This window comes from Arachis hypogaea, chromosome 4 (assembly GCF_003086295.3).
Source record: "Arachis hypogaea cultivar Tifrunner chromosome 4, arahy.Tifrunner.gnm2.J5K5, whole genome shotgun sequence".
NCBI classification, from domain to species: domain Eukaryota; kingdom Viridiplantae; phylum Streptophyta; class Magnoliopsida; order Fabales; family Fabaceae; genus Arachis; species Arachis hypogaea.
In genome coordinates, this window is record NC_092039.1 from 112,643,812 (window position 1) to 112,711,325 (window position 67,514).

The following is a 67,514-nucleotide window of genomic DNA, read 5'->3' on the forward strand; positions in this document are numbered from 1 at the left end:
TAATAACATCATAGCACAATTGAGACGGAAAAAATCTCCAACAAAAAAAGGGATACCTTATTCGGTGTTCTCCTATGCTGGATCCACCAACAATAGAAAGCCATTCTGCACAATGAATTGTCGCTTCAATTTCCTAGACAATCAGCAATGCTAAGCATTATGAATAAACCTGATTAGGTAAATCAGACAAAATGCACCAATGAAGTAAAATTCCAGCAGACTGATGGTGCAGATTCCAAAAAGCTTCAGCAGTCAGCTGATGCTTGCTTGCTCCATTTAAAATTTCAGGTTAAAACTCACTTCCCATTAATAAGGTGAAGTGTTTGATAAATGAAACATTACAAAAAAACATTTTAAAATATATATTGATATTCAGAGACATTGTTTTACTCTAAAGACCATGAGTTTAGAGGATAACCACAAGATCCCCACCCACCCTCGAGCAGGAAGGTTTCTTTCCTACATAAGCAAGCCTTATGGAAACTGAAGCACATAAGAAACTGATTACAATTTCTTTGCAAGTTCAAACCATATTGATGTTCAACATTTACAAGCCCGGCCAAAAAAGCAATGATTAACACATCAATTAACATGAAAACAGGCAAACAAACTTATTGTGAATGTGGGTCGTGAACAGTAACATCATGAAAGAGAATAATTGGCAAGAATTTGAAGCAACTTAAGAGGAGGCCACATAAAAATTCAACATTGCAAAAAAATATCAACCTTCCATCCATCCTTTTCACGCATTGAGTGCTCCAGCATGATACTAAGGAAATTGTGTATAAGGTCTTCTATGTCTCCAATGCTTGTTGAATCAGAAAGTTTGCTTGGACTCATCTGTCAATCAAAATATTTTAGAAAAGTTAACCCCACAACACATTTACACAATGAGTTGGCATGGATTTGTATCACACCCATGAACATGCACATGCAATGTTCTATCTTAAAGTTCTTCGCAAAGCAGGAATGACTTTTTGCATCCCACTCCCCGATTAGTAACCAACTACTTTTCCCTTTGCACCTTTGTTCTTTAATAGAAATATTATCAGACTCCATTAAACTTCCTGTTCACAAGTCATTGCTAAGAGTTGCTAACAAGGAAAGAAAGTAAAAACATGACAGGAACAAAATTATAAAGAAGGGAAAAAGGAAGGCAACAGAAGAGAAAGGGAGGGGAGGGGAAGGGGGGTTTGAATTATTGAATAAATCTGTTATTGTTTGATTACCTCATAGTTTGAGATCAGCACTTCAAGAATCCACTCAGGCCATTCCTTCATGCTTGTCAAACTGACTCTATTTTCATGATGACTGCAAGCCAAAAATAGAAGATCCTGAAACCAGATACAAACAAGAAGCTCAAAACTACACGGTATAAAACAAGATATCTATCGGAAACTACATGCATAATTGGAAGCTTTTATTGCCTCTAAAACTATCTGGGAATGGGTTCTATATGGATTGTGGCAAATACATGGACATTCATAACAGTAACTCTAACACAACATCAAAGTGACAACATCCAGGTAAAAAAAAAAAACAAACAAACAAAAAAAGAAAAAAATAGAAAAGAACTACTCTCATAGGACCGGTCATAACTCATAAATCAGGAACAAATTAAAAAATGAGGCGCAAAACTGCAAGGAATAACTACTTAAAATAAGAGGAAAAAACCACGTAGGTGACAAGGTACAACAAGCAATTCTGTCATAGTTTAGTTTGGCCAACCTCAGGCAGCTTGTGAGAGAAAACACAAGATTATACACTAAAGTGGCATTAAGAAAGGATCTTGGTGTTTCACAATTGATATCAAGTCTAACAACATAATAAAAATAAACCAAAAATACACAAACCGAGCAAATGCAAAGACACATTAATTTGCAGACAATTCAACAAATTAAGAAAAATAATCCAGAATGAATTCTATTAACCTAATACCTGTAGAGCCCTGCTCTGCAGTGACCTAGCAGCAAATGGGAGTGATCGCAGAAGCACCAGTAGAAGTTGCGGGTGCTCAAAGCGATGACCCGAATCATAGAAATTTAGACCATCTTCTGATGAAGAGGCATTGATCTGAAATTGAAAGAAAAGGAAGGTCAAAAGAAATATAACATGTAAGCTAAGCAAATTGAACCATTAATAGCATTTTTCAAAGGGTTTCCTTGATACACATTCAAAGAACCTAGAAGTCTTATATATTTTTTCTATTTTGTCTTCTTCTATGGTCAAATTGCAAACTTGTAAAAAGTTATTGGCAAAAAATGAGGAATTGTCTTGCATCAAGAAGAGAACGGCAATGTCACATGGCAGATAAAACTTCAGTTATAAGTAAAATGAAGTTAATTTCCCTTTCCACAACAGTATGGGAATAGTCAACACGACTGCGCTTCCATTGGAAAATGAAGATTTGGTGCAAGAATTGATGCATACCGAGGCAGCCAACAGAGCTGTGTACACATTGTTGGTCATTAGCCTATTGGGTGCCGCTTGAAAAGCCTTCTGTAGAGCATAAAGTAGAAGAGAAACCTTATCTTCAAACATGGTACCACCTCCATCATGGAGTCCAATACCCAAAAGGTTGGTTGTTGTATCAGGACCGGCACGGGAACCAAATCTCAGATGTCCTGAAGCTACTAAAGCTCCTAATAGACCTATAATTCTGACAACAATGCCATCACTTTTATCAACATTGTACACATTTTTTCTGGCACTATCTGCACTAATTGATAAACCTATTCCTCCTAAATTCTTGACAGAAGGAATTTCAGCGGTAAATGTCATCTTTTTATTGTCACTATAACCATTATTAGGACCATTGCCACCATCAACAGAATGAGAACCTTGGTCATCATCTTTTAAGGTGGTCTCACTTTTGTTGTCCTCCACTACTCCCTCTTCCTGACTTTCTTCTGCAATCTCAACACTAAACTCTGTTTTTTGAATTTCAGGGTTCTTTGATGATGTTCCTATGAGACCACCATCTCCAGCTTTGGCTTCACTTTGGAGAATAACAAGAAGAGTTTCAAGCCCACCACATGCCAGGAATGCTTCTGCAAATGTGTGAGCTCTAGAAGTGTTTGGCTGGACAACCAGCCTGTAGAAGAGATGCAACACCCTAGCAACCTAGAAAATGAAGTGAACAGAATTTTCCAGTAAATATAATTTTGGTTTCATAATTATTCCAAAAGTGAAATTGAACAAAATCATTATGAGTTCACAGCAGATTTTTTCGAAACTCAATAATATCACAACCTAAGAAGCCAGAGGAATTGGCTTATTTGCATTCAACCTATCCCAAATTCGCAACCTAATCCCCCACACAGCAGAATAGAGTATTGTCAAGCTGGAGCTACCTCAGGTACTTAGGCTTGGTTCGGTAAAGCTTTTACTTTTTGAAAGTAGCTTATCAAAGCCGGCTTTTGAAAGATAGCTTTTTAAATGTTGTAATATCTATGTTTGATAAATCAAACTAAAAATAGCTTTCAATAAGCAATAGCAACAACAATTGTGTTTGGTAGAATAGTTTTTAAAATTTAAAAAGACCATAATAGATATAAATATAAGAGTAAATTTGGATATTTATTAATATATAAGGTAATATTAGATTTTTTAATTTTGATAAGCACAAGTCAACTTTGAATAGCTCCTCCTTAGGTGCTTCCAAAAACACCCCTAACTTTTAAAAGCTGCAATACAAAACGAGGTGCCTCTTCAAAAAGTTTTACCAAACCAAGCGTTAACATTCCAATAGAGATCATTCATGAATGATCTCTATTAAAATCTTATCATGTAGAACCATATGCATGGTTATATTTTTAACATGTGCACTCACACAAGAGCCTCTTTTGGACTTGAAATGTGAATTATTCATAGGTCTATTTATGCCTTATGTTGAAATTTTATCTTTATCTAGAAGATGCGCAAAAAGAACCAAATTCTAGACCTTTTAAGTCATAAAAGCTTTGAACCATGAAGGTAGCCCAATTCCGGGGATTATCATGCCATATTAAAGGCAATCCCGGGCATGGCTCCACCACTAGTGAGTTATCAAGTAAAGAAACCGGTACCCATCCCATGACCAGCAACACCAGGAAGCAACCTTAACATGCCATACATGAGAATTGCACAGCTCAAAGTCTCTGATTGAAAGTAATTGACATAATATTTTCTTCCAAAATGTTTGAACTATCAGGTAAAAGACATTATGTTTATCACATCTCTAACACACCACTCCTAGTGTAGAAATTGTGTAAAACCCATTGACCTAAACTTCTATTAAGAAAAATGGTAGTAGCAATTAACTCAAGACCAATATGTAATTTCATGCCATTTCATTAACCTTCTCCAAAGCTTCAGTAGGAAACTAATGAAATGGTTTCATGTTTATTATCATTGATAACCAATACACCCAAAAAAAAAAAAAAAAAAACAGAAAAAGAAAAAAGACTTTTTTAAGTTTCTTAATATTAAAATAAGAATTTACCAAAAGATAGAGAATATAAGGACAAAAAATTCTCAATAAAAAACAGAAAACCAAAGCCCTACCAAACAAAGAAACAAAACAGAGACTCAAACTCATCAAAACCCCAAATAAAGCAAAAACATTGACAGAATACCAAACAGAAGTCACACCTATCAAAAATAAAAGAAATATTGTGTATCTAATTGTTTTTTTCTATTCTGGATATCATTAAGACAAGGAAAAGTATTTTCTGCGTTTTAAAAATTTGTGAAGAAAAAACAGAAAACATTGAAAATAGGAGTTTATTGTTTCACTATCTTCACCTTTTTTATTCACAAAGTTAGGTTTCACAAACCAAACAGGCCATTAGCTTTCCACTCACTCAACATTCACTTCAATATTAAACAAGTTATCATGTGAAAATTTGACAGTACAAAATAAGTTACCAGGCAAGAATTAAAAAAAAAATAAACAACTTGACTATTCTATCATAAAAATAAAGAATTTTGCTATACATACGTACTGCATTTTTAGCATTCTAGACAAGTATAATAATAACTTATTTCCCAACCAAAAATTACAGGAATAGAGAGATCTGATCACTCTACATTACCTGATTAGGTTGCGGACACTCAATCATAAACCCAAGTAAACATCGGACATCATCCGAGGCCAACGAAGGTGATGCTGCCACAATTAATAGTTCAATTACCACCAAGAGCTCATCAACCAAAGCATTGATTTCACCCACGGGACGCGCTGCCCCAGTCAGAGAGAAAGTATTCAATGAATTAATTTCAGAAACAGTCCAATAACATCTTCTGCAGCCATCAAGAAGCATTTGAATGGCATTTGCATCTCTCATTACTGATGACTCAGTGAAAACCATGTCTGCAAGTGATGATAGAAGCTTCTTTTGTATACCATAACTGCACAAACTCCAAATTTGTAAATCTAAAAGTAGCGTAGTGAACAGCTGAACTTTAAGTGTATGGTTGATCTTTGGAGATTGACAAACGGAGACAACAGCAGCAACAAGTTCCTCATCTTCAACACCATCATGCTTTCTACCATCAAGCGAAGATAAGATTTGGAGAAGATAATTCAAAATTTTTGAAAGAATCTCAGGCCCTCTGCTACGAGACAATTCCTCATTGTTCCTTGGATATTGGATAGCCACAGATATAATTCGAAATATTGGGGCAGCAAGAGATGCGGCTAAAGAAGGGGGAGACTTCCCTGGCTGAGGCTCCAATGTATCCTCATGTACATTGCTTATTGTCAAGGGAAGCAAAGACAAGGGACCACCATAGGCCATTGCCCACAAGGCATCCACAGGTCGCATTCGAGTAGCAACATGAACTTGCCCAAGAACCTCGGCCGGACGTCGAAGCATTCCTGGAAAATGGTGAGGATCCATTAGAAGACTACAAAATCATGCAGCAAACTGTGCACAAATTGAAACATGATAGAGATTTTGAGACAATAAATGTACAATGATTAAACACCATGGAGAGATGAAGAGAACCATTGTGATCCAACAAATGGTTGTTTGTACCATATCTTATAGTCATAAGAAATGAGGAGCACCATCTTTGACCGTAAGAATAGGCTTACATCCTAGGAAAACTAAGACAATGTATTGTGTATTTATAAAATTAAAGCTGACTGAATGCAATCAAATATTTAACAAATAACATCATCACAAGACACAGCTTTATAATGAATGATCCAATTAAGAATAAGTATCTTGTAAGATTCTATACCTGTCTTCCTTCAATTTTACTTATTAATATTCATCGTAAGCTTTTTGTATTTCCACAGCCATCAATCACTGTATGAAAACAAGGTTGTATTACCTCCCTAGGGGGAAAACCCCAAATGGAATTGGAATTGTAATTGTTAAGATTCATGGTTACTTAGTGGAAATGATAAAGTAACTAGACAAAAGAGAGAAAGATAATATATTACTCTTGTTTAGGAAGCTTTGGAATTGTGTTTTGTTGAAAGAGAAAATACCCACATATATAGGGAGGACACTGATAAATGTAGAGCATCTACTAAACTACTCTCCATAAATGCACCACCTAAACTACTAACTGCTATCTAACAACAATATATCTCAATATATTTCAACAGTAATTTCAACTTTTTATACTAAAAAGAAGAAACTTCCAGATCAGAGATGAAAAACAAGAGAAGACAAGAACTACAGTAGAAAGCATCATGCTTAAAAAGAAACAAACAAAACAGACATGAGAAAGAACAAAAATTATGGTGCACACAAATTCCATACCAAAAATGTTGAAACAATTTTAATTTCCTTCCGATAAATCTACAGACTAAACCTCTGAAGCCTTATTCATCATGTATAAGGGGCTTCAGCATTGAAATCATATGCACTTATGCAGCCTATAAAATGTCACATACTATCACAGAACTACGGAAACAAATTATCTAACCTGCAGCACCAGAAGGTGAAGCATCAGGACAGAAGCGCCCACTAAGCAAACTAGGATGATAGAGCAGGTGAATGCAACCTCCAATTTCTGAATCCAAAAGAGCACTTTCCTCTGCCCTGCTCTGCACATGGGCGTTTGTTGCTAGCCAGGGTAAACCAGCTGCATTACCAAAAGAAGGCACTATATCCCCTCCCCTAGAAGCTAGGCGTGCCATTCTTTCTGAGCCAATAGGTTCCTTGAAGATGTAAACAGGGCCCATCTCAGCAAACAAAGGGCACTGACGACGGCGCCGTTGCAACCCAGCCATGGTAGGAGGAGGGTTAGTTCCTATGCAGCAAAATGCAAGAGGTTTTGAAATTCGAGGAAACTCAAAAGGACGACTTTCATATAAAGATCCATCCACATATAACCTAACTTCACTTTCTGTTTTCCCCAGAATACCCTGCTTGCCTATATGTTCAAGACCAATGAAGTACCAGCATTGTGGTTTGAATGCATAGGTAAAGTGCAAGGATGATTTCTTTCCCCTTCCACTAGCAGTTTCAACAACCAAAAATTGAGCATGAAAATAAGCCTCTATACCCTGGTTATCACCAGTTAAAAAACTGAATAGACGTGGCATGTGTGCTGTACCCTCACCAGCAAGTGCACTAGCAGCAGCAGCGGCTGACATAGCTGATGATTTACCTGACTTAGCCGCCGCAGCTGCAGCAATTGCAGCAGCAACAGTAGCTGTATTTAATGTGTCGGCAAACGATTCAATGTAAATCCATGTTGCAAAAGCATAACCATTGATAAATGGCCAGCGGCTCTCGCCTGGACCAAGTAAACCAGAACTTTCACCATCAAATTCAAACGTGCAAGCCGGTCCTCTTGACTCCTTTCCACTAGCTGCTTTCTCCAAAGCAAGCATTAATCGTGGTGCCCACATTGTGTCAAGTGTTTTTGTAATGATTTGAAGCCAACTATGAAGATCAATAACACTAAGAGAATGACCAGCCAAGTATTGCATGCAGTGGCACAAAGGTGTTCCATCCCACCTCATCCGTCCATTTAAGCCAGCATCCACAGTAAAAATGTTTTCTGCGGTTCTCAACAACACTCCTAACAGACCAGCCATTGAGCACATTGCCCTGTTTCTTGTGCAAGCCCGTAATATGGCAAGTAATCCCCGAACCATCCGTGTCCTAGGTGACATAAAATCACCAGAATCACCTACATAAGGAAGGCAAGGAATAAGTTCACCTGCAACAATGGCAGCCCGGGAGTTCAGCATAACACTAGGAGGGTTATTATCTTCATCCTCCTCAAAACTTTCAACGCCACCCATGGCTGCAAGAAGCGAATCCACTATTAAGAAAGCCACATTTTCCGTTTCTTCACCAGTCCCAAACACTTCTGAGCCACTTGCAATATTTTTCAGCTTATCCACACCTTCAGGTTTTCCCATAATAGCAGAATCAACTAAATGCAGCAGTTCTGGAGATACATTTGGTTTAGCATGTTTTTGCTTAGGCTTTGGCGGAGAATTAACAGTAGTAGAATCAAAGCTAATTGTTGGGCTAGACTGCCCATCTGACCCAGGACTATAAGGAATATTATCACGTTGCATTTCAGCAACAGGGGAGGAATCATGCTCTATCGAGTACGTCCCAGATGAAGATTTAGACTCCTCCACATTTCCACCAAATAGGTGATGTGCATTATCAAAATCTGGTAATTGGTTTGAATCCTGGTACTCATTACTCTTGTCTTGATCTTTCAAAGATACTTCCTCAAACTGGTCCTCATCCATTAATGTGGGTGCAGAAACGGTACTTTGACCTTGCAAGCCTACCCTTCCATCTACATCATCAACCTTAATACTATGGGTAGCAATCACATTTTCCTCATCACGACTATCAACAAACTCTTTTTCACCACTATCTACTACTTCGTGAGGATGTAATCCATTACCAGACAATTTCACCTCTTTCAGTTCTTCCTCATCTTCCATTATGCAATTTCTGATGAAGCTAAAAGGTATTCATTCAAATTACAAAAGCCAAACTACCTGCAAGTAATTAAATTATAAAATAAATGAATCCTATAGAACAATAATCAGAAGAACAATGAGCCCTGCCCCACTAGGTGACAGCTGCCAATTACTCTATTAAAAAAAATAAAAATAAAAAGAAAGAAAAAGAGATCTACAAATAGAACATTTAAGATTCGCTCCAATTAAAGCAGCCATATGGTATGTCAGGTTAAAAAATAAACTACATGCATTCAACCTAGAAACCACAAATTATAAAATTAAAAAGTCAACCATAAATTAAAAAAAAAAATAGTAGTTTAAAAAAAGCCAATAAAAAGACATATACTATATCAGCATATAAAATGAAACACTATGCATATAAATCCTAAGGGTGTGTTTTTGACTGAATGTCTTGGAAAAATATGAAGGGGAAAGGAAGGCTTGAAGCGTGGAATAGACACCGCTTTATTCATGAAGCCATTTCTCAGAGCTATCAGAAAATCCCACATCGAATAAAGCTTTCTCACAGAAACAGAAAGGATGTTGTTGGAAACAGTTAGTTGCCACTATCCTGAGTGATTAGAGGAGTTAAGCTAAGTCACACTTGTTGTAGTTTCACTTTTCCGCACCTGGCTTTCTCTATATAAGAAGCCATACATATCCAATTCATTGATAAGTTCATAGACAAAGTTTCTCAGATTTCATTTCTCTCTGTTTTCTTTATTTCTTTGCTCTGGTTCATATTCTTTGACCATTTCCTTCTCTCCCATCTATTATGGAGAGTAGATATTTAACAGGATTGGTTAAATTAGTTATTGTTAGTTGCGGTTATTTAGAAAGCTGGATGGTAGAGTTAGGTGGTTAGTTTGGTAACTAAAAGCTATTATATATAGCTCTGTTTATACTTCATTCTTTGATGATGAAATCTTCTCTTCCATTTCTTCTCTGATCCAATACCACCCCATCCAAGATCCTAACTGGCAAACACAAAGGAACTAGGAAAGGGGAACCACTACAGGAACTTTGATTTTCCTCACAGACAAATGACTCATGAGCTATCAAACGTTTGAAATTTCTATTTATTCCAACTTAACAAGAAGGATTTGTGATCTCAACAAATATAACATTTAAAAAATTAAAAGAAAAAGATCATGTACTCATGTAATCCAAGTAAGGCATGCTTTAGTAGAAGTCCTCACGTAGAAAATCTTAAGTGCTTTACTCCTAAGCTTGAATGATAACAGCATGAACTTAAGATCAAAAACGAAAATGACACGTTGTTAGAGCAAGCAAACTGAACTCCAAGCTTTTAGCCAAGCAATTCTAATAGACACGGAACCTAAACATTAATGTAACCAACGGTCATGTTCAAATTTGTTCCGGATCATCCAATATAACTTCCGTTTTCCTTTTTCGGTAAAAATGCGTTGACAAGTTCTGGATCTTGTCAAAACGACAAAATCTAAGTAACCGAAACGTGTTGGATCAAGTAAAAGACCACAGATCTCCGCGGAACGTGGCGTGCATTTTTCAACGCGCGACTCAATCGGGAGTGAGAGAGAAAATTGAAAATGCACACAGATCGCAACAAAAACCGCCATTGCTGAAGAAGTAAAATGAACTTGCGAAAAAAAATACACAGTATAGGAAAAAAAATACTAATCGGAATCGGATGTACCTTTTAGAATGTTCCAGCTCAGTGATTGAATCGTGGAAACACCGATACCGAGATTTGATGAGTGGAAAATGGAAATGGCGGAGAAAATGGAGCGAGAGAAAGTAGAGAGAAAATCGGAGAAGAGGAAAAGGCGAAGTTGCGAGAGACAGTGAAAAAAAGAGAAGAAGAGAAGAAGAGTGTGTAAGAATCAACGGGATATGGAGGTTGGTGATGTCGTTGAGTGTTTGGAGGCAGCTAAGCTATATTCGCGTGTGGTGATTCATGTCGGGTCTTTTGCTATACAGTCACCATTTTTCCCCCTTACCATCAAAGCCCGATGTTCTCTGCGCCGGTCCGGCCAAACCGCGGTAGTACCGGTTCAGTAGCAATCGGCTTTTATTTTTCTTCGGGTGTAAATTTTTTTAAATAAATTCAGTACTAATCAGTAATCAATCCACTTTAGTTATGAACGTATAACATGTCTCAAGAGTTAATGCTTAATAAATATATAAGAATATTTATAATTTTTCTATTAGATAATCTCTTGGGTGATTAAAGAAATGTTTTCAGTTTAATCTTATATTGAAAATAATGGCTGATTTTTTTTATATTGGTTAAATATATTATAATAATACATTATTATTGAAAGATTAGGTGTTTTTCTTTGATATGGCGTTTTTTTAATTGATAATATTTAAATCGGACGGTCCGATTTATTTGAAAAAAATAAATTATAAGTTAGAAGGTCTGATTTATATTTTTAAATTTTGTTATTTTTTAAAATAAAAATCAAACATTAGATTTTAATATTAAACTTTTTTTAATTTTTAAAGACACAAATCGAACCGTCTGATTTGTGATTGTTTGTTTAAAAAATAGAACAATACATACAAATCGGTGCCTCCGATTTGTATAATTCATAGCAATGTAAAACACTTCTCTATTTATAGCATCTTGTGATACACCCCTCTCTCTCTCATATTAAAAATAAAAAATTGACAATAATAGTCTTTTTTTGTTTAATATAAAGAAAGAGAAACTCACTTTAAAATGCAGCAACCAAATCTGTTGTACATGAGCTTCTAGATTAATGATTCTAGTAGTTTCAATTCTCTTCCCACTATTTCCATTAACTTCTTTTAATAATTGACAAATGGTTATTTTTATTTTTTAAATTTAAATCAATTCAATTGGATCATAATTTAATCTAAAATCTTTTATGTACTCTTTTTTAATACTAATTAATCAAACATATCCATTTAATCTTTTCTATCAACTTTTTTATGTATTATTTGCATGTTAAAAGTTTGAATTATTAATATTATTAATATTTTTTATTATTTTCAAATTTTTTTAAATACATGTAAACGAAATACATACAAAATTATCTTGTTTATAGTATAAACGAGATAAGAGAGAAGTATTTATTTTAATAAATATTTTTTAAATTATTTATTTTCGTAATTATTATAATTAATTTATTTATTAAAATAAAAAATCCTATTTTTCATATTCAATTTTATTCAATCATTTCACGAATTCTTTTTATTAATTTAGCATTTAAAATATATCCAAATTATTTATTTCATAAATTGCTCTTAGTAGGTCATATTCCATTATAAGAATGAGACATTTTCATAAATAAACAATTTGTAATTGTTCGAGTAACGTTTGAAAAAAAAGTTTGAGATTGAGAAATAGAAACTGAAAACAAAAATTATATTGAGTCTTTATGTTGTATTTTGTGTAAAGTATATAAGAGTGAGTTCTGTCTAAATATCTTGTTTGGTTTAAAATAAAAATAGAGACTTAAATAAGTGAGATTATCAAAATACTCATACTAATAAAACCTTATCCCTTTTCCCTTTCGTCTCTCTCTTTGCAATTTCACGTCGCATCGTGCCGTTTCTATTTAGGTTATGTCACTCTGTTCAAGTCCCCATGCCACTTCTGTTCTTTGTTGTGTTTGTCGCGCCGCCTCGGTTCCAATTTCGCACCGCCTCAATCTCTCTCACTATTTTTATCTTTTTTTATTTTGATTTTGAAATCCTCTTATTATGAGTTGATGAATCTGATTTTGATATAGTTGATGGGATTGTTGTTTTTTCTTTTTTGTATTATTATTATTGTTAGTGGTAAATTTTGGTGATAGCTGAAGTGTGATGATGGGGTGAGAGGTGGGTGGGTTAGAGGTGAAGGGTAAACTTGAAATATAAAATTTTGAATGATGATATTTTAGGAATAAAATATTATTAAAGTTTCTGTCTTCATCCCAAAAAATTTCAATCCTCTATGTCTCCATTTTTTGAAGATATAGCATTTATTTTGAGGTATTGGGATAGAGATTGAAATTCAATATCATATTTGTTGGACCAAAGACTGGTACTAAAATTTCAGTCTCTGTCTCTAAAATTTCAGTATTTAAATTCCTTCAAAAAGTGATAATACAGAAAATTGAAATTTTTTGAGATGAAGACTGAAATTTTAATAACATTTTATACTTAAAATATCTCATTTCAATTAATTAATTCTAACTTTATTCTTTGTGCAAATTAAATTAGAGCTTTATTCTTATTTCAGTATCTGTTTTCCACTTTATACCAAACACAATATTAAAACTTATTTCAATCTCTGTCTCACAGTCTCAATCTCTCAGTCTTTGTCTCTCTTCCAAATGCTACTTAAAGATTGAAGTTTTGGGGGTGGATACTGAAATTTAATTATATTTTCTGACCACCAAACACAATACTGAATCTCGATCTTTCAGTCTCAGTCTCATTACCCCTTATACCAAATGCTACCTAATAAATTATCTGAGTGAACTCTTCATAAAGGAGACAGAGACTTTTATGGGGTCACGCTCCTCAAACTAATTGGTGGTGGTACCTGTAAGAGACTTCGATGCTTAGGTGAGTTATAGTCCAAGAGGTATAAAAGTCAAAACTAGATAGTGTATTTTGTACATGTATTAAACATTTTATTTATAGTGTTTGGAGGATAAATTTAAAAATTATTTGAATAGATTCGTGCAGAATTTACTTATAATACTACGTAAATATGATTTAGATTATGTCTTTCATTAGGCGACATACTCTGAAAGAATGTTCTTAGGCCGACCACAGTTAACTAGGCACAATGTTTGAAACAGTAATTCAATTAACTAGGAACAATTGAAATAGTAACTCAATTAACTAGGCACAATTGAAACAGTAATTCAATTAGCTAGGAACAATTGAAATAGTAACTCAATTAACTAGGCACAATTGAAACACTAAATCAAAAAACTAGGGAACAATTGAAACAGTAAATAAAAAACTATGAACAATTGAAACAGTAAGTCAATTAACTAGGAACAATTGAAACACTAAATCAAAAAACTAGTAACAATTGAAACAGGTAAGTTAAAAAAAGTAGGAACAATTGAAACAACAATTCAATTAACTAGGCACAATTGAGTTGGGTATTCAAATAAGTACTTTCTGTTGGTCAGATATACAGGTGCAGTTCCTTATCTTGTCAATGACGAAGTCATCACATAGAAAGGTAAGAAACTAAGTCCATGTGTCTTTAGTCTCTGCTTCAATCACTGCATAAACTATTGGCAAAATCTAGTCGTTGGAGTCTCAGCCAATTGCCGTGAGAAGTTGACCTGCATATGATGTTTTAATGAAGCACCCATCAAGGTAAATCATTGGTCTGCACATCATAAAACTCTTCTTACATGCATCAAGACACACATAAAGTCCTTGAAACTTTGGCCTTAAACCCATACCTGGCTTTAGTCTCTCAGAAGCAAACTCAGGTGGTCTCTCCACTTGCAACTTGACTGTAAAACTTGGGTTAGACCTCAGCAATTCATGACAATAATAAGAGAGTCTTCGATACTGCTCTATATACGTTCCTTGTAACTCATTAAGTGCAAATTTTTTAACCCTGGTAGCTTTAGACTCAGTCAACTCCACATTCCGCTTGATGTATGCTTTCTTCATCAATGTGGACAACTTTATCTTTGGATTCTCATCAATCTTTTTAGAAACACTTTGCTCAATCATTTTGCATGCATAATCCCAACTGTCAACTCTCTTGAGCAACTATGCTTGTTGTGGTAGCTGGTTAATTACCATGTTTGCTCATTCTTCATCTTCTCACAATATGCAAACCAATTGCAACCCTCCATGCAACTAACTTTCACTCTCTGAAGGTCAATCTTAGAGAACCTCAAACCCTTCCCAGTGTGCACAACATAGGCAGTAGCACAATCCTTAAACTCCTCTCTTGATACATAAAGAGTTCCAACCTCCTATTTGCACTCACTCATGTCCTTTAATTGCTTGTGCAATGAATACTTCTTACTAACATTATTATCATCATCTTCACTAATAGGCATATCCAAAAAATCTTCAGATTCATATCCTTCTTCGTCTTACTTAAACTTGTAACAATTTTCTCCTTGCCCTTGTATTTCTAACATGTTCTGCTGCATCTGTTTGGGTTTGAGTTGGTGCAACCTCAAATTCATCCTCTTGACTGATGTGGACATCTATTAATCCCCCTGCCCCTTCCTTATCATCATCACTATCACCAAACATAACTTTAGCAACCGTATCATTTGAACCATAACCATTTCTAGTATCAGAACTTCATGAATATTCACGCTCATCTTCATCATCCTTGGGTTCATAGTCCTCGTCCTCACTGCTATTACTATTCTCTTCCTCATCTGATTCATTTGTTCTATCTTTCTTAGTTTCAATCTCTTCCTCTATATTTGGGCCAGCATTTGTGTCTGCTTGTCCAACTGCATGGGCCTCATATGTAACAATTAGGTCTGCCCCATCAGATCCACCAATTTTCATTTGCATGGTAGTTTTAGTACTCTCTAATATGTGTACATCCTCAACCTCTTCATAGATATCACTAGTTTTGTGACTACATACAGCTCAATTATTTCCTCCCTGACGCCAATATTAGCCATATCCATTGCATCTTTGTCGCTTCGCATCATTCTTAAGCCTTCTTTTGTACCTTCATCTTATGATTTGTACCACATTTCTACAATATTTTTCTTCAAATACCCTTGTTTGCTCATTAGGTCGTAAACCTCAATCAGACTCCACTCATCCTCATTGTAGTAGTCTATCATATTTGTCTCCCCACCCAAATACTTCAAAGGTCCTCCTTGAAATCCAAACCTACCTTGGTGATAAACTTTGACACTAAAATAACCCATTCTAAACCACAAACCCTGTTACATTAGGTAAACATAGTCAAACAACATGAACCAAATTGTTTGAACAAAAGAGTAAATATTGGTCATCACAAAATACTACTAAATCCCTACATCCGTAAGCAAAGATCGAGTCACCAAAAAAAGAAACGTCATGCCTAAACTAACACAAACAAGGAACATTTTTTTTGGGAGCACAAAAAATCAACTAAATTCTACAATACGAACAATCTCATATGTGGCCATCGTTCTTGGTGGAACTATTGCATAAAAACCCGAAAATTTTTTTTCCTTCATACATACCTTGTCAAACGAAATCACTGTGTCATCAGAACAAAAAGGCTAAGCTATCATGTTACACAATCAAGAACGATCCATGAACTACCTTTAATCTGCAACCACTCCCTGCGATCAGCTTCGGAAAAGAATAAAAAGGATATGGTGAAGAGAACTGGAATGCAATGGTTGCGTTGAAGTGCTTTGTTTCTTCAAAGTTTTGTGTTTGCTATAGTAAATGTTATAATGGGTGCGACGATGCAGATATGTCCATGTTAATCTTTTGTCTCACTAACTTAACCTCCATGTTTGAAATGACGTTAACGAAATGTTAGATATTTTGACGACAAGACATTAATTCGATTTAGAAACGTTAGAAATATAAATAGGACGTTTCAAACGTTAGGGACAACTTTGAGACTTATCCCAAACGTTGGAGACAAAAATGATACTATACTCATTATTATATTATAAAACAAAGAGAGTACTTTTTTTCTTGAAAATTGATCCTATTTACATTGATTAGTGAGTTAATAGTAACTAATATACGTATTAATTTATTTGTTATTTACTATATGTGCATACTATATATATTAATAAATATGAGATTAATTAAAATAATGATTCTATTAGTAAATAATATTACGTTTAATTTTTGAAATATCAAAAAAATTATATATGAAAGTATTGTGAACCAAATCTTTCACAATCCTTTTTGTATTATATTAACTATTAAGTAGCTTTTTTTAAAAAAAAAGAAAAGAAAAAAGAAAAACAGAGAGGATATCTTGGGTAGTTAGGAGTTAGGACGTTAGACTGTTAGAGGCTTAACTTTTTCCCGTGGCTTTGGGCTTAATTTGGGTTTTGTAATTTTCTAGGTTCAACGAAAAATAAAAATAAAAATAAAAATCTCGCTATTAGATTAGTAGGTTGTTCTCAGAAAATTTAAAAAAAGCGCGTGCTTGGAGTGGCTTATTCTGATTGTGAGTGCTGAAAAACTCAGATAGAGAATCTTCAGTCTTCAAAGAGAGCAAGCTCATAAAGGTAATTCTTCATTTCTTCTTCTTCTTCTTTGTGGGAATTTGTAATCTTTTTGGCATTTTCAATCATGGATCATGCACATCTTGCAATGTTTGATTGAATATCAATGCGCATTCCGTTCAACTTTAAGTTCTCTCTTTCTTCTTCTGGTGATCATGGATGCGCTCGTTCTCTGCATGAACTCGGTGCTTCTTTGGGGGAATATTTTTTAAAAAAATGTGATTCTTTTTGAAAGATATTTTAAAAAGGTAAAAATAATTTATGTTGGGATAGCTCATGGAAAAGTATCTTTTATTTATTATATTTATCATGCTAATTTTTTTTTAATAAAAGATCTTTTCTAAAATGATAAAATTTTAGCTTTTATATATATATATATATATATATATATATTCATTTTAGCAGCGCTTTTGTTTTTACTTTTAAGAAAAATTACCAAACACACCATTTTTTTTCAAAAAGCGTACTAAAAAAAGAAAACACTAGGTGTGGAACTGTATGCTTCCATGGTGTATGCTTCAATTTATTTTTCCCCCCCTTGTATATTCCTTTTTATGTGAGAGGGAGATAGATTCTTTCATCAGGGAGTTGCCCTCAAATTTATGAAGATTTATGATTTGATGCTCATTTTATTTTCTGGTAGAATCTTCCTGTGTTGATGCTAGAAATGTCAATATCAAGTTTGCACTAGATATAATTCCATTAAAATCTCAACAGAAATTTACCATCATTCCTTTAATTCCAGATCAATGGTTTATGATTTCTCCCATATTAATGAACATGTGCTTATCCTATTAAATTGTAAGAAGAGTTAATCTTGCTTATCCTTTATGTGCTTCCTCTCATGTAATGTTGGTTTTAATGAACCTGCCTTATTTGTCTGTCTTAAGCTTTGCCTGTATATATTGATGCAGAAACGTTTGGTAACCAAAGAAAATTAGCCAAAAACAGTCATAACTTGCCGTATTTAGTATTCATTAATTGTCGCTATGGCTGTTTTCTTTTGTTTCCCTAGTATTACCGATACTGATGAAAACCACATTGTTGGAATCTTTCGATGAAAACAGATGTCTGTAATTCCGCCTTCTACTCCAAGGAGATTCGAAGCAGCACATGTCGCTCCAAGGAAGCCTCAAGTTCTGCTTGCTGCTTGCGGATGTGTAGCTGCTGTAAAATTTGAAGTCCTTTGCAAATGTTTCTCACAGTGGGCGGAAGTAAGGGCAGTTGTCACGAAAGCCTCTCAGAAATTTGTTACTGAATTTCCCAAAGCTGTGCCTGTATATACTGATGAGTATGAACTGCTTAGTTGGAGAAGATTGGGTGATCCAGTTCTTCATATTGATCTTGCTAACTGGGCTGAAATCATGGTCATTGCCCCATTATCAGCAGATACTCTTGCTAAGGTAATCAAACTCAGATTTATTTTTTCTCGCATTTTCCCTATGTACAAAGTAACATGGTTAAAAAAAAAGACAAATTAGTTCCTAAAAGATATTATATTGGTCTATGGTAGGTCACTGATGAATGATGTTATTGCTGATAGACTTTCTTAGTGTCAACAAAAGAATGATTTAGGGACTAATTTGTAGGAAATTGATATTTTAAGGATTAATTTGTTATACGCTTCTTTTTGGGGGACTAATTTGTGGGCACATTGATTATTGGGAGTATCTCAAGAAAAATATTATCTTTTGATGGTGTACATGTCAATATTATTATCTTTTAAGGATTAAATTGGTGGTTCTCGCAAAATGTAGATTGCTGGAGGGTTCAGTAACAATTTGCTCACATGTGTTGTAAGAGCTTGGGACTACAGCAAGCCACTCTTTGTTGCACCATCCATGGGAACTTCAACATGGAAAAACCCTTTCACTGATCAGCATCTCGCTGCCATTAATGACCTTGGAATGAATATCATCCCCCCACAGAAGACAGCTTCGGGGCATACCACTGGAGCCATGGCTGAGCCTGAAAGTATCTACTACAATGTGAGGTTCTACTATAATGCAAAGATGCAGAAGAAACCGGGTTAAGTTTGGCATTTATGTTGAGAAATGTGGGTGTAAATATGGGATATGTTGCTTATTATAATTTCCATGGTTGATTCTTATGGCCTCTTGATCTTGTGTTGTTGCATCATTCTTTCTATCAATTTTTGTATTATCTCATACATCAAGTGTGATCATAGTTGTTGTATATAGGGTTGGGACTCTGTAGTCTCTTCTGTTCCTGTTAGTGTATAACTGTATGTGTTTAGTTTGCGTCATTAGGAATGAAATTGTAAAATTCTTTTGATTCTTTGCAGTTCTATAGAATGACCTCAAATGTTAATTTTTTTTATATAGAATTAAAAATTCTGAATGTGATTAGAGGAACAAACCAGCTTCAAATGGCATCTTAGCAGATGAATTAATTTAAACTAGATTCAATTGCCCTTGCGTTGAGCGAAATTAATTTTTATATATAAAAATTATTTAATAAAAAAATCTCAAAACATAATATTAAATCTAAATGAAATTGTAAGGACATTATAAATTTTAGTGTTTGAAAGAATTTATCATGTAATATATATGTTTACCAAACTTAAATATTATAGCGTGAAAATGAATGTAATAATGCAAATATGTATAATATTTCAATAATGAACTATAATAGTCATCTTTTCATGAATCATGATATAATGTATTTTTAACATTATTATTACAACTATAAAATATTAAAAATATAAATTATTAAAAAAATATGATATATAAGTGACAAAAAACAACATATATAATTGATAAATACAATTAGATAAAAAAAAAACTTAAAAACATCATACATTATAGTGTTTTAGGAATTTATCATCCAATATATAATGAGTAAATTGTTTAGTAAACTAAAGTAAAAAAATATGGTAATCAAACATTTTTTTTAAATAATTATAAAAAATATTAGTAAAGATAAAGAGAAAGAGTAAGAGAGATAAAAATAGAAATCTATTAAAGAAAAATAACATTATATTAAAGGCATATAGTAACTTATATAGAAATAAAGAACAAAAAAATTAAAAGGTAATTACCAAAAATAAATAAATAAAAGGTATGATTAAACACTTCATAAGAAGAAAAAAGTGATGGGATAGAAAAATTATAAAATAACAATTTCATTAAAATATTTATGTGGTAATATTAGACATTATCTAATATGTCACGAATTTATTCTGTCATTATTTGATATTTTTTATACATTATAAATAAATTGATAGTTAAATAAATGAATAAATAAATAACTTTTTATAAAATAAAATTGATACTTTAAATAGGATATATAATATTAGAATTTAAATCATAAATATGAATTAATATTTTTTGTTATACTATACTTTCTTTTTGTAGAATTAAATAATTTAGTGTATGAAATTATGAGATTAATGTTAGATTGATTATATAGATGTTATTCTTTATGAGTATAAATGTAGTTTTAAAATAAATGTTTTTTTTTCTATATTGTTGAAAAAAATGATATGGCGGCGATCGTATATGAAATCTATCTATCTATTTATTTTTATTATATAAAAGTTGATACTTAAGTTCTTCTATATTCTGTTTAAGCTATATTTTTTTTTCTAACGATGTCATGTCAAAAATTTTGCTTATTTGGCAAAATTCAAAAATGAATCAATCATTTTTTAATAAAAAAATTTAAAAAAAATAAAAAATTCTTATCTATTATTGTTCAATTAAAACATAGAATACAAATTAAATACAATAAATATATATCTTAACTTCTCTCATAATAACAATAATAATTATAAAAATTTTAGTTTTAAATATTGAAATTCTACAAGTTAAACATATTAATACTCTTACTACTACATTATTTAGTCTATCTCTGCATGCTACATAAGATGTTACTATCTTTATTTTTTAATTTCTCATATTCATTAGCAAAAATTTCTTCAAATAAGTTTAAATTTGCCACATTTTTTTACTAAATATGTTCAAATATATCATAATTATAAAATTAATTCATAATTTTATATTTATATTTTTAGTATTCTTCATTCTCATTCATTTTTTATGACACATCTCCTTACTAGGTATATTTAAATTTATCATAATTATAAAACTAACTTACATTTTTGTGTTTCTCATTCTCATTCCCATTCATTTATTTATTTTTTTTAATTATTTGCAACCCAAGGAACACCATATGAGAAGATATATGACAATTAAAGCAAATATAAGAATAAAAGCAACAAAAGAAGATATAACTTTGTACAACTCTAATATAGAAGGCCTATATCTCTTTTAAAAATATATGAAATCAAATTTTTAAAATAATAAACTATATTTTAGTTTATATTATATTTTAGTTGAATAACTATATAGAATTATATACAAATTATCAAATAAATATTCTGCAAAAAAAATGTAATATAAAACAATTCAAATTTAACATTAGTTTACATATTATCTAATCAATCTCTAAATAATATAGCATTTATTGGAATACACTGTATAGTATAACTAATTTACCTCTCTACACATCGCGCAACAATGAAGCTTCACTTTTTTTTTTCCCAAACTTAGGAGGAGACTTGAACCTACAACCTTTAGATGAATATGAGAAAATTATGCCATTTGAGTTATAGTTCGTTGTCACGAAACTTTACTTGTTTACTTAGAAAAAGAATGGTGAATTCATTGCTAAGAGTAGACCTTAACTTTTGGCAGCTTATGAGTTTAAAGCCCTTTATAGTCCCAGTTTCCAGTCTTGACAAGGCAGAATAGATTCAGAAATTGAAGGGAGGTAAGCAAGAAACTTCCATCAAGGACCTTATTACATGAACTATGGATCAGATAAGACAGCGGATTCAAGTTATTTGCAGCCATAAAGCTAACTAGCTTTTCACATTCTACAAAGCTCCATCAAGTTAGGCAGCAAACTTCCTTCAGCAAATGAAAATTTTCCTACGTTATGCTCTATACAAGTTGCTTTCAGTGGACAGCAGCCAAGCCAAATGCAGAGAAGAAGTGGAAACCAGAGATGATGATCATGAAACTTGAATGAAGGACCCCAGTCATAGATTCAGCAATTACAGAGAAAAAAGCCATATTGAATTTCAGGTTCTGGATAATGAGAAACCTGTATAGAACAAAAGTTGACAAGTTTTGCCATAAGAATCATAATGTGACACTGCTGTTAATGCTGACAAATTGGAAAAGACAACATTTGTTTCATGAAAAAGATGAAAAACATGCATCAACCAAACCAATGGAGCTAGAATTGTGTTTATATACATATATTTAATCAATTTAAGTTTTTCACTACAGCGTGGGAACTGAAGTTTGCATGCTATAACTTTTTAAACTAGAGATGAGAAATTCTATTGCAATTACCCATCTAAAATGGATGAAGTGTGTGCTGTTCCAAGCACTCACAAGTCACCAGGTGCTTGAAACCACTACATCTTTGTACTAGGTTTCATTGAATGCTTGCATTACCATATCTATGAATTCTTGCAATACTAAACTCTGCGTTTCAGACAGAGAAGAGTATATTAGATGGAGACAAGGAAAAAGTAGGAGGCATTATACAAAAATTCAAATAATAAATAACTTTAACACAAAAAATATTCTGTTATGTTACCTTTGATTATCTGCTTCCTTTACAGCAGAAGCAAATTATTTAATTGAAATAGTCGGTGGTTGTAGAGAGATCCATTGGTATACCAAAACCTTTTGCCTCCTTCACTTTTCAAGGATCAAATTGGAAATCCAATGAAGCAGAAAAAAAGAAAAAAGAAAGAAAGAAAAGAAGAAAGGTACTCTTGCGGTAGGAGTTAGGAGCATAAGGTATCTTTAGATTGTATTGAATGTAATTGAACTATTATAGCTAATGTGGAGCAAAAAATGGCACATTAAAAATGAAATAGCACAGAATTATGGTTATATAAAATTTTGCAACATTTTCTATATAAATCGTATTCGCCTATCCTTTACAGCATGTAACATAGAAAAGTATTATGCAACTATTGGTTAGTGCTGACTTGATCTTATAGTTAAAGTTTTAAACACTATACTAACACTTGTTTCTCAAAAGTTTCGTTATAACAATTTAATTTGCTGATGCAAGCACACTTGAGAAAGAGATGTTAATGAAGCAATAGGAATAGTAAAAGTATTTGTAAACTATGGCATATATTCACAAGTTGACATTTAACCACATCAACAACATGCTGCATTTGCAATTTTGCAGTCAACCTTAAAATTCTTTCACATTATTCTTTCTCAAGTCCCAGTACTTATGTATGGGCTTCTAATCTAAGGTACCTCCGTCCCTTGAGATATGAGTTTACCAGTGTTGGATTTCTTCGGTGTTGAAACAGGAATACCTTAAGTGGAAGCCAGTCTAGCAGGATTTTCGTAGCAGTACCAGTTCTTGCCCTTAACAATAGAGTGGCATCTCTTTCGTGTGAGCCAATTTGATAGAGTTCCTTTTTTCCCTTCCAGCATTCCTTGCCTTGGTCGAGAACACTCTCAGGCCAGGCCTTACTCTAACCAACCTCACACCACTCCATCTTTTACACCGATCTATTGTACTCTCTCGACCAGGTCATCATAAGAAAATATTGCGGAATCTTTCCGAAGTGAGAGAAATAGATAAATTGATGCCTCTAATAAAAATTTAAATTTGGCCTCAATTTCATTCAGGTTATCAAATTGATGTAAGTGCTTAACTAGTGTATATGATGTTTTTGAGCAATCAAGTAGAGAAAATTTTATAATAAAAGAAAATTATTATTATTATAAAAGTTAAATTTGTTAATCATACAATGGGATAAATTCAACCACGGCCAAAAGAAAATTCAGAATCTATATATGTTTAATATTAAATAAAATTCAGAGTCTTATTCATCCTCTAATTATGTAAACCTAATTAAGTCATTTAATGTGTCTATTTCTAACTTTTTCGGCTTGGTCATGTTTCCTTAATTGAAGATAAGGATGCAAACTTTTGGCACCAATTCCACATGGACGAAGAGTATCTGAATAAGGAACAAAACGAACAAATGTAGAATCACACCCATGGTCACAAATTTCTGAAAGCACCATGTATTTGTCACTAGTTAAACCATATGCATAGACGTTCTTCTCCGTAGCAAAAACAAGATCACCATTCAAAACGATAAAGCCTCTGATCTCAGGGTTTTGTTCCATTAAACCCATTCCTTTCACTCTCACCTTCAAGATCCTTCTCCACGAACTCGATTCATAGTTTGTTAGAATCCAAACCATAAACACACGCTTTCTCAATCTCACTAAGCAAATAGTTTGATGGCCAGCAACTTCTCCCCATTTGAAAATATTCATATGGCAACTGTCATCATGGGAGCCCCTTCTTGCTTCTTTAGGAAGCCTTAATAACTTGGTTTCAACACTTCCATCTTCATCCTCATTTGTGATTTCATAGGACATGATATAAGGCCTATAATGAGTGCTATCTTTAACAAGATAACTGTAGCAATCCGAGATGAAGTGAATGGCGCCATTGCAAATCACAGGCATGTCAAATTTCAAATCCCTAGATCCAGCAAAGAAACGGTTCTTCCTTAAGTTCCAAGCACCTTGTTTATGACTATAAACATGGCAATCAAAATGTGAACTCCATTCTTCATTGTCAAAAAGAATCAACCTGTAATCATCAGAGTCGCATTCCAGTGTCATGGACAAACTATGAAGATTCCCTCGCTGCTGCAAGTGGTTGGGGAGGGGAATGTATAAAAGGTAACAAGTTGATGGATTGATGATAAACAATTCTGATTGATGAACACAAAGGAGTAAACCGTTGCTTGAGCTTAGAATCTTGAGCCGTGAGCTTGCGATGAATCGTAGCATGTTTTCAGGGATGCCGGAGGAAGGTTCCTGTCCCGGCAAAGGATGCAACTTGAGGTAGTCGTTATGAGTCAGAATGTCATCTCTTTGAATGAAGAAGCATGAAGGACGATCTTTCTTCAATGAGTTTTTTGCTTGTTTTGCTACAAAGTATGGAGTTTTTGGAAGCTCTGAAAAGAGTTTTGAAGAAGATTTGAGTTTGTGGATTGCTTTTGCAGGTAACCAAGACAATATCTCTGTTAACTCATCGTTAGACATTGTAGCCATTGTGATCAAGATCAACGATGACTTACTTGTTTGAAAGCCAAGAATGAAAATATTCAAGAAGAGAAAGAGGAGTGGAACAACATTAGTGCAAATCATTGCAGAATATACAGGATGTCGGTTACAAACGAAAATATGGTGGACACAACCTCGATTTTCTTGAAAGATACAAGGTTGTGGATTCTTTTTCAGAGCTTGGCTATTTCCATCCTTCCTGGAGAAAAATTTCCCCCTTGTCATATTCTGATTTTTGTAAAGTGTTGTTCAGCACAAATGGATGAAGTGTGTGCTGTTCCAAGCACTCACAAGGTGCTTGAAACCACTGCATCTTTGCACTAGGTTTCATTGAATGCTTGCATTACCATATCTATGAATTCTTGCAATATTAAACTCTGCGTTTCAGACAGAAAAGAGTATATTAGATGGAAACAAGGAAAAAGTAGGAGGCATTATACAAAAATTCAAATAATAATAACGTCAACACAAAAAAATTTCTGTTATGTTACCTTTGATTATCTGCTTCCTTAACAGCAGAAGCAAATTATTTAATTAAAATAGTCGATGGTTGTAGAGAGATCCATTGGTATACCAAAACCTTTTGCCTCCTTCACTTTTCCAGGATCAAATAGGAAATCCAATGAAGCAGGAAAAAAGAAAAAAGAAAGAAAGAAAAGAAGAAAGGTACTCTAAGGTATCTTTAGATTGAATTGAATGTAATTTAACTATTATAGCTAATGTAGAGCAAAAAATGGCACACTAAAATGAAATAGCATAGAATTATGGTCATATAAATTATTTTTGCAACATTTTATATATATATATAAATCGTATTCGCCTATCCTTTACGGCAAGTAACATAAGAAAGTATTATACAACTATTGGTTAGTGCTGACTTGATCTTATAGTTACAGTGTTAAACACTTATACTAGCACTTGTTTCTCAAAAGTTTCGTTATAATAATTTAATTTGCTGATGCAAGCATACTTGAGAAAGAGATGTATAGTAAAACTATTTGTAAACTATGGCATATATTCACAAGTGATGAAATGTTTACTTCCAGGAAACAAGTTGATATTTAACTACCTTGTTACTGCACTTGTATCAAAATCTATTTAATTGACTAAAATGCTCAAACAATGATTCAAGAAATAAAAAATTCTCATGAAGCCTGAACCACATCAAGAACATGCTGCATTTGCAATTTTGCACTCAACCTTAAAATTCTTCCACATTATTCTCCTTGCTTATACAAAGAACTGTGCTCCTTCATTTCCTACTTGGGATGATAAAGATTGTCTTGAGTTCCCCATATGAGTTTTAGCTTTGAAGTGCATAATTGCCCCCATGGTGGATTTCATCATCTTAACAGAACAAAAGAATAATCAGTCTAGATAAATTGATAACTGTCAAGTTTACTATAAGAAGCATAATGAGAGAGTACCATAATGCTAAAAAGAATGTAGAAAGTAGAACATGTGTTGTATGAAAGATGAAACATCAACCAATGAAGCTAGAATTGTGTGCTATATCAACATATTTAATCAATTTAATTTTTTCACTAGAGTGTTGGAACTGAAGTTTTGCATGTTATGACTTCTAAACTAGAGACGATAAATTCTATTGCAATTACCCATCTAAATTGGATGAAGTGTATGTCGTGCCAAGCACTCACAAGAGGTTTGAAATTAAACCACACCATCCCTTGCACTGGTTTCATTGAATGCTTGCGATACCATATCTATGAATGTCTTGCAACATTAAACTCTGCATCAGACAGAGACAAGGAAAAAGTAGGAGGCATATGGAAAAATTGAAATGATAAATAACATGAGAGCTTGAACAAATGCTAAAACTTCCTTCAGTGCATCCCAATTCTCACCTTGCCTCATCCATGTATTACGATTCACGCTTCAGCCTTCCTATTGAGACATAGTGGGATACAGCATTCGGACTCAGTTTCTCCACTTAACACCGGACAGTCTTTTATTGAAAGCCATTCAAGTTTTGGAAACCGCTCAAAGTCATGAGGAATATGCCACTCTCGCCAGCGAGGCATTTCACAAAATGTCAGACTTCGAAGAGATCTGAAGGGTGTCCCCTCAACCCTCATGACATGATTCAGTGTTGTTGTAAAACTCACCACCAATTCTTTCCCGCCTATCAACTGCAGAGCGGGTAACTGTCCCAATGAAGGAAGCTACGGCAATTCTTAAAACTCCTCAAACTCAATTTGGTTATATTGGAGTAGCAAGAAAGGCCTAACCAATCGGGGAATATTTCATCCCTATAACCATCAATTGATAACTCTTTTTCAACATCAACAATACCAATATCACCATCTGGAAGCTCAATTCTAAAATGTTGATGTTTTGTTTCTTCGGTGATTTCGTTCACAACTTTTTATTATTTTTTTAATATAAATTAAAGCCACTTGCGAATAAAATAATAATTTGATAAATAATAAAACACTGATTATGAAGAGCTCTTGTCTCCTCTATAAAACTTTAGTAAAAAGAATCATAATGAGATTTCAGGTATCGTTGTTTTGAATTATTTGTGGAGTCTGAGAGAAGTCTCCAGTATGGATATATGTAAAAATATTTACAATTACATGTGTGTAAGTTCAATAAGATAGTGTTTGGCTGTTGTCTCACTATAAATGAGACATAAACATAGATACATAAAAGTATATAGACATAAAAAAACATTAATTTTATATTGTATTTAATAAATTAGATAGAAAAAAAATTATAAATAAATTAGTGTCTTATGTTAGAAATTTGTATGTCAACATTTTAAAGAGACAAATAATTCATGTTTTTAATGGATGTTTATGTATAATCATGTCTTCTATCATTTTTGTTTCAATAAATAAACACCATACATATATAAAAAACAAATGATACCAAAGAGACGCGTGTCCGCTATCAGTAATATACAAAATCAATCTTTTAAAAAAGTGTGATTGTAATAGTAGTGAGTCGAAAACTTTGTTCAAAAACAATCTTGTCAAAGCAGAAGGAATATTTACTAATGTGGTGTTATTAATAAAATTGAAAAACAGCAGCCTAGTGTTACATTGAAAACATATGAACATCAAGAAAATAAAAAAATTTAATAATTGTAAAATTCATATTTCTTAAATATTTCCTAATGTATTAGTATTTATTTTTGTCGTATTTAAATTTTAATATCTTATTTATTTTATTAAAAATTGAATGAATTAAATTAGATGATTAAAAATCTAACTAAATTTATTCATCAATTAAGAGAAAAAACATTGTTATTTTTAATTAACGGAGTTATCAAGAAACGCTAACATATAAATAAAAAGTATTTTCAATTTCATATATATCTATTTATTCTCAGCTATATTATTCTTGCTCTGAAAAAATCATAAAAATAATTATATTATTTGTTCCCATTTAACATTATTATTATTTATTATTTATTATTTATTACAATAACAATTATTTTCGTTACTTTTAATCATAAGATTCATTAAATTTGTTGGTAATTCCTAAGGCTCATATTTATTTGTGCTAACATTAGTAGATTCTTCTCTTTTTTTTTGGACTAATAAAATGAGCTTTTCGTAGAATTTCCTAATACTTTAAATTATTAATTTATTATTGACACACAGTTCACTTCTGGGTATATAACCACATCGTCTAAGTATATATTTTCGGCAACAAAAAGACTTCTCATACAAAAATATAAACATCACTCTATTGTCTCTATATCTTAAGTTCATCTGCCAAAAACACTATATGACTTCCTAACACTAAGCAACAATTATTAACGGGTAATTCTCCTAGGAAGTGAAGACAAGATCTGCCACAACCTGCTGCTGTTAGCTTTGACATCAAGAACTTACATTAGTCACAGATTTTTACATGTATATATGATCCAGAGGTATAGAGGTTTAAACACAACCATATCATAGAATTTTCCAATACCATAATATATGTGGATCTTCCAACGAGTAGTATTTACCTATCATTTTAGATTGAATTTAAAACATAACTAACTTTTTTTTTAATTATAAATTTTAATTTTAAATTCTTCAAAAATTAAAATTAAAAAAATAAATTAAAAAAATAAACTAATATTAGTTATTTAAAAGTTGATTTCTTATATTTTCTTTTAGGTTTCTCTTCATTTTTTTATTCATAATAATATATAAGGTTAATTTATTGTATTACTATTTATCAAGAAAATATGATTATTTTATAATATGAAGAATACATTCTTGATGCAGAGAATTTGGAACTTTAAATATATTTTTAGAGATATAAAATCAATTTAATTTTATTTATGTTTTTTAATAATTTTAGTGGTGAGTTCATGGCCATCCAAAGTTTTTTTTTTTTATAATAAAAGATATGGTAGTAAGATAATGTATTTTGTAGAGAAGCTCAATTGGTATATAATTATTTTTAACTCTTCAACAAATCTCCTATAAATCAAAGTTAAGTTTTTGGCCCCTAAATATTTCTCTTGAAGCTCTACAGTAGTTGTCGTATAAAATATTTTATATAATTATTTAATTATATTTACTTTTTTATTATTAATGTAATGATTTGTGATTCTAGTGAAAAAAAATTCTTTTATTCATAAAAAATTACCTACTAAAATAATTTATTTAAGAGTTATTTATATTTTTTATATTTGGTTTAAAAAATGTCAGACCACGTAAAACTTAACCCGGTAACTAAATAAAATAAAATTAAAAAAATACATAAATTAAATTAAATATTCAAATAAGTAAAAATGTAAACTAAGTTTAATATTGAATAATACTTGCTATATTGCACTTTCTAAAACAAACTTTCAACATTTCTCTTTATGTCATTAAACCTAGTGTTAGCCAAAATTAATAATATTATAATCTTATAAAATAAAAAAGATCTATTTATTTTTTGAAATGCACATCAAAAGTTATATATAAAAATACGAAAAAATTTTTAAAATTACAAAATATTACATAACAATGATGATATTATAGAGTCATGTTATGCAATTTATAAATAAATTTAAAAAAAGTAAATTGCAGACGAAAAATGACTTAAATATGGCATTAATCTTGTGATATGTCCTTTTTATGAGTAATATCAGTCAGTATTAAAGAATTTAATTTAATTTCTAATAAATTTTAATTATTAAAAATTTAGAGACTAATTTAGTGATTAAAATTTATTAAAGACTAAAATGTTTAATTAACTTTTTAAAAAAAAAATTGATTTGGAGTATTACTCTTCTCTTATTGATGAATTTAGAATTGTGTGTACGAGAGAAGTTAATGCCAAATATGATTAACTTGATGGCTCATTATTAGTGAAAGAAAAAAAAGGACAATAGCTATGTTTTGGCAATTGTGGAAATTTAATTGGTCTCGATTAATAAAAAATATTAAGTTCATTAAAGAGAAATTGAGGAGTCGAAATATCGAAAATTAGTTACTTTAAATTTATGGTGAACAGAAATTTGCAAGCTTTAGAATTAGGTTAACAAAGTTTAAATTTTTTGAGAACATAAATATCTCTAAAATCTTAGACATTCACTACCATTAATTTTTTAAAACTCAACAAGCAGTGTCCGAAGCATTCACTCTTCAAGTTTCAGGTTTTTCAATAGCAAGTTTTAACATTCATCAATTCTACGTTCTATTGATCTAATTAGTAGTTTAATTTGATATTTATGTGTTAAGTCTTTTAATTTTTATGGAAACAATATCCACTCACTGTGATATTATTTGAACGATTCGGTGCACTTGCTGATATCCGTGAACTTCACTTTTCGCTCATCAAATTTTTGGCTGCGTTTAGAAAGGAAACTAAGATTAAGAGATAAAGATTGAATTAAATTTCTGTATTTTATTTGTATAGAATTGGCTAAATAAATCAACGAATTAAATTAACACACGCTTACTTGCAACTTGTAGAAATTTTTTCTTAAAGATTGATTGGGGTATTACTCCGGGAGTGGATCCTCTCCAGTGAGAAAAAAATTGGATAGTATCCAGTGTTCAATCTAACCATTCATTGTGCTCTCTCTCTTATTTATTTCTGGTCCCACTCATAGAATCAAAGGTGATAGATCACACTAAATTCTATCAATTGTTAAAAAAACTGGAGAGGATCTTTTTCCGTATTACTCCACTCTTATTGATAAATTCAATGTGTATAAGAGACGTTAATACTAAATATGGTTAATAAAAGAAAAGAAGAATAATTGCTATGTTTTAGTAATTATGTAAAATATTGAATGTGCTTTACTTGTAAGACTCATAATTTTCAAAAAAATATTATCATGAGTTAATTTTAATTTATTTATTTATTAAATACTTTATTTTTAGAAGGTATTTTATTTAAAATAATTAAATCAAGTTTTGACAATTAAATTAAAAATTTTACGGAACAGAAAAGAAAAGAAAGGAAAGAGAGAAAGGGGGAAGCTGATCGGGGAAGAGGGAGAGAGAGAGAGAGACCCGAGAGAGAGAGAAAGCTGAACGGAATAGAGAGGGAAATCAAGGGGAGGCGCTGTTGGGAGGGTCCTCGCCGCTGCCGCCATAGCCACGCAGCCGCTGTCTGGTCGTCATCGTCGTCGCGCTCACCAGAACCGAGGCAGAGCGTAGTGCCGAGAGGAAACCCGTCAACCCCATCGCCGCCGTTTGTCCTTGTTGCTGCCAGTTGCGCCATCGCGAAGGAGAGACGCGCGAGAGATGTGGGGTCGATTCTGTAACCGCCGCCGCACCGTGCTCCATAGCGTCGCCACCGTTCGCACCGTCAGCCTTGCGTGGAGCAACCATGGCCGTCAAGGGTCCATCCACATCGCTGCCGAAGGTTGAACGCTGCTGCAACCACCGCGTGTCATCATCTTCAGATCTGCCGCCATCAGAGCGGAGCTCGGCCGTCCTCGCTGCAGGAATTTGTCGCTGGAGAAGTTGTTGGTCTGCCCTGCTCACTGAACGGCTTCGGAAAATTTCGGCTACAGCCGCTAGAGGACGCCCCTGCAGCTGCCAAACCCTATTCCATTCGAATTTGGGTTCCGGCTCTGGTTTGTCTATGCCGGGTTTTGTTCTCCCGAATCTCGAAGCCGCCATCCTCTTGGTAAGCATTTTTTTTATTTCCGGAATCTTTGAAATTAGCATTCTGGTATGAGTTGTTAGAGATTCTGAGCTACTGGTATCGTAGGGTTGAGTTCCGATGACTTCATTGTCAAAATTAAGGTTATTGCTGAACCATTAGAGCTTCCGGCCGCTATCAAAGCGGCTGTCTGGTCAATTTGAAAGCTGCTTCCGTGTCGTTCTATTCTGTTTATCGTGGTGAGATTATTCGGTTCTGTTCTTGTTTATGGCAATACTCTATTATCAATTATGTTCTAATATCGCTATCCATTCCGTGTTAATTCTAAATTATGTCAGATATGTGATTGTCGGAATTTCTGCCCGCGGTTGCTGCCGAGTAACATGAGAATAAGGATTTAATGGTTTTAATTATGCAACTTGTGACTAATCGAGGTAGGGTTTTTCTTAAAATTTATTTTATATTACAAAGTTGTTATAAATAGATATTAATGCAAAAATATATTTCTGTGATTATGTTTGTCTTGTGGATGTGGTTATGTGATTGCTTGGGTGATGTTTAGATGTTGATAAGAAATGGGTTTGAAAAGTTATTTACTTGATTATTATGAAAAGTGATTTTTTCTTGGTTTGGAGTTAAAGCGATTTGATTTTGAGTTGGTCTGATTTTATAAATGATTTAATATTTGAGCTGATTTGATTTTAGAAAGAGTTATATTGTTGGAATTGGTTTGATTTGGAAGTAATTTGATATTGGAACTGGTTTAACTTTGGAAAATGTTTGAGATTTGGAAATGGTTAAGAAAAGGTTTGAGGAATGTTTGGATGGGACCCGAAAAGGGTGGCCGTGTCCGAGTTTTAGAGGAGATGCTGCCGAAATTTTATAAATTTGGAAGTTTTATTTAAAGTAATTAATTATAAGAGATTTGTTTTTAAATATTATATGTTTTAATATTGCTTTATTTATCAAAGAAAGAATTATGTTTTGAATTGGGATTTTTAATGAATGAAATAAAAAGAAGGATGATGAGGATTTTCTTTGAAATATGATTCTTGAATGAATTAGGAAATGAGATTTGGATTGATCAACGATGATGATGTTGAGATATGGATTGAGAATGTTGAGATATGATCTTTGAATTATTAATTTGGCTTATGAATTTGAAATATCTGAGATACGAGGTTCGCTGGTTTAAATGTCGTGGCTTGCCACCACGTGTACTAGGTTGAAAACTCGATACTCTATTGACCCTATGACGTAAGTGTGACTAGGCACTATATAAATTCCCGGGGGATGCACGTCGGGGGACAGTCTAAGGACGATTCAGACTTGTCGGGTTGGCTGGATAACTGACAGATGAGCTTCATCAGCCATAGGACAGGCATGCATCATATGCATCTGTATGCTTTGCTTGGGTTTGAACTTGTTTTGGTTTGCCTAATTGCTAAACTGTTCTTAACTGCTACTTGAACTATTTGCTGTAACTGCTACCTACTTGTGTTTTTCTTATCTGTCTTGCCTGTGTTTGTTCTGACGTGTTATATTTGAGAATGAATTTTGATACTGAATTAATGATTGTGTTATTTGATTGCGTGGTTAGCTTTTGATTGAGATTTTCTTATATGCAAAATCTTTTATCTTTTTCATCATATATTACTATTTATTTCTCTTAATTTCTGTTTTTATTTAGAAATAAAAAAAATAAGGTGCACACTGTGGAATCAAACTGCAACCCAATTACTTAATTATTTTCGTAATCACCAAGCAACTAAAGACATACTTATTCTCTAATTTACAAAATTTAACAAAAACATTTGTAAGCATATTGGTTTAACCTTTTATTAACATATTTATTTATATTATATTTATAATTATATTATATCTATTTTTACGAATATATCTTTTTAAAAAATATTATTAGTATTAGCACATGATGTATTAAATAAATATTTTAAAAATAATTGTAACCTATGATAAAAAATAATCTAAATAGATATTACAAAAAATAAATATATATTCTGCCATGCTGTACTTAATTAAATTATCTGGTACTTTTTTATTTCAGGTCATTTAGTGCTTACTTACAGAAGAGCTTTTGTTTTTGGATAGGACACAGTCTAGACAAATTGACCCGCACCATAACTCAGCTCCAAACACAAACACAGCAAAGACAATTTTCAATTATTATTTTTTTTGTAATGACAATAAATAAGTCTCAGAGACAAACTCTATCAAAAGTTGGAATATACCTTTTAAAGTCAATTTTCATCCATGATCAATTGTATGTTGCGTTATCAAGAGTAAAGAGTAAAGATAGTCTGCGAGTGCTATTGCAAGATTATAGACACTTGGAAAATAACTGCATGATGAATATGGTATATAGAAAAGTTTTTGAGAGCTTATAATGAAAAAGAAATTTTTAAATCTCTTAACCAAATTTATTAAAATTTATTACTATTAACTAAAAAAATTGACAAATTCTAGGTACTAATGGACAATGTAACGACCCTCAGTTTTAAAAACATAAATATAAATAAGTTATAATTTATTTCATAAATTAAAATTTTTTATTTTTAAAAAATTATTTTATTATCAGTAATTGAACTAATTTTATAACTATTTGAATTCAATCAAATTCATATTCTTTTATATATATATATATATATATATATATTTATGATGAAATATTTTACATAATTAAAATTATAATTCTAGTAATTTATAAGTAATGAAACTTATATGTATATTTTAATTTGAGTAATTGATATTTTAATTTAGAAATAGAGTTTAGTTAATAATATTATCGAGTTCGATATCTGCTGATATGAGTAAATATTAATACCTTTTGCTGAGTTTAGCTTTGTTAATGCTTCTCCAAATACCTTTCATCCTTAAATTACTAATATCATTTAGATTAGTAACTCATATATTATTAACTTTATATATAAATTATTATTATTATTATTGTTGTTGTTATTATTATTATTATGTTAGTAATATTATAACTATTTGATTTACCTCTTTTCGATTACCTAGTCTATGTATATGCTTTCGTTTATATATATATATATATATATATATATATATATATATATATATGAGAACGGTAAAAAAAAGAAGAAGAAGAGGTAACCGAAAGAAAAAGAGAGAGAACGTAAACTCCCACCAAATTTTCAGTTTTGATTTTTTGTAATCTGTAACTCTAATAAAAAATTTAATTTGTATCCTCCTCCTTTATATGTTGGCACCATTTTTGATCGATAGAAGTTGACGATGACGTAACTCCTCTATCCTTTAAGTTCGGCCAACTAGAGTTTTATGAGGTATAAACGATTTTGGACATTTTTTTCTTCGATAGCTCGGTCAGAAAGTTCTCTGGAACTTCGAGTATTTTAATTTCGTACGAAGGTATGGTTTTAATTTCTCGTAGTTAATGTTTAATGTCACGTGAAAACTTAGATTATTTTCACGTCAAAAATATTAAAATTAGCTGAATATTTTTTCAAATAATATATAATCAATCTAATTTGGTTTTAATTGTCTATATATCCGGCCAATTTGTAGAAAAATATTCGATGGATCCAATTAAATTAAAAGAAAAAAATATAAAAATTTAATTACAAAATTTTATAAAATTATAAAGATTGATAAAATAATTAAACATAAAATAGATTTTTTGTTCTTTATCAAAGATTAGAAACAGCTATAAAAAAAAAGAACAAAAAGATCATTAGAAACTTTTCTAAACTGTTTGTGATTCGTGAATTCATTTATTTTATTTGTAGAGTTTGCATATTTTTTGGCGTATATTTGTTGTCTCCTATGATCAACATTGATCAATTTATTCATTGATTCCCCAATCCCCCATGATCATATGTACATAACACTATTACATAAAAATATCTTCAAACACATGTGTCTGAATTCCATGAAAAACATTCATGCGAACTAAGTATATCCCGGCATGGTCCACCTTTCTTTATAATCCAACCACATGGATTATCACAAAGTCGGTCATCTCTCTCTTGTTTATATATGTCAAACCGATGACATGAACCTGTCCAACGAAAAGTGCAAAAAAATAATGTTATGCGGAAAAGAATATTTGGAGTGAAAGTAAACCGATATGATTGATTTGGGCTGAGAATCACTGGTCCAAGATCATCATCCTTAGATTTGCAGTGAATGGTGAGATTCAAGTTGCCCTCTACAGTATTTTTTACTACAACCGCTGTCTTGCGAGCGATGGAAAGTGGTTGTTCTTGTAGCACAACCAACAAGAATAAGAACATGATACATTTCACTCTTGCAAACATTTTCAGTAATGCTTTTTGTTCTGATCTTTTGTATTTTTTATAAACTGATGGCTATATATTTCTAGAGGTTGAAAATCAATTGGCCAAATAAAGAATAAATAAATTTAAGACAGTTATAAATGCAAATACTATATATAACTAAAATATATTAAAAATATTTAATACAAAATCAAAATAAATAAAACATTAAAGATAAAATCAAATCAATTCGTCAAATAAACATTCATGCAGACATATTTATTTTTCATTGCGAAAAAATGTATTTTTTATTTTTAATATTAAAAAAGTGTGTATTTTACTGTATCATGAAGACGAAGAGTATATCACAAAATTGTAAAAGACAAATAAAATAAATTTGAGGTTCAAACTTGGGTACCAAAAATTTAAAGAACAGATTTCACTACAAAAAACATCGTTAAAATCGACGGCTAGACTGTCGATAATATTAAAAATCAACGGCAAAATTGACCGCAGAAGTGATCACTATTAAACTTGTTGAATTTTTAAAATTGTAATAGAATCGACAGCTTTCCAAGCCGTTAATAATAATTTAATAAAATCGACAATATTTCTGTCTGTAATATGAATTTGAGAATTTTACCTTAATAAAATCGACAACGTTGTCGTTGATATTATTATATAAAATTGACAACATTTTTGTCGATATTTGATTCAATAAAATCGATAATATTTCTGTCTATAATATAAGTTTGAGAATTTTACCCGTTTAATAAAATCGACAACCTTACCGTCAATATTATTATATAAAATCGACAAGATTTTTGTCGATATTTAATTCAATAAAATCGATAGAACGACCGTCGATTTAATTATTTTTTAATGCATCATAAAATTATCGACGACCTGGCTGTCGATTTTAATATTTTATTTTTAATTATTTTTTTAGCAATATCGATAGCAGGCTGTTCAAAAATATCGACGACAGGATAACTGTCGATTTTTGGTGTTGAAAAAAATACTTTTCCTAGTAGTGTTTATGTTTATAATTTCTTTTGTTTTTTCATTAATATTAGAAATTTGTAGGTCAAATTTTTGTTTTTAATTTTTTTTATTATTATAAAATTACATATTTAAAGGTCATATTTGTAAACTTGTAAAATTTTATCATAAAATATTACTCTCAAATTTGTGATTCCTATTTTTCACTAACCTGACATGTCCAGTAGTTAATTTAGGCATCATCCTCTTGAAAACTGGTGAGCGGTACAGTATCACAATCCCCACCTGGTGAGCGGTAAACCACCTCGATCCCCACCATATGCGGGTGGTAAACTACTACGATCTCTACAGACGTTTTTAATTGAAAAACAGCACACACGTGGGCGATAAATAACCACGATTCCCACAAAATAATTTTCTTTAAAATGTGGTGGGCGGTAAATAACCACGATCCCCACAAAACAATTTCATATCAAATTCATTCTCATCATCATTCAATTTATTCAACAATTAATATTATCACACCTCTCATTCCGTTCATCAATAATTCAAACTCAAAACAGAATTCTCTTCTTAACTAAGTAAAACTCAAAAACATAATACTTTTCTTGATAAATTGAATCTCCAACATACTACTTTTCTTAATAAATTAAGCTCCAAAATATAATGCATTTCTTTTCTTTTGATTATATACTTAGATATTTTTCAAAGAAAGGTTTTCATCTCTTCTCCGGTTGGTTTTTGTTTGGTAAACTTTACCTAATTTATTTTTAATTTGAATTTAGTTTAACATACTACATTGTTTATGCAATTGTTGTTCTTTTAGAAAAAAAAATGTTGGACTCATGTCTTTCTTCTTGTGAATAGACCAATCTCTTTCTTAAGCTTTCATTTCTAAGAATGTTATATTTGATTCTGTTTTTAATTACTCTCTTACTTTTTTTTGAACATTACCATTAGTCTTAGTTTTCTATTTCTTGTGAATCTCATGCTCATCCGAGTCAACTTGAATTCGTTTCCATCTAATGCACCATTTGTCCTTTTATTTGTCTTTCTTTAGTCAAAGATTCTTTCTTGAGAATTTTCTATTGATTAAGTTATTTTTCCTGACGCGTTTTGTATTCCTTTAGACCAATTGAAAACTCATTTGATAATCCATGCCTAGTGAGTTCTTGTTCGAATTCCCTTAATTTAAAGATTCTTTCTTCCATGGGCTGATTTCCTTTTAATCGCATCGTAATTTTCTTAAATGATTTTTGCGAGGTGGTTATTCCAAGTATACTCTCAAAATTTTGTTTTGGACCATTTTGACAAAGTTTTGAGTTCCTTTGAGGAAATTTAAGTTTTGAATCAACTTTTTAAGTTGATGAATTCCTTCTTAAGCTTTTCGTTTCTATGAGTGACATATTTTATGAATCCTAATCGAAATCCTTTGATTTAAGTTCCTTTCTTAAAATGAATTAGTTTCCTTTTTAGCGCATCTTAATATTATTGAAATCCTTATAAAGTTGTGACTTCAAGTATATTATTGGAGTTTTGTTTTAAACTTTTTTAAACAAGTTTTGATTTATTCTTATGCAGAGTTGTCCCTGGCTTTGAATTGCTTTATATGAGCAGTGCCTTTCTTTAATGTGATTTGAACTTGTTTCGGGGCGATATAACCGTCTATTAAAGTTTTAATAAAATCGCTTTCAATTTTAGCCTACACTCCTTTACATTATACTCTGAAAATTTCTGTGTGATTTAAACTTGTTCAACTGTAATGCATCATCTTTTTTTTTATGAGTAAAATTTTATGTTAGGTTTTCTTCCAACAAGATTGTAGTTTTCATACATGCTTGAAAAAGAAGAGAAAATACAATTTAGCGCTTAGCCAAATTAATCTTTCCATTTAAAAAGTTTGTGTAATCTATTTCCACTTGAATTTATATTGAAATAATGCCACATTTATGCTTTTATTAATCTTTTGAAGGATGTTTGTTACCCATTTTCTCTTTCAGAATATGAAATGATTTCCCCTTAAGTTTTCCATGCTTTACGAACAATGCATTCGAAAATATTTTTAAACCATATTCTTGAGTTCTATAAACTTTGTCTTTAGTTTGGATATTCCTCTTCTGTAAACCTCATATTTCTTAATTAAGCTTGAATTCGTTTCAAAATACTGTGTTGTTTTACATCTTATTATTCCTATCGAATCCCTTCGACTCAAGAGTTACCCTTAAAGTTATCAGTTGATTCTCTTTCCAACATTCTTCATTACTTGTTTATCCTTGTTTACTTGTGATTTCAACAATTCTTTTGAATTCTTGCGAACATGGTCCTTTTCACTTTTCTTTCTTCTCTAAGGTCTATTATTCTTCTTAGTATACTCGAGATTAGTTTTGGTATCTTGTGCGACTGTTGGACTTAGTAAACGACACATTAGACCTTTAGGACACGTTTGGTGGACGCAAAAGGTAAAACTCGTAAGTGTACGATGTCACAGAGAGTTGTGAAACCTTATTTTACGTGAAAGAGTTCTGTTGATGTGAAACTTATGACCAGTAGTAAGGTTTGTAAAGTGTTTGGCAAGATTGAGAACCCTCAGATGAATTGTTTAATGACGTACAGTTGAGAATGATGGAGAAAAGTTATGTTAAAGTTTAAATAGTTGAATCTCTGAAGTTGGTATCAAATCAATATGCGAGCGTTAAGCACATCGTTTTAACCCCAACTTGTTTTATAACTTTTTGCCGCCTTGCTTTACCATCACATGTTTGAAACATTATTTTATGTATCAAGCCTATCTTGTAACCTTGTTTCACATCATACTTATACCTTTTATATTTTTATGCCATATGAAAATCTTGGTATTAGAATCTATATGTATATATATACTAAGAACTTTTTGCTTTTTTTTTTAAATGAGTTCAAGAGTGAAATTATACGAAATCTCTTTTAATTCATATCAATTTTTGAGGACGAAAATTTTTATAAGTTGGGTAGGATGTAAGACCCATAATTTTCAAAAAAATATTATCATGAGTTAATTTCACTTTTTTTATTCATTAAAGACTTTATTTTAAGAAATTATTTTATTAAAAATAATTAAATCAAGTTTTGACAATTAAATTAAAAATTTTACTTAATATCATAATTATTGAGTAATTTTCTATATTTAAATTAGATTTTTAATTAATATTCTATACTCCTAATTTTATTAAAATTACCAAACCCCAATTTTTATCCTAACCCTCACTTTTACCCTTCTTACCACCGCCATTCACATACCCACTTCAGGAACAGAAAAAAAAGAAAGGGAAGAGAGAAAAGGGGGAAGCTGATCGGGGAAGACGGAAAGAGAAAGAGTGAGACCCGAGAGTTGAACAGAAGAGAGAGGGAGATCCAGGGGAGGCGCTGTTGGGCCATAGCCGCTGCTGGGAGGGTCCTCGCCACTGCCGCCATAGCCACGCAGCCGCTGTCTGGTCGTCATCGTCGTCGCGCTCACCAGAACCGAGGCAGAGCGTAGCGCCGAGAGAAAACCCGTCAACCCCATCGCCCCCGTTTGTCCTTGCTGCTGCCAGCTGCGCCATCGCAAAGGAGAGACGCGCGAGAGATGTGGGGTTGATTCTGTAACCGCCGCCGCGCCGTGCTCCACAGCGTCGCCACCGTTCGTACCGTCAGCTTTGCGTAGAGCAACCATGCCTGTCAAGGATCCATCCACGTCGCTGCCGAAGGTTGAATGCTGCTGCAACCACCGCGTGTCATCATCCTCAGATCTGCCACCATCGGAGCCGAGCTCGGCCGTCCTCGCTGCAGGAATTTATCGCCGGAGAAGTTGTTGTTCTGCCCTGCTCACTGAACGGCGTCAGAAAATTTCGGCTACAGCCGCTAGAGGACGCCCCTGCAGCTGCCAAACCCTATTCCACTCCAATTTGGGTTCCGGCTCTGGTTTTTCTATGCCGGTTTTTGTTCTCCCGAATCTCGAAGCCGCAATCCTCTTGGTAAGCATTTTTTTATTTCCAAAATTTTTGAAATTAGCATTCTGGTATGAGTTGTTAGAGATTCTGAGCTGCTGGTATCGTAGGGTTGAGTTTCGATGACTTCATGTCAAAATTAAGGTTATTGCTGAACCATTAGAGCTTCTGGCCACTATCAAAGCAGTTGTCCGGTCAATTTGAAAGCTGCTTTTGTGTCGTTCTATTATGTTTATCGTGGTGAGATTATTCGGTTCTATTCTTGTTTATCGCAATAAACTATTATCAATTATGTTCTAATATTGCTATCCATTCCGTGTTAATTCTAAATTATGTCAGATATGTGATTGTCAGAATTTCTGCAGTTGCTACCGAGTAACATGAGAATAAGGATTTAATGGGTTTAATTATGCAACTTGCGACTAATCGAGGTAGGGTTTTTCTTAAAATCTATTTTATATTACAAAGTTGTTATAAATAGATATTGATGAAAAAATATATTTCTGTGATTATGTTTGTCTTGTGGATGTGGTTATGTGATTGCTTGGGTGATGTACAGATGTTGATAAGAAATGGGTTTGAAAAATTATTTACTTGATTATTATGAAAAGTGGTTTTTTCTTGGTTTGGAGTTAAAGCGGTTTGATTTTGAGTTGGTCTGATTTTATAAATGATTTAATATTTGAGCTGATTTGATTTTAGAAAGAGTTATATTGTTGGAATTGGTTTGATTTGGAAGTAATTTGATATTGGAACTGGTTCAACTCTGGAAAATGTTTGAGATTTGGAAATGGTTGAGAAAAGGTTTGAGGAATGTTTGGATGGGACCCAAAAAGGGTGGCAGTGTCCGAGTTTTAGAGATGCTGCCGAAATTTTATAAATTTGGAAGTTTTATTTAAAGTAATTAATTAAAAGAGATTTGTTGTTAAATATTATATGCTTTAATATTGCTTTATTTAAAGAAAGAATTATGTTTTGAATTGGGATTGTTAATGAATGAAATGGAAAGAAGGATGATGAGGATTTTCTTTCAAATATGATTCTTGAATGAATTAGGAAATGAGATTTGGATTGATGAATGATGATGATGTTGAGATATGATCTTTGAACTATTCATTTGGCTTATGAGTATGAAATATCTGAGATACGAGGTTCGTTGGTTTAAGTGTCGTGGCTTGCCACCATGTGTATCAGGTTGAAAACTCGATACTCTGTTGACCCTACGACGTAAGTGTGACCAGGTACTATATAAATTTCCGGGGGATGCACGTCGGGGGACAGTCTAAGGACAATTCAGACTTGTCGGGTTGGCTGGATAACCGACAGATGAGCTTCATTAACCATAGGACAGGCATGCATCATATGCATCTGTATGCTTTGCTTGGGTTTGAACTTGTTTTGGTTTGCCTAATTGCTAAACTGTTCTTAACTGCTACTTGAACTATTTGCTGTAACTGCTACCTACTTGTGTTTTCCTTGTCTGTCTTGCCTGTATTTGTTTTGGCGTGCTACATTTGAGAATGAATTTTGGTGCTGAATTAATGATTGTGTTATTTGATTGCGTGGTTAGCTTCTGATTGAGATTTTCTTATAAGAAAGGAAAGGTTTCGGATTTCTAAAAGATTAAACATTGTTTCTTTGAAAAGGTTTTGAATGATTTCCTATTGGTTTTTAAAAGATTCATAAGGCATTGATAATCAATGAGTTTGAAAACATTTTTCTTATTAAATATCTTCTTATGACAACTTTGAAACTTCGTGGTGAGACCGTGTGGTTAGGTTTTCACCCCCTACAGCTTTACCTTTTTAGGAACCGGATGAAGAAGTATTAAGAAGAGTTATATTGCATTTGGTTTATAAGTTGTTGTATTAATTAGATTATTTTTTTCCTCGTCTTTGTTATTAGAAGTTTGTAAGAGGGATAGGAATTGTATGTTTTATATGTATGCTATATTATGAGTTATTATGTAAGGAGTCTTGTATATGAATCTATGTCTGTTTGTATTTTTCTTATGATAAAGCGTTGATTCCGGTTTACAAAGAAATCAGCGATACAGTGGTGAGTCACAGGCTCCTATTTTAGTATTTAATATGTAAAGTATGTAGTTGTAATACTCTTGCTATCAGAGTGGCGCAACCGGAAGCGTGACTTCTGATAGTGAGGGTGTTACATTGCTTCTTTGAGAAAGAAGGTGCATGCTTTACTTCACAATTGACTAAGACTTTAATGGTTGATTTATCTTATTATATGAATTACGTGAAAAAAAAGACTAATTGTTTATTAATTGAAAAAAATTGACTAATTAATTATAAAGAAAAAATTTCTTTAATTCAATATTTTAATAAATGAAGTAAATATCAAATTGGTATTCGACAGATTATGGCGCTGATAAAATGGTACCTAACTTTTGGTATTGATAAAATAGTGCTTGAAAATTTTTAAAATTTGACAAATTTACCCAACCGTAAAAGAATAACATTGCAGTGACCGAAAAATACTGATGTGGCCGTTGAAAGAGAACTCCGATGATGGCAGAGAGCTCTAGCGATGTTTCTAGTCTTCTTTTTTTTCTTGGTGAGGTGCTGCCATGGCAGAGGGGACATGGAAAGGACACAATGGCGTATTGAAGAAGAAGAAGAAGAAGCGGCGAACATGAGAACGCAACGAGGTACTGCCATGGCAGAAGGGGATGCAACAACGTGTTGAAGAAGAAGAAGTGACGAACACGAAGAACGCAGCGAGGCAGTGGCATGCATTGGCGGTCTTCTTCTTCAGGTGCTATGGAGGAAGGGGACGCAGTAGCGTGGTGGGTGAAAAAAAGGTCATCGAAAACGTCGCTGCAGCTCTCTACCATCATCGGAGTTCTCTTCTGACGGTTACATCATCGTTTTTTATTCACTGTGACGTCATCCTTTTATGGTTGAGTGATTTTGTCAAATTTTAAAAATTTTCAGGGACTATTTTGTCAATAACAAAAATCAAACATCATTTTGTCAACGCTAAATATTTTTCGATATCGATTTGGTATTTACTTTTTAATAAATACATTTGCCTCTAGTTAAAAAGTCATGACATGATATGTGGGTTTGGATACTAGCATTTGGGCTTTTTTCTCCACATAGGAAGGGAGCCCAAAAAACCCAACAAATCTCCCCCTCACAACTTTGTGGAGGTAACCACCAATCTGGCGATTAAGCAACAAACTTCAAACATCCATCTTGGTAATGCCTTAGTCATCATATCAGAACCATTCTCATCAGTATGAACCTTTTCAAGTTCTAATAACTCAGCATCCAAAACATCACATATCCAATGATACCTCACATCAATATGTTTGGATCGAGAATGAAAAGTAGAGTTTTTACCAAGATGTATAGCACTTTGACTATTACAAAACAACACATACCTCTCTTGAGTAAACCCGAGTTCCTTCAAGAATTTCTTCATCCAAAGAATCTCCTTGCACGCTTCGGTAATGACAATAAACTCAGCCTCGGTAGTAGACAAAGCAACACATTTTTACAATCTAGATTGCCAAGACACAGCTCCACCTGCAAAGTTGATCAAGAAGCCTGAAATGGACCTTCTAGAGTCAATATCTCCTGCCATGTCTGAGTCAGTGTAACCAATTAGAATAGGCTTATCACTTCCATAACACAACTTCATGTTAGAAGTACCAGGAAGATATCTCATTATCCATTTTACATCATTCCAATGCTCTCTTCCTGGGTTTGAAACAAAACGGCTAACACAACCAACAACATGAGCTATATTCGGTCTTGTGCACACCATAACATACATTAAACTACCAACGAATGATGCATATGGAACTTTTTCTATGTCTTTCTTCTTTTCATCACTTGATGGACTTTGCTTGCAACTCAATTTGAAGTGGGTAGCAAGAGGAGTACTGACGGCCTTTGCTTTCTCCATTTGAAACCTGTGCAACATTCTCTCTATGTATTTCTCCTATGACAACCAAAGTTTCTTCTCCTTTCTATCATGCTCGATTCTTATACTAAGAATCTCTTTTGCTGGCCCAAGGTCCTTTATTGCAAATGACATTGCAAGTTGCTTCTTCAACATATCAATCCCAGAAGCATTCTGACCAACAATAAGCATGTCATCAACATATATCAAAAGGATAATAAAATCATTACTAGCAAACTATTTAACAAATACACAATGATCAGAAGTAGTCTTCTTGTAGCCTTGTTCTGCCATAACAGACTCGAACTTCTTGTACCATTGTCTTGGAGCTTGCTTCAAGCCATACAAGCTCTTTTTTAGTTTGCAAACATGATCCTATTTGCCTTTTACCATGAAACCTTTAGGTTGTTCCATGAAAATTTCATCCTTAAGATCACCATGAAAGAAAGCAGTTTTCACATCCATCTGCTCTATCTCTAAATCAAAACTTGCAGCCAAACTCAAAACAGTCCTAATAGAAGATCTTCTCATAACCGATTAAAAGATTTCATTATAGTCAACTCCCTTTTTCTGCCTGTAGCCCTTGACCACCAATCTAGCATTGTACCTTGGACACCGAGAATTTTCTTCATGCTTCAACCTATAAACCCACCTGTTCTACAAAGCTTTCTTTCCTTTTGGCAACTTCACAAGCTCAAATGTTTGATTCTCATACAAAGATTTCATTTCATCTTGCATTGCATCAAACCATTTCTTATTGTCGTCACCTTCCATAGCTTCCACATAACATTCAGGTTCTCTCCCATCAGTCAAGGTCACATATCCATCAGTAAATGTTACATACTCACTAGAAGGATACCTCGTTGAATGTCGTCACTCTTTAGTAGACCTTCTAGGATGGAAACCTGGTGGATCTTCAGGTAGCTCAGGTTGATTATCAGCATCATCTTCAACTGGAGCATCAATTGGATCTCCCATCTCCTAGTCATCAGGAACCAAAGGCTCATTTTGCTGTATATGCTCCTGATCTTGATTCTCTATTTGTTCTGACAAATGAGGCGGTTGAACTGGATCTACATCAGTCAAGTCACTGCTCTCTTGTGATTGACTCTTCTCTGCCTTATCAATATCTTCAATGGTTTGGTCTTCAACAAACTCTACATCACGGTTTCTTACAAGCTTCTTTTCAACTGGATCATAAAGCCTGTAACTAAACTCATCTTGACCATACCCAATAAAAATGCATTGCCTTGTCTTCACATCCAACTTGGACCTCTTATCCTTTTGGAACATGAATAAATGCTTTGCATCCAAAGACTCTCAAGTGACCATACGAGACATATTTGCCCGACCAAAAATGATCCAGAACATCATTGTCCAAAGCAATTGTAGGACTCAGATTAATCACATGAGCCGCTGTAAGTAGTGCTTCACCCCAAAAGACTTTAGGTAGCTTAGCTTCAGTAAGCATACACCTAACTCTTTCAATCAGTGTTCTATTCATCCTTTCTACCAAACCATTCAACTGAGGTATTTTAGGAGGTGTTTTTTTCATGCCTAATGTCTTACTGCTTGCAATACACGTCAAATGGTCCACAATACTCACCACCATTATCAGTGCGAATACATTTAAAGTTTTTACCTGTTTGCCTTTCAACCAAAGCTTGGAATTGTTTGAACTTTTCCAAAGCTTGGTTCTTTGTTTTCAAAGTATAAGTCCAAATCTTTCTTGAATGATCATCAATAAAAGTAATAAAGTAAATAGCATCACTAAAAGACCGTACCTTCAAAGGACCACAAATATCGGAGTGCACCAATTCCAAGAAATCTGATTTTCTTGAAGGTTGATGCTTCTTGAAGGATAATATTCTTTGTTTGCCAGCCATGCAATGAGAATATTTCTCCAACTCTGCATTCTTCAAACCTGAAAGAGCATCCTTTCAAGCTAAATAATTAAGTCATTTTTCACTAATATGACCAAGTCGTCTGTGCCACAAGCTACAAGCTTCTTTACTTTCAATTGCATTCACATTACCTTTTGCAATCATGGCATGCATCACATACAAACTCGAAGTACCTTTTTCTCGAGCCACCACTAAGTTGCCTTTAGTAAGCTTCCATTGTCCAAAGCCAAAATTATTTACAAAGCCTTCATTATCAAGTCTTTTAACTGAAACCAAATTCAAGCAAACATCTGGAGCGTGTTTAACATCTTTGAGTAGCAGCTTCATTCCCATATTAGTCTCAAGACAAACATCTCTTACTCCAATAACCTTGGCCAGGCCATTATTACCCATTTTAAGTACTCCAAAATTACCTGGAGTATAAGAAGTGAAGAACTCCTTCTTCGGTGTAACATGTATTGAGGCGCCACTATCAATTACCCAGTGAACTCATCATCAGAAACAAGATTGACCTCATATTCATAATCAGCAATATCAACAGTAAAAAGATTATCTGAAATAGAAGATATACGATCATTATCACTATCATCCTTCTTTTCTTGCTTACCTTTGTTTTTCTTTTTCCAAAGATAGCAATATTTTTTAACATGACCCATTTTGTGATAGTAGTGACACTCAACATTCTTGTATCTTCCCTTGTATTTGCTCCTGCTTTTACCTCTACCTTTTTGAACTCTATTCTGATTTCTCTCCCTGATTTCAGTGACTAACATTTCAGAGTGTGACGAAGAATTCTGCATCTTCCTTCTCATCTCTTCATTTAAAATACCACCTTTAACAAGTTGCATGCTCACTTTACCATTCAGAGTAGAATTAGTAAGAGAGATACGAAATGTCTCCCAAGAATCTGGTAGAGTACTATTTAGCAACCACAATCCTTGAACCTCATCTTCAAACTTGATTTCCATGCTTGACAACTGATTCAGAACCCCTTGAAATTCATTCAAGTGATCTAATACTTGTGACCCCTCCTTGTATCTCAAATTCATCAACATATTCAACAAGTACAATTTATTATTGTCAGACTTAGAAGCATACAATGATTCAATTTGATTCCACAAAGCCCTAGCATGAGTCTCATTAGCAATGTGATTATAAACATTATCATCCACCCATTGCCTAATAAAACCACAAACTTGTTGGTGTTCAAACTCCCATTCTTCATCTGTTTTAGATTCTGGTTTTTGTGTAGAAAATACGGGTAAATGTAAATTTTTGACAAACAACAAATCTTTCATTTTGCCCTTCCATAGATGGTAATTAGTGCCATTCAAACTTATCATCCTAGTAGAATTATTTGCCTCTATCTTTCAAGCAAGTTATAACCAAATACCCAAAACTGAGCTCTGATGCCAATTGATAGGAATAAAACACAATTTTCTACTTGCAAGAATTAGAGGAGCAACAATATCTACTCACAACAAGTATTAATACCAGCACAATAATACCCAATAGCAGCAGAAAAATCACGTAAACCAGAAATTAGAAACAAGCTAACACACCAAGATTTTTAACGTGAAAAACCTCTTCAATGAGAGAAGTAAAAACCACGAGTCACCAAGACCAGGAAATAGCTTCACTGTGATGAAAAATAGGGTACAAGAGAGTCACAAATTACTGCACAAAACTTGCATACAACAAGCCAAACAACCCAAGCTTCAAAACTTTCAAAACAAGAACAAGAAGATGAAAATACCACAAAAACAGAACTATTGTGCATGGCCAACATCTCCAGCTAAAGATATCAAATTGAAGATCCAAACGGTGAAATCAAAGAACCAGATGTGTAGAACATACTTTCCAAATTTGAGCTTGATCCAACGGTTAACGAAAATAACTTTGTGTATGTGCGAAAATAACTTTCTCTCTTCTTTTCTCACTAGTGTTTGGTGTTCTCCTTTCAAAATGACCTCTCTCACTCAACCCTAACTCACCTCAGCTACTTCAACTATTCATGAGTTTGGATACTAGCATTTGGACTTTTTTCTCCACATAGAAAGGGAATCCAAAAAACCCAACAGTCTTTATATAAGCAAATTCATATTATTAAATATATATATATATATATATATATTGTTATAACCATGTTTAATTCTTAGTTGAATATATTTTATTATAATTAAAAAAATAATTTTAATTGAATATATATATTTTAAAAAAAGTGAATCTTTATTTAAAGCACTATAACCTTTTTCACGGTACATATTTAGTTATTTCAAAGTCATGTGTACGCTATAAGCAAGGTTTTGAAAACCGAATCGGTCATCGAACCGTTCTAGTTATTAATTTATCGGTTTATAGGTTTAACCGATTTAACTGTGGTTGAACCGAAAAAATTCTTTTATAATAAAATAATATATAAAATATAAATAAACACATTAAAATATAATTATAGTCTAATATAAATTTTAAAATACCATCCAAATTAAAGTACTACATAAACCAGAATGTTATGATCGTATTTAAGTATAAACTCAAAAGTCAAATAACAAAAAAAGACAACCAAACATAAAATGTCAACATCCAAACTTATCATCAATCATCAAAATCCGCCATAAATCACAATGTTATTGATACTAACAAATATAGATATATCTGTGAACTGTTATTAAAAGTTGTATGTGTTAAAACAGTAAAACACAAACACAAAACAACAGCAATTCAATCTCCAGTAGCATATCACTATGCAAAAAAAATCACAAAATCCTACATAACTGAAATAAATAATCATGAAGACAGTCACCATTTAAGCATAATTAAATCACAAAATAGTAAAACAAACACAAACACAGACAAAACAGCAGCAATTCAGTTTCCAACAGCACATTACTACGCAAAGAAATAACAAAACACAAAACATCAACACAATAACAGCACATCAAAACATATGCTGAATTAACTAACATAACAATCTAAGCACAATTAAGCCCAAAGCATAGTTTTAATTGACTTAATTAAACACAAAAATGCTCAGCAATGAACAATAGAAAGCCAAAAAATATAGCACAACAGTGAAAAAGACACAAACCAGGTACAACATAGCATAGCAGTAGTGAGCAGAGCCATTCAATAATCAATATATTTTGATAATTTAGAACTAAAAAACAAACACGAACAGCAGGCACTAGTAGTGAGCTATTTGATACAAGTATTCCTTTAGGCAATGAGTACAATCAAAAAACTTTAACAAAATTTAACAGCAGAAAAAAATAAAAGCATGTACAAACTAGTAACAATTTATCGGTATCAATTTATCATCAATCAGTAGGGGGATTGGCATTGGGGGAATGAAAGGGCCTTCGAGCACCACAAAACAGGAATGGAAGGGCCTTCGAGCACCACGAAATAGGAGGATTGAAGAACGACCACAATGAACCAGGCGGCGACAGTGCGACCAACGACGGTGCGATGGAGGCTAGGGTTGTATTTTGGGGAGAAATAATGAGAGTATGTATGAGACTGAGGAATCAGGAATGGGGCTCGAGACAGGGGCAAGGGCTTCAGGTCACTGAGGACGACACTGTGCGACGGCAAGGAGTGGTGGCGGTGGCTGCGATTTCCACGGCTAATTTCGACAGAAAGGGCTGCACGAATCTCCAAGATGGCTCCACGAACTTGCGACGGTGAGTGACTTCGACAGAGGTGTTGCGACGGTGGCAGTGGCTAGACGGAGGTTGCGCCGAAAGTTCGAGGTAGAGACTGCATGCGTGGCCACTGAGTGCGAGAAGTGAGAGTGGAGGGCTGCAGGGTGGAGGCTCGAGAGTGGTGTCTGAGTGCACTGAAGACCGAAGACTGAAAGCTAGGGTTCGTTTCTGAATCTGTGGGTAAAACACAGCATTTTTGGCAAAATTTAAAAAATTGGCCGAATTATGGTTCGATTCGACTGACCGGTTCCCAACTAGTTTAGCAATTCAATTTTGGCTTTTGAATTTGACAATTTTACCTTCTGTCCGAAATATATTTATTAACAGTTTTTGATTCAACTGACCGATTCGAATCGGTTTCCAGAACATTGGGTATAAGAGGTTAATGTTAAATGGTCATTTTATTGTGGGTCTTTTGAAAATCTAGTCACTTTAGTTAAAAAAAAAGAAGGTGATAGTTGACGTAGTCATGTCTTGGCAATAATTGTAAAAACTTATCATCATGTATTGCATGTGTTTAGATTCTTTTAGGATGCAGTTAGAAGAGAGATAATAAAAATTAAATAATAGAGATCAAAAAATAGACTAATTTAAGTTTTTATGTTAGTCCATTTTAAATAAAAGTTGTAGTTCGGTCCTGTTAAAGTGCTATATTTAACAAATTAATTTAAAGCTAATTGGATTGGGACGAGTTATATAAATATAAAAAAAAAGATTTGTTGTTGAAAGTTTAGTTTAAGAGATTTATGAAATTTTAGATCTTTTTAATTTGTTTAAATAAAAAACCTACTTTTATTGATTTATTTGTTAAAAAGAATTTTTGAAGTGTGCAAGGAAAAAGTCATAAAAATAGGAGAGGAGAGTGGGAGAAAGTTAAAATTATAAAATCAAAAGTATCATATAACAATTATTGCAGAAATTATTTTTTATATGGAGATTGTATTGATGTTTTTGGCTGAATATTAGAGAATGGGATATTTTGTTGGTATGTGGACGTCACGGTCAACACACAGAGGGCATAGTATCGCTATTTGTCAGAAATGTGTCAGCATCTCAATAACACGCAAGGGGCGTGGTGACACGGCGCGCATGTATCTCCCTGGCAACACGCAGGGAGCATGTTGAAGTAGGCTTCCCAATGTGTTGCAACAATACGGAGTGGGCGTGTTGGAAGCTGTCTACATGCAAGGGAAAATTCCTCCACCCTGATAAGTAGCAAACGCTACTTATGGCTCTATAAAAAGAGAGTCTCCCTCCCTCCCCAATATATGCATTAGAGTGTCTGAGTGTGTTAGTGTTAGTGTATGTTAGAGAGAAGAAAGGAATTTCGAGGAAAGAAAGAAAAAGGATGGAAAAAAAGATAGAAAAAAAATATTAGTTTGTATTTATTTTAAAAAATAATACGTAATTATTATGCAGTTTTCGAGAAACTTATTATAAATTATTTAGATTATTCAATTTATATAAGTTGATAAATTATATTTTTTATTATTTAATTTTTTTTTAAATTTTGTTACTTAACATATTAAAATATAGTAGCATTATTGTTTTTTGTATTTTACGAATATTTTGAAATACAATTTTTATTTGCAAAATATAATTATATTATATTTTATTTTATATGATCCAAATGTGAATATATAAATTTTTTGTTATAATTGGATTAATTTTTTGTTATAAAAATACTATAAAAGAGTATATATTTTATAATTTTTGTTATGAATATACTAATGAATAAATAAATATTCGGAGTTTTTTAAAATAAATATGTATGTCAAACATGTATTTTTAAAATTTTAATTAATAAATATTAAAATAAATATATAAATATTTAAAAAATATATTGTTATTAAATATTGAAAAATAAATATTTTTTATCTTAGGAAAAATATCAATCATTTATATTTATTTATTTAAAAAAAGAAGTATAAGTATAAATATTTGTTTATAATATTTAAAGAAAAAATGTTAATATATAATTTTTTTATTATTTTTGGGGAAGAACGTTATGAAAAGGTGTGAGAGAGAGGGAGAAGGTAGGTGGGGATCCTGTGGGGTCCACAGATCCTGAGGTGCCAAGAATTTCTCATTCTTGCACTTTTTAGGCGTGTAAAATGCCCTCTGTATGCAATCCTGGCGTTTAACGCTAGACTGATGCTTGTTTCTGGCGTTAAACGCCAGCTCTATGCTTGTTTCTGGCGTTAAATGCCACTTTGTTGCTTGTTTCTGGCGTTTAACGCCAGCTTTTCTCATGGTGCAATCCTGGCATTTAAACACCACTGCTGCTTGTTTCTGGCGTTAAACGCCACTTTGTTGCTTGTTTCTGGCGTTTAACGCCAGCTTCATGCTCTGTTCTGGTGTTAAACGCTAGCCAGATGCTCTTTATTGGCGTTTAAACGCCAATAAGCTCTTCCTCCAGGGTGTGCTATTTCTTCTGCTATTTTTTATTCTGTTTTTAATGTTTGCAATTGTTTTGTAACTCCACATGATCATAAACCTAATAAAACATAAAAGAACAATAGAAATATAGATAAATAAAAATTGGGTTGCCTCCCAATAAGCGCTTTTTTAATGTCAATAGCTTGATAGTGAGCTCTCATGGAGCTTCACAGATGTTCAGAGCATTGTTGGGACCTCCCAACACCAAACTTAGAGTTTGAATGTGGGGGTTCAACACCAAACTTAGAGTTTAGTTGTGGCCTCCCAACACCAAACTTAGAGTTTGATTGTGGGGACTTTGTTTGACTCTGTATTGAGAGAAGCTTATCGTGCCTCTTTTCCATGGTTGCAGAGGGAGATCCTTGAGCTTTAAATACAAGGTAGTCCTCATTCAATTGAAGGACTAGCTCTCCTCTGTCAACATTAATCACAGCTTCTGCTGTGGTTAGGAAGGGTCTTCCAAGGATGATGCATTCATCCTCATCTTTCCCAGTGTCAAGGATTATGAAATTAGCAGGGATATAAAGGCCTTTAACCTTTACTAACACATCCTCTACCAATCCATAAGCTTGTTTTATTGACTTGTCTGCTATCTCTAATGAGATTCTTGCAGCTTGTACGTCAAAGATCCCCAGTTTATCCATTACAGAGAGTGGCATAAGATTTATACCTGAGCCTAAGTCACACAGAGCCTTCTCAAAGGTCATGGTGCCTATGGTATAGGATATTAAGAATTTACCAGGATTTTGTTTCTTTTGAGGTAGAGTTTGCTGAACCCATGTATTTAGTTCACTAATGAGCAAGGGAGGTTCATCTTCCCAAGTCTTATTACCAAACAACTTGGCATTCAGCTTCATGATGGCTCCTAGATATTGAGCAACTTGCTCTTCAGTTACATCCTCATCCTCTTCAGAGGAAGAATAGTTCTCAGAGCTCATGAATGGTAGAAGAAAGTTTAATGGAATCTCTATGGTCTCTATATGAGCCTCAGATTCCTTTAGGTCCTCAATAGGGAACTCCTTTCTATTTGGAGGACGTCTCATGAGGTCTTCCTCATTGGGATTCACGTCCTCCCCTTCCTCTTTGGATTCGGCCATTTTGATTATATCAATGGCCTTGCACTCTCTTTTTGGATTCTCTTCTGTATTGCTTGGGAGAGTACTAGGAGGAGTTTCAGTGATTTTCTTACTCAGCTGACCCACTTGTGCCTCCAAATTTCTAATGGAGGACCTTGTTTCATTCATGAAACTTAAAGTGGCCTTAGATAGATCAGAGACTATATTTGCTAAGCCAGAGGGGTTCTATTCAGAATTCTCTGTCTGTTGCTGAGAAGATGATGGAAAAGGCTTGCTATTGCTAAACCTGTTTCTTCCACCATTATTAAAGCCTTGTTGGGGCTTTTGTTGATCCTTCCATGAGGAATTTGGATGATTTCTCCATGAGGAATTATAGGTGTTCTCATAGGGTTCACCCATGTAATTCACCTCTGCCATTGCAGGGTTCTCAAGATCATAAGCTTCTTCTTCAAAAGATGCCTCTTTAGTACTGTTGGATGCATTTTGCCATCCATTCAGACTCTGAGAAATAATGTTGACTTGCTGAGTCAACATTTTGTTCTGAGCCAATATGACATTCAGAGCATCAATTTCAAGAACTCCCTTCCTCTGAGGCATCCTATTACTCACAGGATTTCTCTCAGAGGTATACATAAATTGGTTATTTGCAACCATGTCAATGAGTTCTTGAGCTTCTGCAGGCATTTTCTTTAGGTGAATGGATCCACCTGCAGAATGGTCCAGTGACATCTTAGAAAGCTCAGATAGACCATCATAGAATATATCTAAAATGGTCCACTCTGAAAGCATGCCGAAATGACACTTTTTGGTCAACTGCCTGTATCTTTTCCAAGCTTCATAGAGGGATCACCATCTTTTTGCTTGAAGGTCTGAACATCCACTCTAAGCTTGCTCAGCTTTTGAGGAGGAAAGAACTTAGCCAAGAAGGCCGTGACCAGCTTATCCCAAGAGTCTAGGCTATCCTTAGGTTGTAAGTCCAACCATGTTCTAGCTATGTCTCTCACAGCAAAAGGGAAAAGCATAAGCCTGTAGACTTCAGGATCTACTCCATTAGTCTTAACAGTATCACAGATCTGCAAAAACTCAGTTAAAAACTGATAGGGATCTTCTGATGGAAGTCCATGAAGCTTGCAGTTCTGTTGCATTAGAAGCTTGTAGTTTTGTTGCATTAGAGCAACTAGTTGAGGTTTCATCTCAAAATTGTTTGCTCCAATGGCAGGGATTGAGATGCTTCTTCCATAAAAATTGGAAGTAGGTGTAGTATAATCACCAAGCATCCTCCGTGCGCCTCCACCATTGTTATTGGGTTCGGCCATGTCTCTTTCTTTTTCGAGATTCTCTGTAAGGTTTTCTCTGGATTGTTGTGATTTAACTTCTCTTAGCTTCTTCTTCAAAGTCCTTTCAGGTTTAGGATCTGCTTCAACAAGAATGTCCTTGTCCTTGCTCCTGCTCATATGAAAAAGAAGATAATAGAAAAGGAAGAGGAATCCTCTATGTCACAGTATAGAGATTCCTTTATGCGAGTAGAAGAAGAAAAGAATAGAAGAAGGATGAGAAAAATTCGAACATAGAGGATAAGAGAGAGTTCGAATTTTTAGACGAAGAGAAGAGTGTTAGTAATTAAATAAATAAATAGAAGAAGATGAGAGAGAGAAATTTGAAATTTTTTTTTTGAAAAATAGTTAGTGATTTTGGAAACTTGAGAGAAGAAGTACAATTAAAATTAAAATTTGAAACAATTAGTTAATTAAAAGAATTTTGAAAAAGAGTGAGAAATTTTCGAATATTAAAAAGAGAAAAGTGGTTAGGTGATTTTGAAAAAGATAAGAAACAACAAAAAGTTAATTAGTTAGTTGAAAAAGATTTGAAAATCAATTTTGAAAAGATAAGAAGTTAAAAAAGATTTTGAAATCAATTTTGAAAAAGATATGATTGAAAAAGATTTTTTGAAAAAGTTTTTATTTTTAAAATTAAAATTGATTACTTGACTAACAAGAAACTAAAAGATATGATTCTAGAATTTAAAGATTGAACCTTTCTTAACAAGAAAGTAACAAACTTCAAATTTTTGAATCAATCACATCAATTGTTAGTAAAGTTTTTGGAAATCATGAAATAAAGATAAGAAAAAGATTTTGAAAATCAATTTAAAAAATTTTCGAAAATAACAAAAGGAAAATGAAAAAGATTTGATTTTTGAAAAAGTTTTGAAAAGATAGGATTTTTAAAATTGAAATCTTGACCTGACTAACAAGAAACAACTTATTTTAAAATTTTTTTACTAAGTCAACCCAAAGATTTCGAAATTTATGAGAGAAATAAGGAAAAGATATTTTTTATTTTTTTTAATTTTTAATGATGAGAGAGAAAAACACAAAAATGACTCACAACATGAAAATTATGAATCAAAACACATGATGCATGCAAAAACATTATGAATGTCAAGATGAACACCAAGAACACTTTAAAGATCAAGATGAACATCAAGACTTATTTTTAAAAATTTTCAAGAAAAGAAAAACATGCAAGATACCAAACTTAGAAATTTTTAATGCTTAGACACTATGAATGCAAAAATGCATATGAAAAATAACAAAAGACACAAAACAAGAAAATATGAAGATCAAACAAGAAGACTTACCAAGAACAACTTGAAGATCATGAAGAACACATGCATGAATTTTCGAAAAATGCAAAAGTTTTTAAAACATGCAATTGACACCAAACTTAAAAATTGACTGAAGACTCAAACAAGAAACACAAAAATATTTTTTTATTTTTTTGGTTTTATTAATTTTTTTTGGATTTTTTTCGAAAATTAATTTTGGAAAAACGAAAACAAATAAAAATTTTTGAAAGATTTTTGAAAACTTTTTGAAAAGAAAATTACCTAATCTGAGCAACAAGATGAACCGTCAGTTGTCCAAACTCGAACAATCCCCGGCAACAGCGCCAAAAACTTGGTGCACGAAATTGTGATCATCAACAATGGCACCAAAGACTTGGAGCTCTCAAACGTGAATCACACTTTGTCACAACTTCGCACAACTAACCAGTAAGTGCACTGTGTCGTCCAAGTAATACCTTACGTGAGTAAGGGTCGATCCCATGGAGATTGTTGGTATGAAGCAAGCTATGGTCATCTTGTAGATCTCAGTCAGGCAGATTCTAATGGTTATAATGGTTTTCGAAAATTATAAAATAAACAGACCATAAAATAAAGATGGAGATACTTATGTAATTCATTGGTGGGAATTTCAGATCAGTGTATGGAGATGCTGTGTTCCTCTTGAATCTCTGCTTTCCTACTGCTTTCATCCAATCATTCTTACTCCTTTCCATGGCAAGCTGATGTTGGGTTTCACTGTTGTCAATGGCTACCTCCCATCCTCTTAGCGAAAATGGTCCAAATGCTCTGTCACAGCACGGCTAATCATCTGTCGGTTCTCGATCATGTTAGAATAGAATCCAGTGATTCTTTTGCGTCTGTCACTACGCCCAACACTCGCGAGTTTGAAGCTCGTCACAGTCATCCCATCTCAGATCCTACTCGGAATATCACAGACAAGGTTTAGACTTTCTGGATCTTAGGAATGGCCGCCAATAATTCTAGCTTATACAACGAAGACTCTGATTAAGGAATCCAAGAGATACACGCTCGATCTAAGGTAGAACGGAAGTGGTTGTCAAGCACGCGTTCATATGTGAGAATGATGATAAGTGTCACGGATCATCACATTCATCATGTTGAAGTGCAGCGAATATCTTAGAATAAGAATAAGTTGAATTGAATAGAAGAACAATAGTAATTGCATTAATACTCGAGGTACAGCAGAGCTCCACACCTTAATCTATGGTGTGTAGAAACTCCACCATTGAAAATACATAAGAACAAGATCTAGGCATGGCCGAATGGCCAGCCTCCCCAAATGATATATGAATTTGAAAATAGGGAAAAAGACCAATGGTCAAAAAGAAACCTTAATACAATAGTAAAAAGTTCTATTTATACTAAACTAGTTACTAGGGCTTACAAAAATAAGTCTTAGTGCATAAATCCACTTCCAGGGCCCACTTTGGTGTGTGCTTGGGCTGAGCTTGAGCTTTACACATGCAGAGGCTTCTCTTGAAGTTAAACGCCAAGTTGTAACGTATTTTTGGCATTTAAACTTTGGTTTGTGACGTGTTTCTGGCGTTTTACTCCAGATTGCAGCATGGAACTGGCGTTGAACACCAGTTTGCGTCGTCTAAACTCGAATAAAGTATGGACTATTTTATATTACTGGAAAGCTCTGGATGTCTACTTTCCAACGCAATTGAGAGCCGCCATTTGGAGTTCTGTAGCTCCAGAAAATTCATCTCGAATGTAAGGAGGTCAGAATCCAACAGCATCGGCAGTTCTTTGTCAACCTCCTATCAGATTTTTGCTCAGGTCCCTCAATTTCAGTCAGAAAATACCTGAAATCACAGAAAAATACACAAACTCATAGTAAAGTCCAGAAATGTGAATTTTGCATAAAAACTAATAAAAATATTCTTAAAAGTAGCTAGATTCTACTAAAAACTACCTAAAAGCAATGCCAAAAACGTATAAATTATCTACTCATCAGTAAACATGAATAAAATTAAGAATAAAAAGAGAGAATAAAGTAGGATTTATTAACCGATTTATATCTATTAATAAAAGATACTAACATTACTACTAAAAGTATAAAATAACCTACACAATAATAAAGAGTAAAAAAATATTAAAAGGTAAGACTAATACATAAGAAGAATAAAAAGTGTTATGATGATAGAAAACTATAAAATGACAATTTTACTAAAATATACCCATGATACAATTAGAGATTATTTAATATGCCAAAAGTTTATTGTATTATTATTTGATTTTCTTTTTTATACATTATAAATAAGTTGATAGATAGATAGATAAACAAAAATTTTCATAAAATAAATTTTTTCTCCAAATAAGATATGCAATATTAAAATTTAGACCATTGTTATGAATAATTAATGTTTTTTATAATATAATTTTTTTGTCATATTAAATAATTTAGTATATAAAATGATAAGATTAATATTAGATTGATTATATAGATGTTATTTTTTATAGTAGTATAAATGTAGTTTTAAGATAGATATTTTTTTTATGTTGTTATAAAAGATGACATGACAAGTTTATATGAAACTTAAAATTTTATGTGTTATTCCTTGGCCATAATTAGAGTGAGACCTATGTAATGTAATGTATGGAGATGTAAATTAATTATATTATATAGTGTATCTAATAAGTGCTATATTATTTAGAGATTGATTATTAGATAATATATAAACTAATGTTAACTAAATTTGAATTGTTTTATATTACAAATATTTTGTAAAACATTTATTTGATAATTTATATATAATTTCATATAATTATTCAACTAAAATTTTAATATAAATTAAAATATAATTTATTATTTTAAAAATTTAAATTTATTTATTTTTAAAAAGACATAAACCTTTTATATTAGAATTATACAAAATTACATCTTCATTTCTTGCTTCTATTTTTATATTTACTTTAATTATCATACTTTGTCTTCTCATATATATGGTGTTTTTTGGGTTGTAAATAATTAATTTTTTTTAAATGAATGAGAATAAAAAATGCCAAAAATATAAGTTAGTTTTATAATTATGATATATTTAAATATATCTAGTAAAGAGATTTGTCAAATTTAAACTTATTTGAATTTAGAAAAATGAATGAAAATAAAAATACCAAAAATGTAAAAATTGATACCAAATTCTTATACAATGAATTTAAGCCATGCTTTCTCTTTTAATAATGTCACATCAGCAATTTTAATGATTTGGCAAAATTTAAAAATCAATCTATTATCTTTTAGTAAAAAATTTTTAAAAAAATTACAAGAAAAAACTCTGATTTATTATTATTCACTAAAACATGCAGTACTAATATTAAGTACAATAAATATACAGTAAAAGTGTAATAATAATAATAATAATAATAATAATAATAATAATAATAATAATTATAAAATTTCAGTTACAAATATTAAAATTCTATAATTTATATATATTAATATTCTTACTACTATATTATTATTTAGGTCTATTTATGTATGCTACATAAAACTTTTATTACTTTTTATTTTTTAATCTTTCATAATGATTAACATAAATTCTTTTAAGAAAATTAAATTTAGCATATTTTCTTACTAAATACATTTAAATATATCGTAATTATAAAATTAATGTATAATATTATATCATATTTTTGGTATTTTTTATTCTCATTTATTTTTCTAAATGTAAATTTAAATTTGACACATTTCTTTACTAGGTATATTCAAATATATTATGATTATAAAATTAATTTATAATTTTATATTATATTTTTGGTGTTTCTCATTTTTATTCTTTTATTTTTAGTTTTTTCTTTAATTATTTACAAAGTAAAAAATACCATATAAAAAGATAAAATATGACAAGTAAAATAAATATAAAAATAAAAGTAACACACCAACAAATAAAAATATAATTTTATATCACTCTAATATAAAAAATTTAAGTTATTTTTAAAAATAAATAAATACAAATTTTTAAACTAATAAATTGTATTTAATTTATACAAAAAATATAAAAATTATAAAATAAATATTTTACGAAATATTTTTAATATAAATAATTTAAATTTAATATTAATTTATATATTATTTAATTAAGTTTTAAATAATATAATATTTATCAAATTATATTATATAGTATAATTAATTGCACATTGCGCGATGAATGCAGCAAGCATTAATAATCTTGCACCGCGGTTGCGTATAAGAAACAGAATCAATATTTTATAACAAACGTATTTTGAATTGATTAAAAAAGCCTCACTAAAATTAACTACTCCAACACCACGTTTAATTAAAATAACAAAAATATTATCTGTACGTATTGTACATATTATAAATATAGTGAGAAATCAGATATCATATGAATTTAATAGTTAAAAATAATTAAATAATTTAATTAATTTAACTAATTTTTCATCTAATATCTTTTAACTATTAATTTTACTTAAAGTAAGTTTTCAATCCAAGTAGTTGACTGAGAAAATAAAATAAAGGTTGGCTGGTTGTTTGCACAATTGCACTCTCACCTTCCTTCTTGTTTGGATGTGCGTTGAAATATTGATTGTGCTCTCCGATCCAATCCCACACAAACACACAGACACACTAATGGAGAAGGTGATGCTTTCCTCTTCATTAACATGGTTTGTCACGGCGGTTGGACTACTGGTGGCGGTGGGGGGATGGAAGCTGCTGAACTGGCTCTTGCTGAGGCCTAAGAAGCTCGAGACCCTTCTCAGGGAGCAAGGCTTCCATGGCAACCCCTACACGCTCTTCGCCAACAACAACTCCTCTTCTAATAACACGAAGCCAATGACTCTCTCTGATGACAAGGACATAGCTCCACGTGTCTATTCCCAAGCCGATCATGTTATCATGAAATTTGGTTCGCTCCCACTTATATAATTCTCAAGTCGTATAATTTTTTTGCTTCTGCTGTTGATAACATAAAAAACTCGTGTGATGGACAGGGAAGAATTCATTCTTTTGGGAAGGTCGGACACTCAAGGTGAATATCACAAACCCTGAGCATATTAAAGAAGTTCTTACCAATAACCGTTACTTCAAGAAAGAGAAGCCTAATCTGATGCGTCTTGCCACGTTACTGGGCTCTGGACTTCCAAACTATGAGGACCAACAATGGCACACACATCGAAAGATCATCAACCCTGCTTTCCATCTCGAAAAATTAAAAGTTGGCTTAATTTGCTTTTTATTCAAATAAATTCTCTTATATTTATTTATTTAAATATGTATGTTAAGCATTGCTGACTGCGCTACTTTACTATTACTAAATATATATATATAGGTTCTAACATCAACAATGGTCCAATGCTGCGATGATGTGATTACTAAATGGGAGGAGATGCTGTCTTCAGAGGGTAAATGCGACATTGATGTATGGCCTTCCATCCAAAATTTGGCTTGCGATGTTATTTCCAGAACAGCCTTTGGAAGCAGTTATCAAGAAGGAAAAAGAATTTTCGAACTCCTTACCAAGCAAGCTACACTTATAGTGAGATTAAAATATCTTCACATCCCAGGATGGTGGTAATAAGACATAACTAGTTCAAATCTATTCTATTTAGGTTCTCATCATGTTGTTAATGATGATTTATCTTGTAGGTTGCTTCCTAATAGTGTTAACAGGAGTATGATTAAAATTGATAGAGAGATAGAAGCATCAATCGAAGCTATCGTTAGCAAAAGAGAGAAAGCAATGAAGGATGGTGAGGAGGTTAACAAGAGTGACTTATTAGGGATACTTTTGGAATCAAACAGCAAAGAAATAAAAGAAGATGGAATGAGTAATCGAGAGATAGTGGAAGAATGCAACACATTTTACCTTGCAGGCCAAGAAACGACAGCTGATTTGATGGTATGGACAGTGGTGATGCTAAGTAGGTATCCGGAATGGCAAACGCGTGCGAGGGAGGAAGTATTCCAAGTCTTTGGCAACCGAAAGCCAGACAGTGATGGCCTGAATCGCCTTAAAACTGTAAGCATGTATATATAATTTGTTCTACTTAGTATAATTTATTGTGACATGTTGATTGATAAGATAATTTTAAACATAGGTGACAATGATCTTAAATGAGGTGTTAAGGCTATACCCGCCGGTCCTTTTTTTCAATCGAAGAGTCCAGAAAGATATAAAGATGCAAAATCTATCACTACCTGCCGGAGTTAAGGTTACATTACCAATACTTTTGATCCACCATGATCGTGAATTATGGGGTGATGATGCAACAGAGTTCAAACCAGAAAGATTTTCTGAAGGAATTGCTAAAGCGACTAAGGGTCGGCTCTCATATTTTCCTTTTGGATGGGGGCCTAGAATATGCATTGGCCAAAACTTCTCCTTAATGGAAGCAAAGATATTCTTGACATTGCTTTTACAACGCTTCACATTTGAGCTCTCCCCTGCATATGCACATGCTCCATTCGTTTTCCTTACTCTTAAACCAATGCATGGGGCCCAAATCATCTTACATAAATTGTAGTTTCAAGTGTGTACAAGCCTTTGGAATCTCTACTTTCATACCTAGTGGCGCCTCCAAATTTAAGTAACGTGGAAAATAAGACAAATACTCGCTACATATTACTAATGTACACAGAATACAGAAACTAGATATGTTTAGTGGTGGAAGAATATTTTCTTCAAATAAAAATTGATGAAACCCACATAAATTTATCATTCTCTCTCACTTTTTCTCTGTTTTTTGTACACTTTTACTATGTATTTATATAGAGACAGAAGAAGAAATGCGTTGCATGTTGCATCTTTCTTTCTTTTATATGAAAAATAATCATTTATATCCATCAACTTTATAAATGCTGATAAAAACCATTAAACAAAGAAACTAACGTTATATCATAAAAGGTGAGTTTCGTATTTTAAAAGTATTTAAATTTTAATATTTTGTTGACCTTTTAATAAAATCTATAAATTACTTTCGTCCTTTATCTTCAACCTCAAGTCCATTACAAAAAAAAATACTTTACTTCCGCCTACACCTCAAACGACGAAGAATGCCGTTGCTCCCTTCAAATCGAGTCTCTCTATCTGATAGACTTTCACCAGAAATAGAGATTCAAATGCGTAGATCGAAGTTACTGATAAGCGAAATTTTTTAAAAATCAGAATCCAGACGAGGACGGTCAAAAAAAGGTGGAAAAAGACAACATCGTAGAGTTCAAGTAATTCAAGTAATCAACAACAATGAAAAATATAAATTTACACAAAAATTCAAATCAACAGTGGCAAAGAATTAATTCTAAAGCTAAAAAATTTAAAAAGAAAAGAATCAAATAAAGAATTCAAACTCAGCATTCAAACTAAATTTAGAATCACATAAACAACGATCTAAATTCAGAATGTAATAAACAAACTCAACTTCTATAATTTACATACTACAGTGGCATACATATCTGCATAATTAATAGAAACACTTCATTTCTGAAAAAAATAAAAACACTGAATTAAAAGATGAAATATTTGTCATAAAAATCTTACACTTTTGCACACAAATCATTTTTGTGTTCTTTAATTTTGTTTATACGGATGGATATGTTTATAATAAACTGTCAATTGTTAGTTGTTATTTAGGAAGTTACATCGTTTGATACTTTCAAGTTTCAAATCGGCATTGTGATGGAGAGACTTAGTTTCACCAAAGATTAATAAACATATGAGAAACAACTTTGTTAGATAAACAATAAAAAAGTTACCGATTTAGCTCAATAAAATTAAAAAGAAAAAATATTCCATCTAAATTATCTAACCAAAAACTTCATTCAGTAATTCAAAAATTTTAAATATTTATTATATTCTAATTTACCAAAACACCGGCTTCTCCCCAAATCTTTTGCCGTCGCCGCCTCACCAACCAGTCTTTTCGCCGACATCACTCTCTCCTTCACCGGACATTATCGTTGTCTCCTGAGTTTTTTATGCTGTCGCTTGGTCGTTAACCAGCTCCATTGTCGCCGTCGGAATTCTCCTCACCGTCGCTGGTTCATCAACAAAGACCCTCATCGGCACTAAAAGATAACCATCTATAGACAAAAATAATCATTCGCATACCGACACATCACAACTCAAGGACATAATTGTTTGGTAAAACTTTTCAAAAGTAACTTGGCATTGGATTCTATGTCCTAGAACGTTTGAACCACTTAATAGTCCCATAACAAAACATATTTTTTAAGTTTTTATTAACAACTGCTAAATAATCCTTTTCTAATTTTAATTATAAATTAACTCCATATATTTTATTTAATTATAAGAATTATTTTTTATTTTATAACTTATTATTTTATTATTCATCTATTAAGTTTATTAACAATAAAAAACAAAAATAATAACGAATTAGATCTTCCATTGATCGTAATAAACTTTTTGGCCATTCCAATCGATTAAAAGTTTATATTTGATCCATGACGTTCGTCCAGGGCTGTGAAATCGTGTTTCTTTCAAAATCAATCGATTGGATTATCAAAACAATCAACTGAATTTCAGGTTTCTCATAAATCAATCGATTGGACTACGGGTTATCACAAAACAATCGATTGAAAATTGCAAGGCTGCATGATTTTCACAAAATCAATCAATTGGTCATATTACCCAATCGATTGAACGATGACTAAAATGTGGATTTTTTATAAATCAATCGATTGCTTATACTATCCAATCGATTGAATGCTTCAAAACAACCTGAGGTCTCACAATTCAATCGATTGGTTGTGTTATCCAATCGATTGAAGTCATCAAAACAATATGGATTTTCCGAATTTAATCGATTGGTTGTGCTACCCAATCAATTGAATTATGTACTACGCCATTTTAAATTTTCTTATCGTTAAAAAAATTATTATCTTATTATTCATCTTTCTTATTTTTAAAATTCTATCTTCAATTTATAAGGCTTTATTTTGATTTAAATACTCTAATCTTATCTTTTCCTTAATATTAACATTATAAATTGGTGAATAATCTATCACCAATTATACAATCCCACCATTGGAATCGTGTATCAATCTCTTTGATTATAAAAAATTTTATTGTTTTTCTTTCGGATATCCATCTACTTAATATCCAATTTTTCTTCATTTTTTATCTGTCTATTTAATATCCAATATTCGTTCAACTCCATCATCAGAGTGATGACGTGACACTAAAACCTCACCACATGCCTCTCTTTTTTTTCTTACTATCGCCATCACCACCTCCCCTCTACCAACACTCTCTCTCCCCCAACAAACAACAATATTCACAAATCACAACCCACCAATACCCACACATTTTCACCGCCATAGCTTTGAAGAGCATAACACCTACACTTACTATTCCTTCATGACTGCAAGCAAACAATAAACCAATGAATGTGACATCGTTAGGAGAAACACCATGAACCACCATTTGTGAAAAGAGCTACAATGCTTACTTTCCCTGACCATTCATCGCTATGCCGCAAATAATAGCACCCCAAGAAATAACATCCTTATACACAATTATGTTAAAAATCTTGAACCCCATTTTCATGTAACCACACTTAGCATACGTGTTAAGCAATGCATTTTTAATGTTACCATCAACACAAGGTCATATCACTCATTGCCCCAAATTCGAAGCACCATTACCCATTGCACCAATCTTTGTGTTTCTTTTTCTTTTTCTATTTCTCTTCAATTTGTTAATAGCGATTGTTAATGTTGTTTGTTGGTGATTGGTAGAGGAAAGACAGTGATGGTGATAAAGAAAAGGATCAGATAATAGAAAGACTTTTTATAAGTGATGGTCGTGAAAATGTGTGGGTGTTGGTGGGTTATGAATGTTATTGTTTGTTGGGAAAGGGAGGGTGTTGGTAGAGGGGAGGTGGTGATAGCCATGGTAAGAAGAAGAAGGAGAAGCATGTGGTGAGATTTGGGTGCCACGTCATCACTCCGATAATGGAGTTGGACGAAAAGATCAATCTAAACTACGTCTTAAATTTTAAGATATAAATTTGGTCAATTAAAAATTGAAAGATCAAATTGAATCGGTAGTCAAATTTTGAGTGTCATTTTGAGTATTAACTCTATAAAATACATCTAAATTTTTATATTGTTCAAAAATATTATTAAAAATTCAACATCAAAATAAAAATAAAAATATTACTTATTTTTTAAAATTTAATTTTTAGTCAATTTTTAAAAAATTATTATTAGTTA

General features: G+C 32.5%; 4 protein-coding genes and 3 long non-coding RNA genes across 8 annotated transcripts in view; 4 read left to right on the plus strand and 3 right to left on the minus strand.

Moving 5' to 3' along the window:
- Positions 1 to 10,908, minus strand: part of LOC112795208 (BEACH domain-containing protein C2) — a 13,024-nt gene extending 2,116 nt beyond the window's left edge. Inside the window, exons 1-8 of one of the 2 annotated variants that reach the window (XM_029297955.2) lie at positions 10,620 to 10,908; positions 6,925 to 8,977; positions 5,076 to 5,860; positions 2,431 to 3,123; positions 1,939 to 2,073; positions 1,230 to 1,334; positions 727 to 840; positions 57 to 105 (exon numbers count right to left, since the gene is read on the minus strand). In XM_029297955.2, the coding sequence (XP_029153788.1) occupies positions 73 to 105; positions 727 to 840; positions 1,230 to 1,334; positions 1,939 to 2,073; positions 2,431 to 3,123; positions 5,076 to 5,860; positions 6,925 to 8,920 (3,861 nt within the window). In that variant the 5' untranslated portion in view covers positions 8,921 to 8,977; positions 10,620 to 10,908 and the 3' untranslated portion in view covers positions 57 to 72. Of the gene's footprint in view, positions 1 to 56; positions 134 to 726; positions 841 to 1,229; positions 1,335 to 1,938; positions 2,074 to 2,430; positions 3,124 to 5,075; positions 5,861 to 6,924; positions 8,978 to 10,619 lie in introns of both variants that reach the window. The other variant, XM_025837150.3, reaches the window with a different exon arrangement.
- Positions 10,909 to 18,108: 7,200 nt separating this feature from the next.
- Positions 18,109 to 19,422, plus strand: LOC112797322 (probable phosphopantothenoylcysteine decarboxylase). The gene is made up of 2 exons (XM_025840193.3): positions 18,109 to 18,545; positions 18,900 to 19,422. The coding sequence occupies exons 1-2, from the start codon at positions 18,210 to 18,212 to the stop codon at positions 19,173 to 19,175; spliced, it is 612 nt and encodes a 203-aa protein (XP_025695978.1). The 5' UTR covers positions 18,109 to 18,209; the 3' UTR covers positions 19,176 to 19,422.
- A 4,649-nt stretch (positions 19,423 to 24,071) lies between these two features.
- On the minus strand, positions 24,072 to 25,289 carry LOC140184224 (F-box/kelch-repeat protein At3g06240-like). Its single transcript, XM_072234533.1, has one exon. The coding sequence runs from the start codon at positions 25,287 to 25,289 to the stop codon at positions 24,072 to 24,074; it is 1,218 nt and encodes a 405-aa protein (XP_072090634.1).
- Positions 25,290 to 26,285: 996 nt separating this feature from the next.
- Positions 26,286 to 27,592, minus strand: LOC140184478 (uncharacterized). The gene is made up of 2 exons (XR_011881392.1): positions 26,918 to 27,592; positions 26,286 to 26,648 (listed from the first exon to the last, which is right to left on the minus strand). It is a non-coding gene; the product is annotated as an uncharacterized lncRNA (long non-coding RNA).
- A 6,007-nt stretch (positions 27,593 to 33,599) lies between these two features.
- LOC140184477 (uncharacterized) lies at positions 33,600 to 34,647 on the plus strand. The gene is made up of 2 exons (XR_011881391.1): positions 33,600 to 33,775; positions 34,441 to 34,647. It is a non-coding gene; the product is annotated as an uncharacterized lncRNA (long non-coding RNA).
- Positions 34,648 to 40,908: 6,261 nt separating this feature from the next.
- Positions 40,909 to 43,654, plus strand: LOC114927635 (uncharacterized). Its single transcript, XR_003818282.2, has 4 exons — positions 40,909 to 41,637; positions 41,721 to 41,850; positions 41,950 to 42,041; positions 42,805 to 43,654. It is a non-coding gene; the product is annotated as an uncharacterized lncRNA (long non-coding RNA).
- An 18,152-nt stretch (positions 43,655 to 61,806) lies between these two features.
- On the plus strand, positions 61,807 to 64,009 carry LOC112797321 (11-oxo-beta-amyrin 30-oxidase). Its single transcript, XM_025840192.3, has 5 exons — positions 61,807 to 62,187; positions 62,273 to 62,496; positions 62,611 to 62,852; positions 62,928 to 63,300; positions 63,380 to 64,009. Exons 1-5 carry the CDS (start codon positions 61,848 to 61,850, stop codon positions 63,803 to 63,805), a joined length of 1,605 nt encoding a protein of 534 aa, XP_025695977.1. The 5' UTR covers positions 61,807 to 61,847; the 3' UTR covers positions 63,806 to 64,009.
- Positions 64,010 to 67,514: the final 3,505 nt, after the last annotated feature.

Excerpts from the sequence above, each read along its gene's own strand:
- LOC112797321 (XM_025840192.3), top strand. The coding sequence starts at position 61,848 with ATGTGCGTTGAAATATTGATTGTGCTCTCCGATCCAATCCCACACAAA. Across the intron at positions 62,853-62,927 it reads CTTCACATCCCAGGATGGTG|GTTGCTTCCTAATAGTGTTA; the intron begins GTAATAAGACAT and ends TTTATCTTGTAG. Across the intron at positions 63,301-63,379 it reads GCCTGAATCGCCTTAAAACT|GTGACAATGATCTTAAATGA; the intron begins GTAAGCATGTAT and ends TTTTAAACATAG.
- LOC140184224 (XM_072234533.1), bottom strand. The coding sequence starts at position 25,289 with ATGGCTACAATGTCTAACGATGAGTTAACAGAGATATTGTCTTGGTTA.
- LOC112797322 (XM_025840193.3), top strand. The coding sequence starts at position 18,210 with ATGTCTGTAATTCCGCCTTCTACTCCAAGGAGATTCGAAGCAGCACAT. Across the intron at positions 18,546-18,899 it reads CAGCAGATACTCTTGCTAAG|ATTGCTGGAGGGTTCAGTAA; the intron begins GTAATCAAACTC and ends CGCAAAATGTAG.